We start from the raw sequence: 66,323 nt of genomic DNA on the forward strand, positions 1-66,323 counted from the left end.
TACTGGTTGACAGTTCCTAGATATCGGACATTATTGTTAATTAGTAGCGCCACCATAGGCTGATTAAGGCTAAAGCCCACTCGGGTATTTGGTTTCAGATGATTAGTAAGGAACTGGTCATGTGAGTTGGTTTCATTAATTCTAGAGAAAATACTTACTACTTCGAGGTTTTCTACTGACCGTAGGTATAACAACTCGTACACATGTGCTTATGCTCGTCGAAATGACGAGTACATCATCAAAAGAAATTCGAAAAACTAGTATTGGTCGAAACATCCTAAAGCCGGAAAGGAAGTTGTTATTAATCTACTTTAGAACAAACTTAAACGGTAGTCGATCTTATTCATGAAGATCCGGAATGATCATTAATGTGTTTGAAAAGATTATTGCTATTAGGGACCAAAAGTGATTGTCCCAAGATGTTCTCTCGTCGAGTGCTACCGTTTTAGCACCACATTGTCACATGAGACATTTTTGAAAATTTTGACGAAGTAAACTTCATGGGAATTCTAATAAATGATATTCTAACAGATGTTGCCAAGAAATCAAAACTATTTTTGGTTTCCATTCTCGAAAGGGTTGGTAGAAATGACTAGATGGTAGTAAAATTGGTAGGTAAATCCTCTGTAATGCACAACTATCGATATGGTAGCCTTGCCTCAAGGCCATCAACTTGTCTCAACATCTTTCCTTTGCAGGGAAATTCTTCACTTAAAGTTTAGAAACGGTCGCCAAAGCGATTTTCTCGAATGTCAATAAGTTTCCTAATCCGCCCAAAACTTAGGAAAACCTAACACGTTTTTTGTAGTCGACAAGGTGTCAAAATTCAACATTTAGGCTCAAGAATGGAGAATGCTTACATCACGCGTGTGATGAATGTAATACTACCCAAACTTATGCTTTGATACCAAACTAACACACCTCGACCCGGAATGTCCACTTGGACTTTGAAATCGAGTTGTGATGGCTAACACTTGGAAGGTGACGAAGCCATAAAGTGTACTATGGTGGAATATGTGAATAAATTTAAACCTAAAAATGCCTACATATAAAAGTGCGCAGTGAGCGGGAATGAACCCATTTCACACGTGATGTCAGAGCATAAGTACAATACAGTAAGATATGGTGAGAATTATACCATCGAAGGTAATCGTCTACACTAAGATTTACCAAGAATCCTCATCGATAAGAAAGCTCAGCTACTAAAACCTGGAGAGGCGAAAAATAAGGGTGAGTTAATAAAAACCCTTGAAAATATTATAACCCCTCGCCATAAAATATGCATAGTTTCCAAGGTATACATACTACATATAGTATGAAAATAATCATTGTAGCCTGCAAAATATCAATATGGCACAATAGTTCATATATAAGTGCAGGATGTTAGTAATTGTATACTCTCGCATAAGCAAACATATCATCCAAGTGCTCATCGACACATGTTCGCACACAAGTTCATGCAGAGTTATTTTCAAATGAACATGACTGGGTGTAATAATGATATACACTCTAGTGCTACAATTACGTGAACATTGTCACTGTTCACGGTCACATATGAGTTGGAGTTGCCTATTGCAACCTATACGACAGGACTGGCACCTACTTGGATCCAAGGCGAGCGTGCGGTGCGGATGTGAATATACAAGTGAAAGATTGGCCCTGGCCCTGGGCGACCACTAACACTGGTGCAGCAAACGATGAGCATAAAACATAAATATGGTGATGCCATAGTTGTTCGATAGTTCTAATCAACATAATATCATTCATAGCCATAGGTATAATCATGGCATCAATAAACATACATATACATGTGCATCCCGTATGATTTATGATCACTTCGTAATTTTCGTTATTTCGCTAATTCTTATGAGCATTAGTCTAAGCTAGGCATATGTAGTAAATTCTCTTTCAATGTATAAATGGAAACTAACAAATATGTATATATTATATAAAAGAAAAGACCCACTCACCTGAAGTCCGCGCTACAACTCCCTAGCACGAATATCGAGACGTTATGAACAATCGTCGCCTAGAACAATTATCAAATCACATCTCAGAATTCTTATTGATAGAACACATAACTTACATAAAACACATCCCCAAAGACATTCTAGAATGATTTGTAACCTATTGACCAAGAGTCAACCGTCGGTCAAAGGTCAACGGTAGGATCCACAATCCTATGTAACTCGATCCGAAAGATCCACACCTCGGATTTCTGATACATAACTTCCTAAGAGTTTCAATAAGCTTCTAGAACAACATCCTAAAGTTTCAGAATGATCCAATGGTCGAATCTCCGCCAATCGCCAAAATTAAGTGGTGGCCGACGTTTAGATTTACAAACTTAGAAAACCCATTCGGGAAGATCTGTATGTCAAATTCCCGATCCGTCAGTTCCTAATGTCCTTAAATATTATGTACTATTACTCATTAAAGTTTGGTGATGATCCAATGATTGGATCGTCGAACTATATAATAATCAAGTGGTGGCCCTTAACAAAAATATAACCAAACAACAGAATTTCGTCAATCGAATGTCTAATATGGAACCAGGGCGCCCATTTTAGCCTAGGGAGGTTAAGTGGTGTCACTTCCCATGCACTGCTGCACGCGATTGCCGGCCGCTCGGACTTGCCGGAAAATTCAACTATTTAAAAAAAATCTCAAATTTTATAGGAATGAAGATCTCAATGAGTAGAGCAAGTTTTATACTTGTGGCCAAGTTCAATTTGGCTGGGAAAAGCCTTAAATTGCCACGAACCCGTTGGAGCCCTAGAAATAGGTGCACTTCAATTCGTCTTCTCCGGTGTTCCACCGCCCCCAAACTTGTTGGGGTTTGTTCCTGGCCTCAAGAGGATTCCAAAGGTGGTGATGATCAAAGAGAAACGCTTCAAAAATGGTTGATCGCCATCAAAGTTCCCTCCCACCCACCGATGCTGTTCTCATGAAATCGGAGCTATGTTTTCGATTTTTAGGTGAATATGGAGGAGAGATTGATGCTAAGTTGTTTCCAAGTGGTCCCGCGCTGTGAATCACCGGAGAAATGCTGGAGATGGAGTCAGAAATTGAAGTGGAACCCGTATATTAAACCGGGTCGCGTGGGTCAAACGGGTCGGGGAAGGTTTTGGCTGCCTTTCCCCTTCCTTTATTTCCTTTCTTTCTTTCTTCTCCTATTGGTCCACTCCCTTTCTTTTCCTTTCTCATTTTCCTTCTTTCTTGTCCTTTCTTTCCTTTCTTCTCCCCCGATTAGGTAGATCTGCCCTTTCCTTCCTCCTTTGTTAAAGTTTGGTAACGATCCAATGGTCGGATTGTCGAATCATATAATAACCAAGTGGCGGCCCTTAACGGAAATATAACCAAAAAACAAAATTTCATTAATCAGATGTCTAATATGAAATCGGGGCACCCATTTTAGCCTAGGGAGGTTAAGTGGTGTCTCTTCCCAAGCGCCGTTGCACACGGCGGCCGACCGCCTGGACTTGCTGGAAAATTCAACTATTTTAAAAAATTCTCAAATTTTATAGGAATGAAGATCTCAATGAGTATAGCAAGTTTTATACCTATGGCCAAGTTCAATTTGGTCGGGAAAAGCCTCAAATTGCCACGAACCCACCGGAGCCCTAGAAATTGGTGCACTTCAATTCGTCTTCTTCGGTTCCACCGCCCCCAAACTTGTATGGGGTTTGTTCCTAGCCTCAAGAGGATTCCAAAGGTGGTGATGATCGAAGAGAAATGCTTCAAAAATGGTTGATCGCCATCAAAGTTCCCTTCCACCCACCGGTGCAATTGTCATGAAATTAGAGCTAATGTCTTCGATTTTTGGGTGAATGTGGAAGAGTGATTGATGCTAAGTTGTTTCCAAGTGGTCCCGCGTCATGAATCATCGGAGAAACGCCAGAGATGGAGTCAGAAATTGAATTGGAACCTGGATATTAAACTGGGTCACATAGGTCAAACGGGTTGCGGAAGGTTTTGGTTGCCTCTTCCCTTTCTTCATTTCCTTTTTTCTCTCTTCTCCTATTGGTCCACTCCCTTTCTCTTCCTCTCCCCTTTTCCTTCTTTCTCCTGGTTCTCATTGGTCAGTCTTCCTCTCTTCTCCCCCGATTGGGCAGCTCTGCCCTCTCTTTCCTTCTCTGTTAAAGTTTGGTGATAATCCAATGGTCGGATTGTCGAATCATATAATAACCAAGTGGCGACCCTTAACGGAAATATAACCAAAAAATAAAATTTCATCAATTGGATGTCTAATATGGAATCGGGGCACCCATTTTAGCCTAGGGAGGTCAAGTGGTGTCTCTGCCCACGCGTCGCCACATGCGGCGGCCGGCTACCTCGACTCACCGGAAAATTCAACTATTTTAAAAAATTCTCAAATTTACAAGAATGAAGATCTCAATGAGTAGAACAAGTTTTATACCTGTGGCCAAGTCTAATTTGGCCGGGAAAAGCCTCAAATTGCTACGAACCCGCTGGAACCCTAGAAATAGATGCACTTCAATTCGTCTTCTCCAATGTTCCACCACCCCAAAACTTGTTTGGGGTTTGTTCCTAGCCTCAAGAGGATTCCAAAGGTGGTGATGATCGAAGAGAAATGCTTCAGAAATGGTGGATCGCCATCAAAGTTCCCTCGCACCCACCGGCAGTGGCGGATCCAGGATTTCAAGATCGGGGGGTCCAAAAATAAAAGTTCCAAAAAAAAATATTAGACTAGTTTGGTTCCATATCACTATTTTTTATTGAATTTGGTTCATTGAATAATCAAAATTAATCAACCACATCAAGTGACCCAATGGTAAGGGCGAGGATTTCGGCTCTCAAAATACAAAAACCAGGGAGGTCCCGGTTTCGAGGCTCCAAGCTGGTGAGTCTGCTTGACTCTGGCCAAGAGAAAGCTGAAATGCCTCTGTAAGTCTTTCAGGCCCCAAGAAGGGGTGGATAACCATGGTTTGCCACTAGTTATCCTGCTTTTTTTTTAAAAAAAAAAAAAAATCAAGATTAATCTCAAAGGTAATAAAACCAACAAATTCTCCTTAGCAACATACTGGATCAATTAATGAATCTACAAAGATGAAATTTGTTAATGTAACTTATATATTACAATTGGGAGTTGAGACTAAGTCTAGGATTAAAAAACATAAATGAATTTGGAAGAAATAAAATTAGGCAGCTAGAGGTGGTGGAACGGCAAATGGTGCTGGGGGATAGGGTAACTTGAGTTTAAAGTTGGGAGGTTGCGACGATTTGGAGGATTAAAACAAAATTTAGAAACCTCTTCTTCTTCGTTATAAGCATTGTTGCATGCACATCTATGAAGGCAACAAGCCTCTCCACTACACCTGCCCAAATTTTAGAGGATCCCGAAGGCCGATCACAAGTGTTTCTTCGGACTTCCGGAGGGTCCTAAGACCTCCCGGATCCCTATACGGATCCGCCCATGCCCACCGGTGCGGTTCTCATGAAATCGGAGCTAATGTCTTCAATTTTTGGGTGAATATGGAGGAAAGATTGATGCTAAGTTATTTCCAAATGGTCCCACGCCATGAATCACCGAAGAAACGCTGGAGATGGAGTCAAAAATTGATGTGGAACCCAAATATTAAACCGGGTCGCGCGGGTCAAACGGGTTGGGGAGGGTTTTGGTTGCCTTTCCTCTTCTTTCATTTCCCCTCTTTCTCTCTTCTCCTATTGGTCCACTCCCTTTCTCTTCCTCTTTCCTTTTCCTTCTTTCTCCTGGTTCTCATTGGTCAGTCCTCATCTCTTTTCCCCGATTGGGCAGCTTTGCCCTGTCATTCCTCTTCTGTTTCTCTTCCTCTCCAATTTGTTCTTCCTTTTTTCCTCATTTCTCACAAAATAATCTTAAAATAATAATATAATAATTAGGAGAAATATATAAAATAATAAATAGTAATGTTTACAAAAGTACTTTTCGGATTTGTAGTTCCGTAAAACCCCTATTGTAACTCCGATTTCGATTCAGATTACGCTTACACAATCGTCCCGTCGAGAACTTCGAGAGTACGGTAAAATAGTAACTTGCACACGTCACTAAATGACGGTCAACGAAAATCAACAATCTCGCTAGTAGGGCATTTTTGTCAATTCGCTCTTTTAAAAATTAATAAAATCGTAAAATTAGGGACGAGTTATCACATAAATTGAGGTAATAGCACTTTAGCAACCACCCAACACCAAAATGTCCCGCCAAAGAGAGACACCCGATGGGCTGAGTAGAGGTTGGCGATGAAAGACAAGAAATATATGAGGAAGAGAAGGACATAAAAGCCATGATCTGTGACATGCACAGAGAAGTTGAGACAAAAGCCTAAAGAACACTAGAAATTAAGGTCCAAAATGAAATAGAAATGCATAGAGGCAAAAGAAATAGAAATAGAAAGAAGTAGATGTGATTAGCAAGTAAGAGGAGTTGCCACTGACCTCGCCCAAAAGTAGGAGAGATTTTTAAGTATGACCGGTACCATCACGTGTCACTATACAAATAGTGGGATATGTGTGTTAAAAAATTAATAACTTAAAAAATGAAATTTCCCACCACTTATATAAAAACACGTGGTGTACCACCCATATTCCTGTCACAATAAAAAGTTTCTCGAAAAATAGGAGTCGGCAGCAAAGGGGGGGTTAGGGTTTTTTTTATGGCTTTCAGAGGGAGAGAGTAGCACCCAACTTAGGCGTGATTTTAGATGGAATCTAGCAAATGAAATCTCACTCTACCCTTTCTATTTTCTCATTGCTCTCTATCTGCATCAACTTAGGCACTTCAAGACGCTGGTTCTTTTGCTGGCTCATCCAGCTATAACTATCATAACTCTACCACTCATCAAAATAGTACTAATTTCATTCATGTCGTAGAGAATAATGCCAGTCGACAAGACAATAAGCCTTAATGTGGATTAATGATTAATACAACAAACTTAATGCATCATAAGCCGTAATGAATCATTGATTATTCAACCAACAAAATCCTAAAACCAACTTTAAATTGATCCACATTTTAGGTTTATAGACCCAAATTTGGGCCAATTTCTGTTCAATGTCCATTTTCTAAGATAGTGCTCAGCCTAATTTGATCTGAAAGCGGGCATAATATAATCATCTGTGGCAAACTTTGTAGCCTAATTTAGTTTCCCAGTTTTGAATGCTGATTTGGTTAACCTTAATTAACAAGGAATTAGCTTAATTAAGTTTGGAAAATGGACCTCCTCCTACTAATTAAGATAAATATTTGCATCCGAGTTGGCGAGCATTGTATTCTCCATTCCGCACTTGAGTTCGAATCTTCTTCTCGTAGTTTAAATAAGATCTTACACACACACACACACACGTATGTGTGTGTATATGCATATGTGTGTGTGTGTGTGTGTGTGTGTGTGTGTATGTATGTATATATATGTGTGTGTGTGTGTGTGTCTATGTATAAAAGATAGATAGCATGGATTTTGTGGATGAGAAGTTGTGGATTTGAAGATGAAAAAAAGGATAAAAGAAAATCAACGCAGATGACATTAAATTGATTTTTCAAACATTCCATGAAAGAGTCATCAGACAACAAGAATCTAGAAAATTAGAAATGATGGATAGAAGACATATTTGAGAAATAATGCTTCGTTGGCTCAATGGTTCCCGTCCATCCATATGAGTTTTCAGTTCATTGGACTCTCAATAATTTGCTAATGTGGGTCACCGGGATTAATTAGAAAAGAATGTCTATCCCCTTGTGCACGAGGGGTTCTGGTTTTAGGGTTGGATCCAACTGGTCTTCATAAATGTATGGGTCACTCAAATGTCATTATCATATTTTTGTTTTCCTTAAGTTATGGTTAGGTTTGGTCCAAAATTTAAAAGATGGTCCAAATGTAGGTTTGGTCACTCAAATATGGCCCATATTCACATTATTTTTTATACAATCATATTGAGAATAGGATTGAATTAAACCTTACATTGAGTTGGTAATAATTCGATATCGAATTCGTCATTTATTTAATAAAGAAATTTTTCAGTGTGTCGGAGTACAAAAAGTGTAATAATACAATTGAAACTTGAAGAAAAAAAATTCAACCAATTAAATTACTATGCTTGATATACTGGACAGTATCTCAGCACACTAAAAAATTTCTCGTTTCAACACCAAAATACTTTGTTATATAATTAAGATGGTAATCCAATATATGTAACCATGCAGATTACACCCCTTCGACTCCTCTTCGACTTTACATACAATAAGGTTATGCATTGCCAGCATGCACAAGAAAGAAACTAGTCAGGTGGGTGGGAGTGGGACTGTATAGGAAGGAAGAAAACAAAAAACACAGGAACTCCATTTTTGACTAGGTTAGGGGTCCACCAAAGAAAATTAAGACAGCTTGGAAGGACATTTTGGGTATCTCCATGTCCATGCCCGCTGGAAGTGATGGCGAGGGAGGCTACCTTCACAAGTTAATGGAATCCTTAAAAAACGACGATACAATCGAATCCAGTCAAGGCCGTCTGACTCAGTTTCCAGCCACCGTCAATTATTTTACTATTTTCGAAAGCGAAATAAGTCAAAATTTCACTATAAAACTAAATGAGAACAAAAGAATTAAGCCAACTTTTTGTAGATGGACTGGAAAACATGTGGGCCCATTTTTATTTTTCTCAACACGTTCTCTTATTTGTAATAAGATTGTCAAGTCTAAGACATGAATAATACAAATTAAATAACGTAAAACACTTGTAGCCCGTTGGGCTTTACACGTTAGCCAACATGTTATAATACAATGAAGTTTGAGGTTCCACAACAAAAATCATCGGCAATATAAAAAGTATAGTCCAATTCCTTATAAGCACAAACAATGCCTATTCTTTTTTCATCGTTAAATTTACAATCGGCTCAACTTTACTCTTACCCATCTTCCTACACCCACCTAACCTAATAACTAGGCTAACCTCAGTAATATCTTCTCCTTCCATAATTCTTTCCACTCTGTTTTGTTTTTCCTTAAGGTGCAAAACAAATAATTCGTTTTCAACACACTTAGAAATTAATTATTCCAAGTGAAAAGTTTGAAATTACTGACAAGCATTGCAACCTCTTCTTATTAGTCGATGTTCGTTTAGGATAGGGATGTTACTGTTGAGGTGTCCCGGAGCTGTTTTGGCTGCAATTCATTGTCTTCTGTATTACCTTGGAGATAAAGAAGGAATATACTTTCACATTTAGTAAGTTATGTTAAATTTGTGAGCGGTCTATCCCATGCACGTAGGGATGTAAGTTGGGTTTTTGGGAAAATGTTAATTCCATGAGCCTTTTTTTAACTAAAGAAGTTTAGGCAACTCTTATTTTGGTGACGTCGTCTGTAACACTTGATAAAAAGAGGTGTCTGAAATTACTTTCCACCTTAATTTATTATAGAGTTTTTTAAATATGCCGGGAACACTGTCCGGTACGTCAAATATAATGATATAATTGGTTAGAAACTTAAAAAAAAATTCTAACTAATTATATTATAACACTTGGTGTACCGAATCAAGTTCCCGACACATTAAAAATTTCACTATTTATTAGGAGTGCTTCGCATAATAGTAAAGGTAACATGTCTAGAAACTCAAAGTTCTTGAGAGAGAAGAGAGAGAGTTTTCTTAGAGATGAAGAAAACAATATTTTCTCATTAATTGATAACTGAATAATACAATCACATATATATAGCCTTTGGCTATTGACTGTCAACTAACTAAGACTAATTACATTTGTAACAAACTTATAACAAACTATAGTCATGATGTGGCATCTTCATCTTTACACCCCCTCAAGCTAAACTTGGAAGAATCAAAGGTTCCAAGAGAAAGCTTGGACTACAGTCAATTGATTTTTAGACAAGGATTTGGTATGAATATCTGCAATTTGATCCTTGCTACAAACATACTGAATTGCAACCAAGTTTGCAAGAACTAACTCACGGATATAATAATATTCAATCTCTACATGCTTAGTTTGAGCATGAAATATGGGATTTGATGCAAGTGAGATTGCCGAGATATTATCACACCAAAGAGTTGGTTTTTGAGATGAATGAAAACCAAAGTCTTTGAGCACTTTGCATATCTAAGTAACCTCAGCAGCAGTGTGAGCCAATGACCTATACTCTGCTTCAGTTGGTGAACGAGCTATGGTGGATTGCTTCTTAGCACTCCAGCTAATTAAATTGGTTCCCAGAAAAACACAAGAACCACTTGTAAACCTTCTATCATAGGGACAACCAGCTCAGTCTGCATCAGAGTAGGCTGACAGGCCATGAGCAATTGTACATTTGAGAAATCTCAATATGCATTTAGCTGCTTGCATATAAATGACAGTATGTGCATGCATGAATTGACAGACCTGGTTCACTACAAAGGAAATATCAGGCCTTATCTGAGTTAAGTATTGAAGAGCACACACAAAAGATCTGTATTCAGTTAGGTTATCAAGTAATTCACCACTGTGATCTAACTTGGTAGAATTGAGAGAAGTATAACATGGTTTAGCTTCACCCATGTTTGTTTTCTGTAACAAATCAAACAGGTACTTGCTTTGATGAAGAAACAAAGCATTAGTGGTTCTTTGGACTTCTAAACCTAGAAAGTAGTGCAATGGCCCAGATCTTTGACTTGAAATAGAGTACTCAATTTCTCTATAAACTACTTGCAGATATTAATATCAGGTCCACTAACTAGAATATCATCAACGAAGACTAGTACTATAACTAGAGTTGGAGCTTTAAGTACAAACATAGATGCATCAGATGAAGATTGACTAAACCCTAGATATTTGAGAGCTTGAAACAACTTGTCAAACCAAGCTCTTGGAGCTTCGTTAAGCCCATAGAGAGACTTTCTAAGTTTGCAAACATGATGTGGCTTGGTAGGATCTTGAAAACCAAGAGGTTGTGTCACGAAAACATCTTCTTGTAAGTCACCATGCAAAAATGCATTACTTATGTCCAGTTGATTGAGAAACCAATTAAATTGGACAGCAAATGATAACAAAAACCTAATAGCGACAGGCTTTGCAACTGGACTACAGGTTCTTGTTAGTCAAGACCTTCATTTTGATGAAAACCCTTAGCAACAAGTCTTGCTTTATATCTCTCAATAGATCCATCAGGATTCTTTTTAATTCTAAAGACTCATTTACAACCAACTACATTTTGCGAGGGTGAGGAAGGAACAAGGTCCAAGTACCAGTAGACAAGAGAGCATTGAATTCATTTTGCATTGCCAATCTTTAATTTTCAAACTTAGAAGCTTGAAGATAAGTATGAGGAATGATATATGTGGAAGAATGAAAGGGATGCCTAGTGGCAGTGAAGACTTTAGGTTTGTAAATGCCATTTTTGGATTTGGTAATCATAGGATGAACATTTGGTGCAAATTGAGAAAAATGCACATGCACAGTTTGGGAGGATGAGCTTTGTTGAGGTTACATAGTTTGGGAGGATGATCTTTGTGTATAAAGGAGTCAGATTGCATAGGCACATTAGGCATATATACAGACACAGGTACAATAGGCATAGATGTCAAGGGTAGAGGAAAGTGAACATCAATAGGGGATAACAGAGATGTGGATTGATCAACAAATGCTGAAATAGGCTTAACATCTTTAAAAGGAAATGTAACTTCATCAAATGTAACATGCCGTGAGATATAAACCCTATTGGTGTCCAAATCCAAACATCTATAACCTTTGTGTTGTAAGCTATAGCCCAAGAAAGCACACCTTTTTCTTTTCCCATCAAACTTAGCAGAAATGTATGGTTTTAACCATGGATAGCAACTGCAACCAAAGACCTTAAGCTTGGAGTAATATGGATACTTATGAAACAACAACTCCCAAGGTGATTTAGTATTGCTAGATATAAGTAGCCTATTAATGAGACAAAAGGTAGTGGTAAAAGCTTCAACCTAACAGTGATGTAGGACACTAGATTCAACTAACAAAGTCCTAGTTATCTCAACAAGGTGCCTGTGCTTCCTCTCAACACAACCATTTTGTTCTGGTATGTGTGGATAACTGAGTTGCTACACAATGCCATGAATATGAAGAAATGATTTAAACAGTAAGTTTGTAAATTCACCCCCTGAGTCCGAACACAAGATCTTGATTTTATTGACAACAAGATTCTCAACATAAGCCTTGAACATTACAAAGGTAGAATACACATCTGATTTAGCCTTTAAAGGAAAACACTAGCTATATTTGCTAAAATCATTAGCTATGAGAAAATAATACCTAAAACCACTTACAGAAGTGATAGGTGCTGGTCCTCACAAATCACAGCGTAAGAGTTCAAGAGACTGAGATGTTGATATAGTTGATGAACCAAATGACAGTTTATGATTTTTAGCTATAGCACATTTGGAGCAAAAGAAATCAACAAATGTTGTACCTTGAATAGCAAGCTTATTACTAGATAATACTCTTCAAAATACAGCAGAAGAAGGATGTCCCAGTCGACTGTGCCAAAGTTTGACTGAACTTGAAGCACTAACCAGAGCCTGAGAAGAGCCAGTGGAAGGACAACTTTGCAAAAGGTAGAAACCATCTTTAACTAGATCCTGCAAAAGCGTTATCCTCATAGAACAATCTTTTACAATAGAGCCATCATAGTCAAGACTTAAGACATAATAGTTATCCTTAAGAAATTGATAGGCAGATAACAGATTATGTTTTATTTGAGGAACATGAATGACATTGCTTAATTTAAAAGTAGCATTGGATGAATGCAACGAAGAATAACCAATATGATGTATAGAGAGACCTTTATCATCACCGATGTAAACTTTGTCCTTCTCAGTGTAAGGAGTTGGTGAAGAAATGTTGGCAATGTCATTGGTAATGCGATTAAAGCAGTCAATGGCTTTATGACTTGTAGATCCACAAATTTGACAAGTTACTGGATTTCCAAAAAAAAAAATGAATGTCGAAACCCTTGATTTTGACTGTGATTGAATGAAGGGCCACAATAATTGCCTTTGTGACTACGATTATTATGGAAATGTCCAGTATTGTGATGTCGATTGCCCCAAGTAGTAGTCCTTCCACGATTAGAATTGGATCGAGAGAAATGTTGAGGTTAAGCAACATAAATTTGAGGTGGTGGAGTTGGAAGAAAAGGCGATTGAGATTGAATAGAAAACGCATGAAAGGGTTCAGTGCCAGAAGAAGAAAGCTTCTTACGATGAGACATTGAAAGCTCCTTTGTAAGTAGAAGGCCATGTAACTCATCCAAAGATATGGAAGAGAGCGTAACATGACAGAATTAATGAATGATTCAAATTCATCAGGTAATCCAGCAAGCGTAGCCGCCATTAAATCACGATCAGAGATAGGTGCACCAGCAGCAGAGAGAGAATATGAGATTTCTTTCAATTGTTGAAGATAATCCGTCATAGGTTGAGTGACTTTCTGAATTACTTGAAGACGAGACCGAAGTTGGTGGATATGAGCATTAGAGACACCACTGAAGCGCTACTCAAGCTTGATCCAAAGATCTCGAGAAGAAGACACACCAACAGTGAAAGGAATTACATCTTCCGAGAGTGTAGAATTGAGCCAAATCAAAAGATTCTTATCCTTTTCATACCAAATCTCGAAGGCTGGATTAATGGAGCGATCTGGAAGAAATAGCGGTGGACACATCTCGGTGCCGTCAACAATGCCGAGAAGTTCATAGCACCGAAGAATTGGTGCAAACAGAGCACGCCATGGAAGGTAGTACGATCTCTTGAGCTTAATCAGAACCATGCTTTTGATGTTTTGAATGGTGAAAGAAGCATACGAATTCAACAAATTAGGGTTTGACGAAGGATTTGGGGCTGGATTCTGAAGAGATTCATGAGGAGAAGAAGAATCAGACGGATAAGCCATTGCAATTAGAGACAAGAATTGCAAGAAAAGATCGAGAATCAGAGAAACGAAGCAGAAGAGAAGATCGAATCGGCCGTGAGCCAAAAGGTGAAGGATACCATATAAAAACTCAGAGTTCTTGAGAGAGAGAAGAGAGAGAGTTTTCTTAGAGATGAAGAAAACATTATTTTCTCATTAATTGATAACTGAATAATACAATCACATATATATAGCCTTTGGCTATTGACTGTCAACTAAGGCTAATTACATTTGTAACAAACTTATAACAACTAATAACAAACTATAGTCATGATGCGGCATCTTCATCTTTAACATGATATTTCAAATACAATAAAGATGTATAAATACTATGTCTAGTTTTATTTTGTGAAAAATGTATATATACTAGCTATATTTTTGTTTAGACCAAAAAAAAAAAAAAACATCTTCGTACCAAGTTTCTGGTTCATCATGATGCAAAAATAAAACATGTCAGATTAGTTTGGAGTTATTAGAATGTGAAATTTAACTAAACATGTAGGTATGTATAACACAATTTCGAGCACAGAGATCTCAGAAAAAATAGAGAAAATTGTTCGATGATGATGCACAGGTAAAGTTACATGAGCAACTTTTTAGTGTTCATCGGCAATTCTATAGCTAAAAAGAATTACAACCAACCCTTTCGTTTTGTCCCCACAAAGCATAGAGGCTTATCAATATTTAAATATCATTATATTTAACCTCATTAAAAAACATATTATCATTATCTAATAAGCCGAAGGGAGAATAATATCTCATTCTAAATAGTAGATACATCCATTGTTTTTGGAGCAATTCCTTACCATTGAATCATACATGTCATGAAAATAATCGTTCACCACAAATAGTATATTCTCAAGAAGGCTACTTAGCTCTTTACTTGTGATGTATATCTTCTTATCTGTACGTTATGATTTGAATAAAAAAAAATTACAAGCATGTTTACTTATAAGGATTGAATTTGTAAGAAATAATTAATTGAGCATATCATTCTTATTTATGTGCTTAATAATAATTAAAAAGAAAAATACAAGTACAAGTTTTGATGAGTTAAGGGACCAATGATCATAAATTTTTTGTTAATGGATCATTACTACAATTAAATAAAAGTTGAAATATTATTACTACAATTTTCTCAAATAAATCGCTAAAGCAGATAAAAATATATACAAATATAAAACTACGATGTATTTGTAAGAAGAGAGACGATGACCAGTCACAACTTAACAGGGATCTAAATATTTTTCTATTATTCTTAAACCATAACCATGTAACTTTAGGCTCTTCGTTTCGCTATAAATAGTGGTCCAATAAAGCCATATTGTCATGCACCCAAATTAGAGAGCAAAAGCCAATAATATTCTTAGTTAATCCCGCTCCCTTCCTATCTCCCCTCTCTCTCTCTCCTCTCTAACAATCTACCAAAAATGCAGAACAAGGCAATTGTTGAAGCTCTCTACAAGGCATTGGCACAGGGCAAAACAGACACAGTGGGAAAGCTTCTAGCCAGTGACCTAGAATGGTGGTTCCATGGCCCCCCAAAGAGCCAGCACATGATGCGCGTGCTCACAGGGAAGTCCAGCCACACTGACTTCAGGTTCGAGCCCAGAAGCATCACAGAGATTGGAGATGGTGTGATCATTGCCGAGGGATGGGAAGGGGCCAAGGCCTACTGGGTCCATGCGTGGACCCTCAAAGATGGGTTGATTACGCAGTTCAGGGAGTATTTTAACACGTGGCTGACTGTGAGGGATCTGAAGCTGGAGGGCTGGGAGAGCTTCACTGTGTGGGAGAGCATGCCGAATGACCTATTCCACCGCTCCTTGCCAGCCCTATTGCTTGCTATTTAGAATTTTAATTAGAGGAATTGATGTTGTGAATTAGCAAGAAAAAAATATGGGATATGGAGAAAAATTAAATAAGGGGTACTTATGGTTTGAGGTTTGAGTTCGAACTGTGCATGATTTGGATGTGTTAAGAAAAATTGAAATGTAGTTTATCGGATGAAATGGAACAACTCGTAAAAATGTTTTTGAAGATCCAACTTTCATTCTTGATTAATGAAAACATCCTTGGTAAAAAAAAATTCCAATTTGTCATTAATAAATTCAAAACTTTACTTCTGAATATGAAATGAATGCATCTGATGAAATAATAATGATCCATATGATGGTAATTTCACATAAAAAGATACGCCTATTTGCTAAGATGCGTGACTTTAAAAAAATGGGTATTGTTTTATAGTGAAGAGATACGTCACTCAAATATTGAACTGGATACGATGAATGTATATAGAGGTACAATCCTTGAATGGATGGTTACACTCTATTATGATTACATCCATTCAACAAGAGTTACATATATTGAATGGTAACATTTGGTTGTCTATAAATAGGTTTGTAGTCAAACCATTTCATTTTATCCCGACTCAATTGCCTATTAGAGACTCGGAGAGAAATCTTCCAGTGTGATCCCCTTTACCCGACTCTCCCAACAAACTAATACGACCGAATTCTTAAGTTGTCATCCCATTTTAATGTTTCATAAGCTTGGTTTAAGCACTTCAATTTCTTCAAAATGGAACCATTTATTTAATTGTTTGATGAATTGTTGACGTCTTAGTTTGTACGATCTTTTTAATGATAAGAATGTCCTGTGTTGAGAATGAATCTCATATTGACGGGAGAATGATTTTGCATAGGCTTATAAGTAAATTGGGCTACTCCTTATATTGCTAATTGGTTTATGGTGAAACATTAAGTTTCTTCGTGGCTTCACACTTTATGTGTTGTCCACGTGTTAGGCTTAAAAATTGGCCACACGTGAGGAGACTTGTTGAGAATGAATGTCACATTGATAGGAAGAAGGACTTTGCATAAGCTTATGAGTAAGTTGGACGCTACTCCTCATATTACCAATTAATTCTATGATGAAACCTCAACTTTCTTCATCCTACACCATAGGCTGGAACCCGAGTTTACTCCTCAGCAGCATCACGACCATTAATTAGGGGATTTTGCGAGTTGTCACCAAAATCATAGTGATATTAGCTCTATGCATGCATATTTTGTGTGGTTAAAAAGGAATAAAGATGTAGTTCTCCTTTATTTACTGCAGTAAAAACAAGCACAGTAAAACTCCCATCTTTTTCCCTTATCAGAAAAAGTCCGCCTCTCAAACTTTCTCTCCGAGGTGAGAGATTTTCTCTTCACACTGAGAGTCATTCTCACTGTTTGTGTAAGACTTTTAAACCTATGTTTCTCAAGTGACACCGGCCCTAGCTTCGGCTGGAGTCAGTTGTCGTGTCCTCTTCTCTCCCCTTTTCTTCTTCTCTCTTTGCTTTTACTATTGTTTCTCCTTAAATCTAGTTTGCTCAATTCTTCTATCCCCAAAGGTATTTCTCATCCGGCTATCCCATGGTCCAATCTTCAGCCATGTTTCCTACTAAGATCGTGTGTAGAGTTTTGGAGTTTACTCCGGCTTGGGTGTTTCCAATACCACCACTTTCTCTTTGTTATCTGCTGGTTCCCGGAGTGTTGCTTGTGGGTTTCCTCAAGCTTCATACAGGTAGTTGGCTTATCTCACTCTATTACCGACTATCCCCTGCTTATATGATTGTGCTCAGGTAACTTTTCGGGGTCGGAGATGGCGTCTAGTGAGGTATTACTCGGCGACGATGGATTGGGTTTTGCTTGAATGGACTAGAATGCTGATGGTGGAATGGCAGTGGAAGCTTCTCAATTTCTCGGTTGCAATGCAGTTTTTTGGGCTTTACTATTTATGTGGGCTCTTTCTCTATTTGTTTGTTTTTTAGTCTTAGGCCCTTTTTTTGTTTGTTAATAGGTGTGTCTTGTGCCTTGTTTGCTTGTAATTTATGTGGTTGTTGTTTAATAAAATCTCCTTTTGACAAAAAAAAAAAAAAAAAAAAAAAAAAAAAAAAGATACTTTTATGAAAAAGGTTCATGCTAAGTTTATTTGACTTTTTAGTTAAAATGGTCCCCGAAATTTGCATAACACACCACTTTGATCCCTGAGATTAAAAATCAATAGAAATGGTCTCTGAGATTGTCCACCATTCATTATTTTGGTCATTCCGTTAAAAACTCCATTAAGTGTCCCGAGCTCTTGGCCGAAAGTTTAGGCAATTTTCAAAACTTCGTAACTCAATCGTTTCTTAACCAAATTTGACCCATAATATATCAAAATGAAGATAGGAAAGTGTAAAACATGATTATACCTATTTGGAAGCCAGATGGTTACCGGAGTTGGCCGAAAAATAGCCTGAAAAATGACTGGTCCACGTAAAAACTAGAAAACTTGCCGGAAACTGGGTAAACTTTAAACATTCATAACTTCTTCAATACTCAACGAAATCGAGTGATTCAAAAACGAAAATCATACTTCTCAATGAGACAAAGAAAATGGTATCTTTCTTGAGGTCTAATTCGCCGTGGTTTGGTGGGAAAATGGCTCGAAATTGACTAACTCGAGACCAAGACAGTCACTTTCGAGCCGTTTTCCAGCCAAACCACGGTGAGTTAGCCGTCGAGAAAATAAGGATAGTTATTTCGGTACTCCCAATTTATCTTTGATACCTTTGATTCTCCAATGATAAAATAGGAGTAGCGATTTCGGTATACCCAGTTTAGCTTTCAATACTTAAGTTCTCTTCTGATAAAATAAGAGTAGTAATTTCGGCCCCCCAAATTACGTTTTTCATAATTTTTCTACACACAACAGTAGTGCCAGAGGGTGTACTGATTGCCAAATTCTCTACCCGTGAAACAAATTTCCAATATGTATTAAAGGTGCAGTATACTTTATAGTTCATTGCAACATACTACAGGTAAAGTTGATTGAAGACATACGAGAGGATATGATGGAACTAGGAAGTATATATTAAGATTCAAACAGTTTTATGTTTATCAAAAACACATAATAGTGCCTGCACTCTTCCGAGAGCTTCATCACTAGTTCCTTGCTTTTTATGTCTTCGGTTCGATATTTTCTTCTCTCTGTATTTTAGAGGAAACAGGAGCTTCATCAAAGTCTGTTACTGCAGGCTTTCCACAGCGTAAGTTATTCGCCGGCAAGTTGAATCTCTTCCTCATTTGGATTCTCCAGAAGCCACCGTACAGCAAGCCAGATATACAAAACGACAATGCCAGTTAAAATCAAGCCTTCTCTTGCAATTTCGTTGTCGATATGGGAGGCAGCCAAACTGAGGATCCAAAATGGGGCTGTGCGGAAGAGGAGAAATGTTGCAGTGTGCACATACATGTTGCCAAATCCAAGCCTATCGGTGTTCCACCCGAAAACACAAAGGAGCAGAAAAAAGAAAGATGTGATGTTGCAATATCATCTTGAAAATCAAATAAACCCCCTCTCCATTGGGGTTCAAATTCAGCAATCTTTTGCTCATTTCTAGATTCAAATGTTCGGTTTGTGAGAATATGATCCTGCGATTCGCTATCAACTTCATACTCCGTGCCAAGGGAGCTGACAATGCAGTACACACCTGCAATTGCAGGAGCAGCAATTGCAACTGAAAGGCAGACACCAACACCAATAGGCGGTCGCTTAGATCTCTTGTATCCCAAGTTAAGCGCACACAAGGCATACTGAGCAAAGCAATCCAGATGGAGTAACACAACAACGACCATAATGTTCATCTGTTCACGGGGCTTGTAAGTTCCGTTCTTACAGTATATCCTTTTCGGGTGATGATAAATATTCATGAGAGTGAAGGGAGCATTGAGAATTTGATTGTTAATCTCATGCCACTCATTTCTCTGTGACTGCGTCGGTAGGACATGGTTTAACATTCCTGTCATCACGAGAAAAATGATTGCTCCGGAGACAGCAACACAAATTATCCACAAAAGGAGTGCCATATTCAGATGATTCTTGATCCATTTTCTGCAGATTTTACTCGGGGATGGCCAATCAATCTTCTGAGAAAGAATCCCGTTGAAACGTTGTCGAAAACCTTGCCTATTTGAAGAAGGTGCAGTACTTGATATTTCATATGTTCTGTGACCTTTTGTCACTAAGTAAGCCGTCCCTTTTGTGATTTCGAAAAACAAAGCAAATTGTTGTCATCAGCGTCGTAACCATCTTAGTGGTACTTCACTCTCAAGTTAAGTCTTTAATCAATCTCTTTTATGCCTACTACCACAGCTGGAGTCACATTGCAGCCAAAACTGAAATTTATACAATGAATCTCTTGCATTCCGAAAGAAACTGCAATTCAGAATGCTGAACCAGACTGTACCTCGATCGGTATCTTTTACAAGTTCATGGAATCACGTTCAATATCTTAATATTACATCAGATATTCAATGCCAGAGTCCCAAAAATCATAAACATAAGATGAAGAGTTCGAAACAAACAATGGACAAAACTCAAAAAAATTCCTTCTTGTAAAAGAAGATTACAAACTAAAAATTCATTCACCATGGAAGTTGAATCACTACACTAGGCAAGGCTAAAGTAGACATCACTAGGGTGAAAACCCATGATCAAATTCATTGAAATCCAGAAAAGAGAGAATTGTTACCTATGAATTCAAAAGATCTTGCTGTGGCTACTGATGATCAGAGAGGAACAGTGGAACACATACATATCAGTACATTGATGTTGAAATTTGTTGTCTATCTTCTGTCTTTACCAAGTCCTTCACAAGTTCTGGTCTTTCAACTAGTGACATATGTCATCCCAGTTCCCACCAAAAAAGAAGGATAAAAAGATCTGCAGCTTACAGACAGCAAAAAAACAGTTTAATCTAACCAAGTTCTCGAGAAGTGTTTTGACAAACCTATTACCGGTTTGAAATGTCTTCGTGCATTCTAATTATCTGATGGAAGAGTACATCGAGGGAAAATGGAGTCAAGAAAGTTTTGGATTGTTTTGCAGGATTTAATAAAAACAGCACAAAAACTAAGCTGCATCGATTTAATACCACGGTCACAACTGGCCTTTTGGTACCAATGGAACGCAGGGAATGGAGTGGAATATCAGTCGATGCGTTTCTCATCCACTAACCTAGAGAATTTGATCTTATCTGTCGAAACAGATAGGCGCTCATTGTTGCTATCTTTTGGTCCCCGAGGAGAGGAGAAGATTAGAAGGTTTGAGGTTAATTCATGGCATGTATTACGTTTGGTATTGATTAAGTAATGAGGTCTCTTTTCCCCTCAAATCTTTGTTGATAGTAACAACTCCCAAGTCCGATTGCTGTTCACTGTAAGATGAAACTCCAATTCTTTCGAACCCAAAATCTTAACGTTGATTTGAGATTGCTTTTGCAGAAAGCACTTCTGGTCGTAACGATATTTGCTAAAAGTGATTTTAGTATTATAGAAAATTTTCATGAAACGCATGCTTCTCCAAGACGTGCGTTTAAAATTTTCTACCGAGTGTAGTTAGAAGCACTTATGGTTGTTGAAAATCACTTTTAGCCCTTATAGGACCAATCTCAAACAGGGTATTAGTGGTTGCAACAGACCGGATCCTATAATGGCAGTGACGATATATCTTAAGTTTTAGGTAGTGATGATATCTAAGTCAAAACGCAAGAAGCACTGAAAAGGATGACATAAAATGTAGCCCAAAAAGTTCACCCACAATCCAAATGAAACAAAAAAGGCATTCTTTTACCACAACATTCGCCTTCTGAATGTAATCACAGCATGTTATTCATTAAAACAAACAATATTTACATGAGAAAAAGAAACGAAAACGGTGTAAATTTGCCTGACAGCCGGTTGACATTACTATATTACAAACATCTTCTCACTCCATAAACTACAAACATGAACATTGAGTGAACAAATACATATGGTCATTCCATAAGGTCACAGTTGAGAGGGGTACCCTTCAACCCAAATAAAACGAGTTTATCAAGACGAAAATAACAGAAAGATGTCGACAGTAATTTACTAAGACGTATAAACTGTCACATCCCGATCCCAACATACATCCAAGATCGACATGTGACATCACCGATTACATGTACATCTAACATACCCTGCCTCTGGGAAATGGCAAAGCATAACTCGAGAATCGAATCGCATTGTAATTTTTCGTATACTTTATGGATGCATCTAGCCTCCTCGTTAGACTGCCTACGTACCCTAAAAGGGGATCAAGCCATTCGTAGTTCACCCTTCGCTACAATTCGACATACATCACAGTCCGTTCAAGCCGTAAGGTATAACATTCCTCAATCAATCATTTGGACTTGACAAGCATGAATTATTCGATTCAAGCTACATAACGAACCCACATGACAATCAAGGTTTATATTTCATCCATCATATAAATAACTATGTTTCAACATAAAATCGCAATTCATAGCATGTAATATATCAAAGAATCAACAAAGCACAATAGTGTCCTCTAGTCACATTGATCAACTAATCTAATCGTATTAATAACAATCATATCCAATGACACTCCACAATCACGTCAATTAATCAAATCCATGAATCAAAGATGCACGGTATTAACGTCAAACTAAGTTAATCAATCAATGAAATAACAAATCATTTCACAAATTTAATTAAAGAACCGTACATAATTCCCCACTTGGATTATAAGTAATAACATGATGAATTTCATTTATATTCACAAGGTCTACTGTGGTACTCCCCATTCACTCGATTCTAGGGTCGGACTAACCAAGCAGTGTACAGAAAAACTCGTGAGGGCACATGGGCAGTTCCTCTGCTAGCGCCTGAAAATTGAAACGGACAAGAAAAATGTCGACCTAGTTAGCATTTCCTACTTCCTCAATACACATGCTCACTCTAAACAGTATTGCATTTGATGATCCTCTTGTCAACAGGTTTTAAACTTCCTCAACGGTTTGAAATACCAATTTTTTTTCAATTAGTGATTATTTGAATAATTACGTGTTTCCTCGATTGCAATGCAAAACCAAAAAGTTCGATTTAATTTCCACTGCAGGCTCAAAAGAATTTTTTTAGTAGAAATAGGATACCTTATGAATCGGGACTATCCTGATGGTTCATATTTCCACAAGACTTGCTCATCAATCTTGCTCAGTTTCTCATCGTCTAGACGCTTCCATGTCTTAATCCTCTCAACGCCCATCCAGCCTTTCTTTCCCTTCCCAAGTTCTGCCAATATGACCCTTGCTCTCCTTGGCCACCTAGCGTTTCCATAACCATGGTACCCGAAGCCCCCACCATAACAAAACCAAATACCATCAAGATTCCCGCAGAAGTCATTGGTATGATCATGTCCCATGAACACGGCTTTCACATCTCCCATGGATACAAGGGTCTGCAAAACTCCTGAGTTCACTTTTGAACATGCCACAGCCTCCTGAAACTGGCCAACTATCTTTTTGTACCACAGCTGCCGGACCTCTGGAATTGGGATATGAAAAAATACAAGCGCTGGTGGTTTGTCCGGAGGAAAAGCCTCTGCTGAGCGATCTAGATATCCAATGTGGCCCTGTTAGTGTGTTTCTTGCAACATGTTAATGAAATCTAAATCTAACGAAACCTCCCTTGTGGGGAAAGGACGAACATGATGAGCAAATCATACAAAATACAGGATGAACAACTTGATGCAGGTATGGAATTGCAATTTTGCAAACAAGAGTGGGGGGGTTGTTAATGTTTTTTGAAAACATAGGGAACACATTTCCACTAAATACGGAAATGAATATGTGAATTTTAATGAAAATTTCACTTTACCAAGCAAGTATGAAAAGTTTCTCAATTCAATTCATAATCATCAGAACAAATGAAACAAAATGCAGCCGCATTGTTCTTATGCATTGCATTTGTTGAAAGTATACCTGAAATCCCTGAGAAACGTCACGAAGCCAATGGAGTTGAGATTCCTTAATCCAACCGTAAGTTTGAACTCCTTCAACAGTTTCCCTGTCTCCACTGTCAAGAAAGAAAAGATTGAGGATGCTTGTGTTTGCCAAATAGGATCCCGGGGCACCATATACTCTCAGATCATAATTGCCAAATCCATCAATGTTTTTCGCGCTTCCTCCTTTAGAGAGATCCTCAGCTAATGGATTAACTTGCGAAACTGAATAATCCATAAGTGAGATAAAAGACATCAGTTCCTCACGTGTCATCGTAGATTCTTGATCGTGGTTTCCTAAAATTGCTGCCCACGGAACTCCTGAATCAATGGCAGGACCAAATGCTCTAAGCATGGATTCAGCAGCATCAACAGAGCTTGACCCGAATATATTATCTCCTGTTTGCAAGAACCGAGTCAAAACCGATACTTGTGTATGCGTCTGCAGTTGAAAGTTGGGCCATAACACATTGTAAACTATAAGTACAGTTGGCTTTCTTTTCAGGTAATTGGTGCCGACATTCACTTAGGAACACTTGCATAACTGAGGAATTAAGTTTACCGGATTATGGTTTCATTGAATGCATGAATTGGGTGGGTTCGATATGGTTACCGTACCAAAATCCTCGTACCAATTATCATACCAAACTCTTGGTATGACAAAATCTAGTATCATTGACATACCAAATTTCGGTTTGTCATAAAATCCGGTTGACATGTATGGTAATGGTGTTGTACCAATTTGCTATAGGATTATTTTTTTGTTCAGGCCCAAAACGATTTTTGCTTTATACAACCAAGATTCATCATTATTTCACACTCACATTTTGCGAGTCAAACCATGCATCAAGGATTAAAGATATTAGGGTTACAAACCAAACCAAATCAAATAGAAGTCGAAGACTTCAAGTTGCAAACTAAATGAAATATATTAAAGATAAATGTTAGTAATCAGTATTATATTACAATTCCCTCTATATATATATATTCGGTAGGATTTGGATACCAATACCATACCAAATATCTTTGGTTCGATAAAATTACCGTTTGGCATACAAAATGGCACAAAATCGGTATGGTAATAGTATGGTACGGTAGAATGGCAAAAAATTCTGTTCCTAAACCAACTAAGACCACATTTAACTTTTTGCCACCTCGTCAATAATGTGCTGCATGAAGAACTTAGGCCTTGGTATAGAAGGTAAAAAATTATGACGGTCCAGAGGCAAGAGCTGCACCTAATATATAACCTAGAGATAATCAACAAGTTTTAGTTTTAAGCATTCATCCTTGTGGACTTTGATATGACTGTTTTTCTTGGTTTAGATGTTTAATTAATCTTTGATAACCAATTAAGTTGGTTTACCATCTTAATCAAATTATCATGGAGCAATATCCACCAAAAAAAAATATATATATATATATATATATACACACACACCTAAAAACTCAGATAGCCAACCAAAACAAAAACAAAAACAAAACAAAAAATCATAAAACATTTTTATGTCGGAGAAACAAAAAAATGTACCTGTAAAAGCAATGAAATGAGGCTTCTCAGCTTCAATCATCTTCCTCAGGAAGTGGGAGGTGTTGAGATCAGAACACCGGTCAAACTCGGAGTCCAACACATCTCGGCAGCGAGTCAACCTTCCATTCCCGTAATGCATATCAGCCACCTTAATTAACGAAAACCCCATTAAAATCCTAATCATTTAGTTAATCTTATAGATCATACAGTATAAGCTTAAGAATACGATGAGTAAATTACCTGCAGGATTTTGAAGGTTCCGTCGGACCGGAAACGAAGAGGAAGATCTGGGCTGGTTTTTTTTACTCTGACAGGCCGATGGCCGATTAGCAAATTGTGAGAGATTTGGGATTGAAAAAAGTAGATGACTGAGCAGAGGAATGACAAATACAGGACCGAGTGTTTCCAGTTTGCTGCCGAGGACGATTCCACTGAAGAGTCAACATCTTCGGACAGCGTCTGGTATTTCAAGTTTGCTGCCGAGGACGGCGATTCCATTGAAAAGTCAACGTCTTCGGACAGCCTCGGGTGTTTCCAGTTTGCTGCCGAGGACGCCGATCCCACTGAAGAGTCAACGTCTTCGGACAGCGTCGGATTTGCGGGCTGTGGGATGGCGACCAGTAAGGCAGGGGTGGCCGGCTTAGTGGCTTTCAGGGCTGAGTGGATTGGGGTGGGGGTGGTGGGGAGGGTTGGAGACTGGGGAGTTTTGTAACAACAGACCCGCAGCCACCTAAAATAGCCTCTTTGAAACAAATAACAAGTTAACAACAGGAATGTTTTTAACTTGTTTGGTATTTCTAACAAAAATGTGAGCCGTTGTAAACAATAAATTGTCGGTTTTATTTTACAAAATTCGTTTGTCTAGGCAGTTAAGAACAACAGAAATAAAATGAATTTCTTACATTTTACAACTACTAGCCTCTTGCCACACGCTCGTTTTATTTTACAAAATTTGTTTGTCTCGGCAGTTAAGAACAACAAAAACAAATTGAATATCTTGATATTTTACAGTAATTAGTCTCTTGCTGCATGCATACGCGTTTAGCAATTAACTTTTTTATATTAGATTATGCCTTTTAAATTTTTTAATTAAATAACTAATTTATAATTTTATTAAAAACTTATTTAAAAAAAAAATGAAGCATAACCATGAAACCACTAACGTTGGAGTTTTTAGTTTTTGTTATTTTTTCTCCAAAGTTTTAAATTTTAAATTTATTCAAAATTAAAATTTGATAAATTACTTTAACTCTTTCTGGATAGGTTACATTTTCATATCAAATTGGTTCTCTGAGAAGATTAATATTGGCAATAGGTAGGCGTATTAATAAAACTTTTTTTGTCAACTAAAAGAGGGTGAAAGACTATTTAACAAAACAAAATTTTTGCTATTTTTTGTTTAAACCTCACCCACAAGTGAGTTTAACAACTCTAATATTAAAAAAAAAAAAAATTAAATATGCATTTTAACATCTTTATATTGTTCACTTATTATTTTACTTTTCACATTTTTTACAAAAAAAAAAAATGTGGATTAACACTCACAGTTTTCAATTGGTTTTGTAAATTCATACACAAATCACCATTCAATCTATTTATTTTCACCTTCGCCCTCCTGTGAAGTTTTGAAAATTAAGCTGAGACTTTCTGTTGAAATTCTTGAGTGTTGAACCCCATTTGACAATGTTCAAGGACTCACTATTATGTTTTTCACTAATTTTTTTAGTTTTCGACTCAAATATTCCACTAAAATGAATTTGTTGCTCAATAAACTGTAAAATTGCTTCCAAATTCCTTAAAAAGTTTAATTTAATGCTCAGGAAAAATATTTTGCAAGGATAAAAAAATTTTGTCAAAAAACATGGGTATTAGGCGGGCTCAATGCATGCAAAACAAGATGGACTCAACTTATGTAGAACGAGACGAACCATGACACGCAAAACAAGGCAGGCTCTACTCATAGAAAATGGCGTGGGCTTCTAGCATGGAAAACGCTTGTGCACATAACAAGGCAAGATACGTCACACAAATCGAGACAAGCCCTGTACACGGAAAACAAGGCTGGCTCTGTGCACGTCAAAACGACGCAGTCTTCGTGGACACAAAAAGGGGCGGGCTTCTGACACGCAAAATGATGTGGACAACTCGTATGCAGAACAAGGTGAACTCCCTGGGCTCAGAAAAAAGAGTCGGGCTCCACACAGGGAAAAATATATTTTGAAGAATATGAATATGATAGTTTGTTGTAGTGGTAAGAAAAATTAACAAAAATGTAAAAAAAGTGATTCAAATTCTTTAGGTGGCAGAAAATCACACATGACTTTGGCTGCCACAATGTCACCAATCATCGTCATCTCGCTGGTCAACGAAGACTTGAGCTAAAAGATAGGAGGTCGCATATGAACAACTTAGCGTGACTTTCTGCCACCCTAAAGAATTTGAATCATTTTTGTTTTTTTTTTCTTTTATTTCTCTTGACACTACAACAAACTATCATATTTATGCTCTTCAAAATATACTTTTTCATGCCAAATCTACTATAATATATATATATATATATATATGAATAGTTTGGTCTCTGGTGTATAGTTTCTCATATATTTTGTTTACTTTTTACTTGTATATTGCACGCGTGACTTTCTGTCACCCTAAAGAATTTGAATAATTTTTGTTTTGTTTTTTTTTTTTTTAATTTCTCTTACCTACTACAACAAACTATCGTATTTATACTCTTCAAAATATACTTTTTCATGCAAAATCTATTATAATATATATACACACACACAAACCCTTTATGCAAAGGGATAAAAAATGAGGATTAGTAGTGAGGTCTATACTACATCAAACTTTAACGATCCAAACCGGCTATTTTTCAAATTGCACCTTATAGATTATCCTTGCAAAATATTAGCCAAATCGGAAATGTTTAAGACATCTAATTGGGTTCAAAGAAATTAATGAGTACTTTGTTATATAAGAAATAATAAAATTTTATCTTGATAATTATATAGGCAAATGGTTTCAGATTAAATTGAATTTTTGCAAGGATATTCTGTGAATCGAGGTTCGAATCTTGAAGTTCGATGTAGAGTGAGCCCCACACCAAATCCCTATTTTTTGAAAATATGAAGAACACTTTGCATAAGGGGTCTATATATATATGAATAGTTTGGTCTCTGGTGTATGGTTTCTCATATATTTTGTTTACTTTTACTTGTATATTGGATTAAAACTCATTGTTTCCAAACAATTTGTGCATAGTTTCAAAATTGCCCTTCTCTCGTTAGGGATTCAACAGAAAAAACAAATTCACAACAAAATAAAAAATACAAAAAACCACCCACCTAATGAGACTATGAGTGGTTAGCAAGTTTATTATTTTCTAAAATATATTTTCATAAAAAACAATAATAAATAAAAAGGACTAATTGCCAGACGCCAGTTGACATTACAATATTATTACAAACATCTTCTCACTACATAAACTACAAACATGAACATTGAGTGAACAAATACATATGGTCATTCCATAAGGTCACAGTTGAGAGGGTTCCCTCCATCGCCAATAAAACGAGTTTATCAAGACGAAAACAACAGAGATATCGACAGTAATTTACTCAGGCGTATAAACGGTCCTCTCTAATGCTAAATCAAGCAGCTTCCGGAAAAACTCATGAGGGTACAAGGGCGGTTCCTCGGCTAGCGCCTGAAAATTGAAACGGACAAGAAAAATATCGACCGAGTTAGCAGTTCCTCCTTCCTCAATACACATCCTCACTCTAAACAGTATTGCATTTGATCATCCTCTTTTCAACAGGTTTTAAACTTCCTCAATAAGTTTGAAATACCAAATTGTTTCGAATGTGTTTCCTCTAATGGAATGCAAAACCAAAATAGTTCGATTTAGTTTCTGTTGCAGGCTCAGAAGAATATTATCGATGCAAAGTAACCCTCGAAAGAAAATTTTAAGTAAAAATAGAGTACCTGATGAATCAGGACAGTGGAAGGCGTCATTCCAGGCACTGTGTTGACCTCTATCATCAAGACCTTCGGAAAGAAATTGACAACAGAATGAAAATGAGTTAGCAAATAACATGCGCACAATTCTTGCAGAGTACTCCAAACTCGATCAGTTAAGCAGAGAAAAAACATCATACCTCTCCACTGTCCACGTTGACAAATGCATCAATCCGTGAAAATCCTTCTAATTCAAGACTGTTTGCAATTATTTCGATATGTTTTTTACATTTCTGCAAGGCCTCGTTGCTGATTTAAGAGGGGAGAAAGAAATTAGACTAATGATTCGAACATGCAAAGCTCAAAAAGGAAAATAGCTTTTTAAGTCAAACACGAGAGAGGATCATACAATATGAACGGAATAAGCAACTGTAGTGTGGAAGTTGCATTTTAAATGAAATCAGTCAGTTTAGAATAAAATGTCCAAGAATGACACTGAAACATCTGGCGTATGAGAAAAAGTTTTACTGCCTTTGTATGGACCTATTTAACGGCAGTTTCTACACATCTTTGACTCGAATACCAGAATGCAGAACAGAGAACGAAGAGCACCACTAACAACAGTGACAGGAGGATAAAGGTTCTGGACAAACCTAATTATAGATGATGGAGGTGGAGTCAGATTGATGCCAGTCCCACCTGCCATATGCAAGCGACTTATCATTAATAACATGTAAGCAGGAAATTAACGAAGGGGCAAAGAAAAAAATCAACAAAAGATTACCTTGGAATTTCTCCTCAAGTGTTAAAATGTCACCACTCTCCCTGACTGTGATGCTAGGAGTCAGCGAGCGCATAGATCCTTGTGTTCCAACAACTCCGACAGTTATTTCAACCCATCTACTCTCTCCGCTCCACAAGATCTGATGCCCCTTTTCATTTCTAGATTTTGATGAAACAATTATATTATCGGTCCTGATAAAAGGCTCGAAGATTAAGAGCTCTGGAGGGGGATTTGGCATCTCAATTGTTCCATGCGCCTACATCAGAAACCAAGATCAAACTTGAAGGTGGTATATAGTTTCTATAAAATGGCTAAATAAAATTAGAAGAAGCAATATGATATATATGTGTGTGGTGTGTGTGTGTGTGTTATACATAATTTGTATCTCTCCAACTAATATCACCTACTAATCCTAGATAAAGATGTTAACTTCCAAGACAATACACACTTAGTGAAGAAGAGTGACAAGGCATGTGAATACTTGGAGGAAGCCAGAGAATGGAAAGACTTGAATTAGCATGGATCTCAATCACTTAGAGGCAGTCAAGCCAAATGTTGTACAGCCTAAAGGACAAGCTACATTCTACTTTCTCATGGTTATTGATAATAGTCGCAGAAAACATGGAGCAATATTTTTAGTGAAAAATAATATAAACGAACATTTGTAACAAATATATCTGAAATGAAACTCCAGAAAGAGATAAGAGGCCATACTGAGAAGATCTACAATTAAACCATTTTATACCTTAGAGAAACTATTAGGAGGAATCCGGTGAAGACAGTCTTCCAATGCTTTTACATACACTAAAAGGTCTTCAGCGCAGCTGCACGCAAAATAAATTTGACCCGAAAGAGTACATCATAACTCCATTGCAGGACAAGGCAATTATGGTATTGAGTGCATAAAGAGCTTACCAGTCTATTCACTACCATCGAACAAAACATAATAAAAAAAAGGAAAAGGCAAACAAGGATAAACCTACCATAACCTTCCAACCCCCGTTGAGCATCCATCTCTTGCAGGTTTAACACATAATGTTTCACAGTGAAGCTTTGAGGTCAATTCATGCCATAGATTTGGTATTGATGAACTAATGAGATCTTCTTTTCTCCTCAATCTTTGTTGATAGTAAGAACTCCCAAATTCGACAGCTGTTCATTATAAGAGATCAGAATGCTTTGTTAAGTAGCAAAATATGTGGGTCATACAAACACAAACTATCAAAAAAGCCAAATTCATCCTCTTGGACACTTAATTAGCATACATGATTAAGAGCAAGGGATGTTGCAATTTGTCCATACAAATCTTTGATGCCATCACCCCAGGACCTTCAATTTAAAGATTAAAAGGATGGTTAACAACAACAAAAAAGACAACAATGTCCTCAACCGAGTGGATTAGAATGAACCTGTATGTGGAATCCCTTCAGCCTCCAACAAAGACTGAAGTGTGCCATCTTCACCAATGCCACCATGCACTGTAAATAACATTAGATAAACCTCGTAAGTATTTCTGAATCTTCTGATCTCTAAGCACAGTTGCATAGAGCCTAGTCACACTCTAATAAGTTGTTCTTGATTCTCACCAATTCTTCTCATAGAAATGGTAATTATGTTATACTGTACTGATATAATGGAGAGAATCAAATATCATCATTCTACCACTAGCAGATAATGGTTGGCAAAGAAAACCTGAAAGAAAAACTGTAGCCTGAACTTCCTTGGCTAGCTTGATCCACTGTTCAACCGATAATTTTACGGGCAGTTCATCAGTGATATCAAATCCCGTAAACCAAGAATGTTTCTTCAAGCCTTCTGTAAGATCGTGAACAACTCTGTTCCTTAAGTGAGATGTATGAGCAACTCGGTCTGGTTCAATTGCCTCTACGCATGCATCAAGAACTTCCTCTATGGTGTGTCTCAGAACAAGAGAGTAACTGTTCACAAAGAAACCTAATTAAATGCTATGAAAGCAGTGTTTAGGGGACTTGTACTTCAAATAAATGAGAAAACTTTCAAGAGAGGGAGAGACTTACGGTAAAGACCAAACGGTTCTGGAACTCAAATCAACCTTGTTTTTGACAATTGTGGGGGCAAGCAAACATGGAATCACTTCAAGCTGTAGGCAACAAGATTGCCAATTTTAGACAAAATCATACTGTCATGCACTTGATTAATTAAATAATACTTTCAATGAAAATACACTTATCTACAGAGTGAATTAGTTCTAAATCATTAAGTACTGAAGATAGTCTCAAGAACTTTGTAAGAAGCTGCTAAAACTCTTCAAACACAGACTCAAAGATTTGATGAAATGTTCCTCTTCTAAATGAAAACAAATGACAAAAGTTATAAGTTTTGAATGAGGTAAAAGCTAGTTGACTCGTGGTTATACATTCAGCAGTTTAATTCCAAAATAGGATTTCTATACAAATCCTACTCCATACTTCTATGTATTGTCATGAAAATTCAATCAGTGTCCCCATTCTAAACATTTCAAACCGCAACTTCAGCATATCAAACCATTAAGCATATTGTAAACTAAAAAAACTACGGTCCCCATGAATTGGATGCTTACATCGTCAAAAGCTTGCAAATTAAGCCAAACGTTTGTTCCGCTGATAAGAGATACCTGTCTCTCTGACGAGTCTCCTCCAAAAATAACAAAAACTTTGCGCTTACCCTTGCAAACTGGTTCACTACGCAGTGAAGTTTTTGATCTTCTAGGAACATGATCTGATGCACTACAAAATGGTGCAAGGTTTGGATACCGCGTACAAGCACGACGGATTATGCTCCGGAGAATATTTGAATGAGAAAATCCAACCTGGATCCAAAATGGGGCTTTCAGGCAAGGTCGTGGCACCAAAAGGATTATTGTAACAAGTACTGAGTGAATGGAAAAAATGAATGGTGTGTGGGCTGGGGAGTATTATGCATAACAAGCTTTTCATGATTTGCATGCCATGTATTGCCTATACTCTAAAAACCATTCTTAAAGGTATGTTTAACATTTTCATAACAAATGCTATTGTAGTGATTAATATAAAATATTAAAATATTATGATCCTGAACAGCAACAATCAGTTACATGGTCACACCATAAAGAAGCTAAAATGACTCCCATTACAAGACAATTAAAAACAGGATAACCTTCGAGGCTTGCTGAAATAAAAAGCTGGTCTGCTCCATCCCACTAATCTGATGAATCAACAAAGAGAGTGTCAAAAGATAAGAAGGATCAACACCTGGAATGTATATCATTGAGATTATAAGACACCACTCCTACCAGGTTAATGTCAGTATAGAATATTGTACCCATGTCAGTTCTTCCGAATTTGCTATCTGACATTGTTGGTACATGAATAGAATTAGGGAGAAACCATCCATCAATACGAGCAAAGTCACGAAGACCAAGCTTTCTGAATAACTGAGATGCTCCTTCTCGAATACTTTCGATAACACCAATAGGAAAACGAGGTGGGGTATGATAAGCAACCTGTTTGGCAATTTATATACTAAAAATCAGAAAGATGAACTAGCGGTCTAACACATATCGTGTGATTCTGTAAGGTCTAGAGGTCTAACACATATCGTGTGATTTTGTAAGGTCTACCTGTTGTGTTGGAAGATATTTCCTCCTGTAGTTGAAAATTGCATCCTTATCAACACTGTCATGGAATTGAAGTTCTACCTGGTCATTTTAAAGAGTAATATTAATCCAAATATTCATCGTACAGTAGTCCCTATTGCATACGTAGTATACCTACATCCTCTCTACACAGTGAGGATGATATTTCAACCAATTAATTCCAATACAATGAAATGAAGAAAATGCAATCATGGCTCATTCATACCTCGCTTGGTAGTAATACAACAGGATGGGAATCTAATCCAGACCCCACATCAAGAACAATCGCTGTAAACTCACTCCCTCCTTCAAGAAATATTTCTACAAGGACTTTGGAGTCAATTCCCTATCATACATAAAAAGAGCACAAGTTTCATGAGAAATGCTTTTTACTAAAACCTTGTTCTTGCAAAACTAATATCAAGATATTGCACCTTCTTTTTCATAAAAACTCATATTCACATTAACTCGGTCCAACTTCATGTACGCTACTTAAATTTTCTTGAAATATTTACAAGAGTTCAAAAAGGACAAAAAAGAAACAACGAAAACTACCTCTGTAATAATTGCATTAGCCTGGCTAAAAGTATCAGCCACACCATATGCAACTGTAACACCAATGCTTGATCCCGCTCGTGCTGGTTTTACCTGAAACAAAGTAATAAAGACGTTATATCTTATAACCTGACCAAATATAAAGTATCGCACTAAAAAATGGGTTTGTTTACATTACAACACTAGATATGTGTCTTACCACAACTTTCCCTGACTCAACATCCAGTCGATTTCTTGCAAACCATTTTGACAGTTCAGATTCATCTGCTTCACTTCCCTACAGGTCATTAAAGTCAGAGAAACTGAAGGAGCAAGTACATCCAATGCCAAAATTCACAAAAATGTAAATAAATATCCGAGTTAAAGTCCTCAAAAACCAATATCAATACTAAAAATCAGTGACAGAAACAAACATCAAAACGTCAACTAACGATGTCATCACGCATGGACACAGGTTGTGCAACTTACAGAAGACTACCCGGTCTAGGTTGTTGGAAATGTTATGACTTAGTCACGTACTACTGTACAGATGTTAATCCCTAGTGTCTCTAGAAAAAGCACATCTATCTAGATAAAGAAAATTTTAGCTAAAGTACCTGTACTAAACAACTTGGTACTGTTATAAATCCTTGTTTGCTGAGCTCCAACGAAGCATTGTACTGCGATAACTCAAAATCACACAGATATTGTCCTCTTCTTTCTTTTTCCCATACATATGTATGTTTATTGAAATAAAAATCACTGTCGATTGTCATCTGATACCTTATCGAATGCTTGGCAACATTCACTTGACCCTGTGCCAACAAATGGAACGTTATACTTTTCCAGCAGCTCCTGCAACATCATGTGTTCAAATATTAAATTTCAAGGGAAGAAACAGAAAATAAATGCACCGTTATGTGTATATCTTGAAAACTTGCAATGGTAGTAAAGGTTATGCTATAGTACACCTGAATGCCACCGTCTTCACCAAATTGACCGTGTATGACTGGGAACACTATGTCCACAGAGCCAGCGAGATGTTCAGCGAAGTCAGACAAGGACCGGAAACCTTGGGCAAGGCTACAGAAACAAATACTTGGGCAGATCAACATACAAGGTCACCTAATTCCAAACTTCAAATACACAAGATTTTACCTTTCGAGTTTGAAATCAAAATCTGCGGGAGTGTTTGAGTAAACCTATATAAATGTGCAAAATTAACAAACTTTAGAAGATCAAGTTACGAAATTTTCGAATCAACTAATGCATTTTTACATAAACGAACCTGAGCAGGGGATATTGCAAATGCATTGAGGCCAGCGTCAATGTAATAGCAATTCACTTGTATATCACCTCCCTGTTTCAAATTCAAAGCAAACAATTTACTCACTCACTATCTACTTCACTATTTTCTCAGCATCCAAACAGAACCTATAGAAAATCACAGCCAGCTCTACACTCTATAGTGAAGAAACTCTTACCTGAATGTGATCGAGAACTGATCGAGCCGAGTTGAGAGAAATCCCACGCTCCGCCGAGGGACCTCCGCAAACGACGCCAACTCTCAGAACGCTACCTTTCTCCTTCTCTTCTACCTCCTCTCCCCTATCAATAACTCGACCGCCCACCGCCTCCGCAGTGGCGCGTGGAACTCCGACGCCACGCCACCGCGTCATCGACAAAGCACAGCTTCTCTTCAACCGCAAGAAATTGAAGTTCTGGGTGTACAGCAGCGAGCTCCGAAAAGCGTCGGTTTGCTCGGAGCGAACTGAAACAAGGCCGGAACCAAATGGTATCGTCGCCATCGGGAAATGATCGTCGAGTCGGAAGCGGTAGTGAGTGAGTGAGTGAGTGAGTGAGCGAGCACAGCCAAATTGCCAAATTGCCAAATTGCCAAATTTTGGAGGGAGCACGCCCTGCTTGTTGGCGGTTGGTGTTGCCGTTTGTCTTTGTAAATTGATTTTAATTTCTGCAAATTAAAAAAAATAATAAACATAAATATGTAATCCTGCTCACTAATTTTGTTTTGATAAAGGTCTTTTGGATTAATTTTATGAATACAGTTTTGTCTAATTATTTTTTTGAGTGAACTGCTAATTTAATTTTTAAATTATTACCTGAATGAAAATTAGAAAGAAAACTAATGAAAAAATCTTCAAAACTTTGATTTTTAATCAAAAATCATCTACTAACTTTATTTAATAATAAAGACATAAATGAAAGAGAGAAAAATGAAGGATGATGGGAATCTGTGTCTTCATATCTGAAATATATTGGAATATTATAATTTAGTTATGATCATTTTGCAAATATATTGGAATCTACAAACGTCAGTTGTGATCATTTTGCAAGAAATTGATAATTTAGTTGTTCTTGTCTGTGTTTGAGGAGGGAAAAATAAGTGGAAATGTTTGGGAATTTCAATAGTGAACGAAATTAAAAATAGCTGCTTATGAAATTGGACGAGACGGTATTTATGAAACTAGGCCAAGAAAAAAATACTATTTATGAAACTGTACTAATTACTATACACTATTTATAAAACTAGACAAGAACTAGACAATATTTATAAAACATGATCAAGAACTAGGCACTACCTATGAAAGTTGACCAAGAACTAGGCACTATTTATGAAACTCAACTAAAATTGAGACACTATTTATGAAACTATACCAATTTCTATACACTATTTATGAAATATGACCTAATAACTATGCACTATTTATGAAAGTGAACCAAGAACTAGGCACTATTTATGAATCTGGGCCAATAAATAGTGTAGTACCGTTTAGTTTCATAAATAATAAAGTATTGTTAAGTTTCACAAACAGCGTAGTATTGCTCAAGCGCGGATCCCGCAAGTCATTTTTTTTTAAATATTAAAATTGTGTCATTTTTGTTAAAATTTAAGTTCTTTTGTCCTCTTTATTAAAATTTAAAGGTTTTTCATTAAAATTTAAGTTTTTTTATTAAATAAAGTTATTGCATGATTTTTTTGTTAAAATAAACTTAGCCCAAATCCTTTTCATGAAAACTCCCAAAATTAGGCTCCTAAACTATTTTTTTTTATATATAGAAAAATCAGTCTTTGAATTATAAGAATATGTCAATTACATCCCTAATATAAGATTCGAAGCTACTATATTCAAATTTTCGTTAATTAAGCTACGTTACTTGCATGTAATACACATTGGAGGGTAGATTGGTAATTTTCATAAAGAAATAGTGTATGAAGTTAACTTTGGAGAATAAAATAGACGTTAAATTCACAACCTATATGAAATGTTAAGGGCTTACAGGTGACAAAATGACGGTATTACACTCTAAAATATGTTAAGTGACTTAAGTTGACGAAAAACTAGTTAAAACAACTTTGAATATAATAGTAGGGATGAAATTAACAAATTTTAATGAATTTAGAGACTTATTTTACAAAAAAAAATAATTCAGAAACCTAAATTTCATTAAAGTGATAATTCAAAGAGCACTTCATCTTTTTTTTTTTTTTTTTTTTTTTCCAAACAGTTTTGTCTTATTCTTTAAGGGAAAAAAATCATACCATTAGTCCTCACCTATCACATAATATAATAAGAGAAAAAAATCACACCATTAGTCCTCACCTATCACATAATTTTGTCGTATTATTAATTTAATTGCCATCATTAGTCACTTTTAATTTAATTATTCCACTTTAATTAGAAAAGTTCAGGAGTGGTGGAGTGAGGATTTAAGACGTGGCCCAAAAGGATGTGGATAAGGGAGCAAATCCATAATCTTTTGGTTAAAATAATCTAAAATTAGTTCTAAAATGGTGGAGTGAGGTTTTAGAGCAAATCCAAAATCTTTTGGTTAAGATAATGTAAAATCAATTCTAAAATGTTAAACTGATTGAAATGAAATATCAAAATTTGATATATATATATATATATATATCGATGAGATATTGGCGACATATTGAAAACTGATCATTAAAAAAACAGTTTCACCCTCATTGAAACTATGAACTCGGGCTCAAACTCAAATTAAATTAATAATATAATATTTTAGCAACTAGAGACTGAAATCAAACCATTTCAGCTAAAAGCCCAAGTTTAACTAACAAAATATAAACTGAAAACTTAACAAAAAAAAAAGGAAAATGTTATTCAAACATCTATTTTTACCTCTTACGAATCTTTGTTAATTTTTTCATTAAGAGGAATGTGAAAAGTAAAAATAGATATATAAATACAACTACCGAAAATAAAACATACTCTAAAAAAGTTTAATCAGGAAATAAAAAGGTAAAAAGAGATTAACAAAAGCATAGGCCGAACCCTTGAAAAAACCCAAAAATTGGGTCCAACTTTTATTTGAGGGTGGGCAACATGGATAGGCCATGTTCAGTCGGAGGATCCAGAATCCAGAATGTTGTGGTAAATGAAAGTCTGACATTAGGCCCAAACTTAAAAAAAATAAAGAAAAATAATTCTCTAAGAATTTTGTTAATTCCGAATGATCCTATAACCCTTTGAATCATGGGTTTTTATCACCTTTTGTCTTTGGACACATACAAAACTCCTCATTTTCGTCCATTACTTTGAAGGTCTATAAAACTACCTCACGTTATAAACCACACATCAATTTCGTCCTAGTTGTTAATTTCTGTGAAAAATATCATAAAAAATGAACAAGGAGTCATTAAATCCTGAATTTTTTACGAGCATTTACATCAAAATACAACTCAACCATGACTCTTGTCATCTGGCCTGGACATTTTATGAGGTATGCATTCGACGGGTGACTTTTTTTATTTTTATTTTTTTTATTTTCTCCAAACTCGAATCTTCATTCTCAGTTGATTACATAAAGTATCACAAACAAATTGTTGTTTAACACAAAACTAACACAAATTAATTAGGGGAGATATAAGAGTCTTCCAATGTATTTATTAATTAACTTGTAAGTGAGAGGTCTTATGTTCAATTCTCGCCAAAGGACAAATTTAAACCATATTATTGCTAACCTATTGTGAGACTTAGCCTATCCTCCTCCCCTTAATGTAGATAATATCGTTTGTTAAAAAAAACAGAATTAACTCTAAATGATTGTGTTAAGTATGGCCATGGACGTCTCTTACACACAACCAACCAATATATGTCTAGTCTAAATCCTGATTAGAGAGGAAGCTGATAACGATCTTAAGCTAGTACGTACTGGGGATTCTTATTTAGTTCTTATATCAATTTACCTGCTCTCGCTTTCATTTGACTATCAATCTTCTGAGTTGTGGCTTTAGCTCATGGACCCGTGCATGCATGTTGCTTCTCTTAACAACCTCAATTATTTAAAAATCTCAGGAGAAAAAGGGACCACTTTATATGCCTATTGATGGCCAAGGATTCTCGCTTAGTGTGCTTAGAATGCGGTTGTTATTATTTTACTCAAATTTTAATATGTGTGTTTGTTTATATTAATGTACTCTAGAAGTGAGGCATATAAACCTTGTCCTCCATTCTTATTACAACATGAAAATAGTACATTTCAAAATTTGTGTTCCTAATATCTATAAAGATTTCTCTTTGTTGTTCTTGGTAGGTTATTATTTGATTTTATTTTACAATTCTGTATCATATATCCTAGTTATACAAGGCTATAACTTTCTATGAAAGATATCAAACTTGGGCATTTGAAGGGGTTTGGAAAGTGACCACATTCTCTATTGGTCCTATGTTTCTTCTTACATGTAAGCTAATGACTTTTCTTGATCGACCCTATTTTTGGTCTCACCCTCGTTCGGTCTTAGGTTTCTCCTTTAGAGTAAGAAAGCTTTTCTAGGTTCGCTTTCCTATCATCCATATTTTGGTCTTATGCACACCCTCTAGAAAAGTTGAAAAGTATGAGATGCTTTCTGGTCTCGAGTGTTCTAGCTTCCTACGTTGTGTAGGTGGTTGCTTCACATTCTTTGAAGTCACAACCTATACGTTTGTTTCGTCTGTCGCTAAAAGAATGTGAGGCGCAACTTAGCTTTTAATTTAATAGTATTTCACTTTTTGACATTGAAACTAAAATTCAAATCCCTTGGTTCCGCTTGACAAAGAAAATAATTTGGAGGACATTTGCAAGTTGAACTGTGATGGAAATGTCAATTCTTCTAGCTTGAAACTAAGGAAACTAATTGATAAACCCTAGTTTCTGAAACTCAAACAGATGATGCGTATTCCCAACTGTTTTTCAGTTCCAAACGGCCGTAACATGAGATAATTGATCGAGTGCAGAGGCATCAAATTAGGTTTGAAACGGAAACGGTTTCCATCCAAAAACCTCTGCTAATTTAATTGATTTAGTTTATGATATTATGTGCGACCATAGTTTAGTTCAACAAATTAACTACTAGACAGGTGTCTTGGGATTAATTGTTAATCAGCTATCATTATTTGAGAAGAAAGATTAGTCCATGAGTCTTGACATGTTTATCCCATATGGGCTGTGACAAATTTTTATTAATAATTAATGAGAAATCAATCTCTTATATAAACCAAGGATTACATGGTAAAATACGATTATAGGCTTCTAAACATATGGTTGTGTGACAAGCTAAAAGATCCGTTTGAGTGAAGACAAGAAAAGATGAGGATCTTGGACAATCGTTCAGACAATTTTCCACTTGATTAGACGAAATATAGTACTAATCATGCTTGCCACTCACAATTGAATTAATGGTGCTACTCGTCAAACATTAAGGCTGCAGACTCATTACACTTCTCTCTTTGTGCATAAAAACATTTAAGCTCGGTCACTTATATGTGGAGGGAAATTAATTGTTTTTATTGAAATGTCTCAATGTCAATATCTCAAATATTTATACATCATTATTCTCATGTCATTTCAAGTGCATAAGTTCTTTTTTAACTGCACGTAAATGAATATAAGCGGTTGATTATTGTAATTGCGCATACTTGTGAAGGCTGAAGATTACGTAATGCTCACATTTTACTCAATCCCAGTGTACTTACTGTTTGTAACTGGTAATAGTCAGCATAATCCAACTTAGGGTTCTGGATGGAAACTCCAAAACCCTAACAAAGTTGATGCCTAGACCTTACGCCACTATGACGCTGCCTCATGCTCAGGAATCAGGATATTGTTTTATATATCTTGGAGAGATCATAAAGTTATACATGGATGTAGGGCAGGCAGATATGTAACACGAATGGCCCAGTATCTAATTCCAATGATAATCTTCTTTTTGGGTAAGATAATTGAGAACAGATCAAGGAATTGTTATTAGTTGTTATTTTATAATTTCTGTACAAACTGAAGGGATACCGATCGTAACAGCAAAACTACCATGTCACTTACAATAATATTGCAATAATATGTAGACCTTCTTAACGACTGATATTAATTAAGTTAACTCCTTCAATTAGTTGCAAAATGATGAGCGTAAGATTAGATAAAGGCTTACAGATAAGAAACTTTGTCAATTATGATGCTCCATCACCCGTTGGTCATGTTGACTCAATCGTCAGTCTGTGAGACAACAAAGATTAAATAATTACACACACTAGGACTTGTAAATATAGTAAATTAGTGATGGAGAAAATAACTATTTTCTCAATACTGAAAGATTCTATTTTTAATGTATTTTTATGTTCACTGTCACCAAAGAGATGAGTACAAATTGTGAATTAAGACAGAACAAAATGTATGAGCTAAAGTGAAATTTTATGTAAAGTACAGCTAAAATAAACCTAAAAAAAATGGATAAGTAAATTAGTGTTGGAGAAAATAATTATTATCCCAATACTGAAAAAGGTCTTTTTTTTTTTTTTTTTTTTTAATTTCTTTAACGTATTCCTATATTTACTGCCATGCATAAAGGATGAGTTCACATGGTGAATTAAGACAAAATAAAATGTAAGAGCAGTGAAATTTCGTGTCTTTTTATTACAACACTAATCGGGTTATATCCATCGTGCACCAATGTTGCTTTTATCATTTTTTTTTATATGAGCACTTGCTTTTCCAAGATCCCCAACAATACATGGTTATCCCGCCAAGTGTTTCAACCCATGTTCTAACCATAGGTGAAGTTCTCTCGTCCGAAAAGTATCGTCCATTAAAGGTCGTTATAGCTACAGAACTTTTGGTGTGAAATGCTAAGAGAGGAGCCCTCTTACCTACCAATGGAAAGATCTATGTGCGTGGCGTGATAAGGAATCCTCTAAAAGATCTCATGAGACCACCCACTATTATTATGAAAAAAAATATTGCCCTTTGCTGCTAGGAGAGTCAACAACTTTTGTTAGAGTTGTACCTTGAGTTGAATTGATCGTTTCATGTGCAACGTCCATCAATGAAGGAGGTCTCAAATTTTTTATTTTTGACGTATTCCTATATTCACTGTCATGCACAAATGATGAGTACATATTGTAGAGCCTAAAATAATCCCAAAAATTCTAGAGGCGACACGTGAACTTTTTATTCAAGAAGGACAAGATTGCCCTCAATAAATGGGCAAGCTTCTCAGATGCACCCACGCACAGCTCATATCCCTGAAAGATTTAGTAGCTGAACACAACTGCCCACAGCTCACCTGCTCTTGGCAAGGAATTAAAGATAAGGATTAATTATCCAAATCCTATCTTTAATACATTCCTAATTGAAGATTGACTCCAATCAAGTAAGTAATCCTAATTTAATTCAATTAAGGATTATTACCCTTTTATCTCAAGATATTATCTCCTATTAAATATCTTGGGAATATTTAGAGAATATTTCTCCATTAAACCCTATATGCCGGCCTTAGCCCTATAAATACCCCACATTCTACCAAATTTTGAGGGCTTTTGCAACCCTAAAAAGCCTTAAACACTTTACTCTCTCAGAGAAACTAACTTAGGCATCGAAGATCCGTTGATCTAACCCCACCCACCTCGTGGGCGTGTGAGGCTTAGGTTTTTGATCAAAGGTGTTGATTGTTTTGTAGGTGCATTTTCGTCAAGACTGAAGACGGCAGAAATTTGCATCCACAAATTGGTGCTTTCATTGAAAGCTGATTCAAAATACTCGAATAAGCCTATCACATTAGTTTCTTGAATTTTCTGTTATGTTGAATTTCTCACACGTCGTATCAATTAATTTTTTCCTAGAAAAGTTTCTTGATCAATCCGTGGAGAAAGGATACAATGGTAGGAAATTCAGAAACTACGACAAACAGAACCTCATACATGGAAGGATTTGGACTGGAGAGTGGATACGAGGACATAGCCCCACGACGAAGATCCTCAAGGCTCAACGCGACGGCAGGAAGAGTCCTACCGCCACGGAACACCACCTTTGCTATGACCCAGCAGCCGCGGCAAGGCCACCAGGCCACGACACCACCCACCAAACCATTAGGCAACCAAACCCTAGGCAGGAGGCCCCAAACTTGGCAGCTGCCACAGCAAACCCTGGGCAGAATGCCCAGCCTAATGTAGCAGCTGGCCTTGTTGCACAACAGGCTTGAATCCGAGCCCAGACTTTGGCAGCTGCTGCTAGCTAAGTAGCTCAGCAGGCCCAAGCCCAAGCCACTCAGCCAGCTGGCCAAGACGTGGCAGCCCAACAATCAGGAGGGTCCACGGCCATGCAGATCCAAGGCGAGCAGGTGCTAGTCCAATGCACCTCACAGTCTGTTTCAACGACCCGACCTACGACCCGCTTTGATGACCCGACCTGCGACCTGCTCTGACTATCCGACCTGCGGCCCAACCCATTTCGAAGCCACCTCCAGCGGTCCAGATTCTTACCACAGGTTCTACGATCGACTTAGGGTTACTTACACCCCATTTTTCTACAGGACTTCCCGCTCTGAGCTCAAGCTTTGTACCTGCAGTTCACTATACTTCCACCACGCATGGAGACACTCATTATCTGGACTCTTCCAATCCAAATGGTGAGTACCACCTGTGTCAATAGGTCACCAATTTGATAAACAACCTCGCGCAGCAGACCACTTTGGTGAACTAACTCCTCGAGCGCATCGAGATGCAACGTGCCCCAGATGAGGTGTCTCGAAGCAGGACAAAGGCGGAAGAACGTGACTCATTCCAATGATGTCCCAGCAAAGAGCTGCTCAGCTCACCACGAACTGAACATTTGGCTAATCTACACTCTCGTTTGGGCCTTTGGGGAAACGTCTTCTCCCGTCTAGATGCGCAGAGAAGCGTTCATTCCTGACTTGGCTCACGAGTTAGTCTGCATTCAAGGTTGAGTCTACACTTCGACGAGCACTCAAGACCTTTCGAGAGAAGCTTCCACATGAGGCTAAGCCCACAATGAAATTCTTTTACGAGGCAACAGAGTAAGCAGCCGCATGACGCACAAAGAAGAGCACGTGAGCAATCCAGCTCAAATTCCACTGGTAACCTCCGCCAGGTGCGACTGCGAGTAACACAGCTAGAACCACATGCATCGTGATTGCGATACAGACCAGTAGAACATGTGAAGAGCAACATAGACAGCAGGTCAGCACCAGGGGCAGCTGGAGGCTCCACTGCCCTACCAGGCGTAAATCCAGGAGGAAGTACAAAAGCTTGTAGTAGAGTAGCTTTGTAGATTCCAGCTCATTGACACTACCGACGATGTCCTCCGTAGAGACGTGGCCAACTTGAGCAGGTCACCATTTACAGACGAGATCGAGCGGATGGAGCCACTGCGACCCACCATATTTCACTTGGTTTAGAGGAGATGAAGATCCGAACAGACACTTGATGCACTACCAAAGTGCCATGACCCTTTACGTCAACAATGACGCTTTCATGGGCAATCTTTGCCACGACTGTACAAGGCGATGCTTAAGACTGGTTCCACAGCCTACCGCCATGTTCAATCCAGAACTTCGATGAACTTTCCTTGGTTTTCACTAAGGAATATTTGTTTTATCGCTCGATCAAGAAGAGGTCTGACCATATTTTTAGCATAAAAAATGATCTGAAATAGTCACTCCGTACCTATGTCAAGAGATTCAAGGCAGAAAAGGCAAAGATTGTCAGATGCGATGATAACATCACATGTTCAAGGACTCCCAGCAGATCATCCACTTTTTGGAGAATTGATTATGGGCGAGAACTTGTCCCTGGCAAACTCTTATGCTTTGGTAGAAAAGCATTCCCTCTGGGATAAAGAAAAGCACTCCCAGAAGCCGCTTGAGTAGTCGCGCAAAAAAGCAGAATCGACTCAAAAGAAGGTGAGCAACAAATTACTCGATAACAAAAGTAAGCCAGGTGACAAACGCAGGGACGGGACCCCAGCTAAGGGGGCGCAGCACCCAAGACGTACACCAGGTTCTCAGTCCTAGGCAGCCAGATCCTTCGCAACCTCAAGGATAAGCCATGGTTCAAGCCGCCACCACCTTTAAAAGGTGATACCTCTAAGATGGACCAGACTAAGTACTGCACATTTCATAGAGGTCTTAGGCACACAACTAATGATTGCACCATATGGATGAGGTACCTTGAGCAACTCGTGAAGGAAGGCAAGTGTGACTAGTATGTCGACAGACCAGCTGCTCGGCCAAGGCGAGAAGTAGATGTTAATGCCGAACCCCCAACCAAGACAATCAGAATCAACAGAATCTTTGCCAAATCCAATCATCTGGGGGTTACCAATAACTCCAAGAAAATGAATATCCAGCATGCGAGATCTGTCAATCAGGTTCAAGCCATAGATGTTGTACCTAGACCAATTGTCACCTCCACTAAGCAGAACATTGAGGGAGTAGACTTTCCCCACGACGACACCCTAGTGATTTCTATACAACTGGCCCATGCCATCGTTGACAGAGTCATGGTGGACAACGGCAACTCAGTCAAGCTCATACAACTGTCATTCATCCAGTAGATGTGCCTGGAAAGCACGATGTAACTAGCTCACCGATTATTTCATTACAGACCTTTATGATCGTCAGCGACCCATCTCCTCATAATGGGATATTGGACCAACCATGGCTATTGAAGATTGGAGTTGTAACGTCGATCGAGTACCAGAAAATCTAATTTCGCATCTCGGGAAGAACAGTCGGAGAAATCAAAGGCGACCAGGCCATGTCCAGACGAGCACTGTACAAGTTCTCAAGGAGTCGAAGAAGAAGTATTTCGCCCTAACAATAGCAGTTGAAGTGTAGAAAGACGACTTCACCTCCGCCAAATATCAATTACATCAAGTAGGTCAAAAAGATGGCATCAAGGTCGACAATGCTCTGGAAGATGAATCAGGATGGAAACCCGAAGAAGACATTGATGACATCATTCTTGACCCCCCATCAGCCGGAAAAGACGTCTAGAATCGGCTCACGTCTGAGCTCAATAGAGAAAGAAGAGTTCATGGCTTTCCTTAGGGAAAATCGGGTTGTCTTCGCATGGTCACCCTCTGACATGCCCGGTATTGATCCAGAGATAGCTTGTCACAAGCTGCACGTCGATCCCGCTTCCAAACCTTTGATCCAAAAAGATGACATTTCGCACCCGAACGAGTAACAATTATTGAGGCGGAGATTAACAAGTTACTAGAGGCTGGATTTATTGAGGAAGTGGCACACTCAGTATGGCTGGCTAATGTCGTGCTAGTAATGAAAAAAGAAAAGGGCAAATGAAGAGTATGCGTGAATTACACCGACCTCAACAAGGCATGCCCTAAAGACAACTATCCGGTTCTCCGAATCAACTTGCTTGTCGATTCAACATTCGGGAACCAGCTGCCCAGCTTTTTGGACACATACTCATGCTACAACCAGATTGCTATACACAAGCCTGATAAATAAAAGAGCGTATTTGTGATCGAGCGAGGCACATACTACTATAAGGTCATGCCCTTTGGCCTTAAGAACGCAGGAGCAACCTACCAGCGACTCATAAACACAATGTTCAAGAAGCAGATCGGAGTTACCATGGAAGTCCACGTCGACGACATCATGATGAAAGGCAAGCAAAGGTCATACCATATTCATAACTTGGCAGAAAAGTTTGCTATTCTCCGAGAATATAACATGAAGCTCAACCCAGCCAAGTGCACATTTGGCATCTCCTCGGGCTAATTCTTAGGGTACTTTGTAACCCAACGAAGAAACGAGGCTCATCCAAGGTAGATCAAAGCGATCATGGACATGAAATCGCCCACAACTTTGAAGGAGATCTAGGATTTAAAAGGACGAGTAGCCGTACTCAATCGCTTCCTTTCGGGAACTACCAACCGATGCAAGTTTTTCTTCAAGGCAATAAAAAATGCGCAGAATGACAAGTGGGACAATGAGTGTGAGAAAGCATTTCAGGACCTGAAGTAATACCTGACATCACCTCCACTACTATCCAAACTGGAAGCAGCGGGAAACCTATACATCTATCTGGCGGTGTCAGAAGTAGCAGTAAGTTTTGCCCTCATACAAGAAGAGTTGGGGGCCTAATTGCCTGTATTCTATATATCCAAAGCTTTCCTCGATGCTGAAACCAGATACCTGAAGAATGAAAAACTAATTTTGGCGTTAGTTATTGCAGCTCGGAAGCTTAGACCCTCTTTCAAGGGTATCTGATCATCATCATGACCCAGTACCCACTGCGATCAGTCTTACATAGCCCAGACGTTTCTCAACGAGTCATGAAGCGGGCGTTGGAACTTGGTCAATATGGCCTAGTATACCAACCCTGCACGGCGATAAAAGCCCAAACATTGGCGGACTTCATAGCAGAATTCACCTCAAGCTTGAAAAATGCAGCAACATAACCCGAAAACACCCCAGAGGTAGTCGAGCACGCCATAGCCATACCTGCCTCATCAGATAGAGATTTTTTGCATTTGCAAGTTGATGGATCATCCAACTATCAAGGCTCGAGAGTAGGTTTAGTTCTCACTACCTCAAACGGCTCGATGCTTGAGTAGGCGATCACTCTGAGCTTCAAAGCATCAAATAATGAAGCGAACTATGAAGCCCTACTAGCAAGTCTCTGATTGGCAAAAGACCTAACGGTGAAGAAGCTTACAATATATTCCGATTCCTAGCTGATTACCAACCAAACCTCAGAGGAGTACGCAACAAAGCATCCAAAGATGGCCTGATACCTTGAAGAAGTACGAGAGCAGCTAGCGATGTTTTAGACATACACACTCACTCAGGTTTCACGAGCACAAAATGCCTACATACACGTATTGGCAAGCCTAGGCTCTACGCTAGACCATAAATGAGGAACCAGCTGTCGAGTACTTGGAAAAGCCAAGCATAAATGAGGAACCAGCTGTCGAGGTGGCGTAGATCAGCACAACCCTGAGTTGGCAAGATCCCATCATCGACTACATAGTCAATGGAACACTCCCCGTAGACAGATTGGAGTCTTGGAAGCTCCAAATGAAGGCAGAACGCTACTATATGTGGAATGACATGCTTGTTCAAAGATTCTTTTCAAGACCACATATTCGCTGCTTATTGCCTCCCGACGACCTGAAGATTCTTAGCTTAATCCACGAAGACGTCTGTGGAAACCATTCTAATGATTGTTCCTTGGCGCAAAAAGCTTTCAACACTGGCTATTATTGCCGAACCATGCATTAAGATGCCAAGGAGTATGCACAAATGTGCGACAGCTGCCAGCGTTTCAAGCCCGTGCCAGCACTGCCTACTAACGAACTCTACCCACAGACAAGCATATGACCATTCATGCAATGGGCAATTGACTTGGTAGGACCAATACCACCTGCTACTGGGGGTAGAGGCATGACGATCATAGCAACCGACTACTTCACAAAATGGGTCGAAGTCGAACCCATAACCACAACTACCCAGACGAACATAAAGCACTTCATATGGAAAAACATCATCTATCGCTTCGACATCCCACACTCGATCGTCACCGATAATGGTCCACAGTTCATGGCAAAAACTTGGCGAAGTTTTTCGAGAATTATGGCATTAAGCAGCACATGTCCACGCCCCGATATCCACATGGCAACGGGCAGGCCAAGGCATTTAACAAGACCATCCTCAACTACCTCAAGAAGACCTTCTCAGACAAGAAGAGGAAGTGGCCAGACGAGCTTCCTAATGCTTTATGGGCATATTGCACCACCAAAAGGCAAGCAACTGGCGAAACTCCATTCTCCCTGGTGTATGGTTCTGAGGCAATCATTCATCCTAACGTCGTAGCGCCAAGCATCAGTATTGTACTGCCGAACCTTAAGCAGAACGAAAAGGAGATGGCCACCAACTTAGACCTGGCAGAGAAGATACGCGAGAAGGTTATCACCCGCATTACAGCCTATCAACAACATCTCCTCTCCAGTTACAACAAAAGGGCAAAAATCTTGCAGTTCCAACCAGAAGACTTAGTCCTTAGAAAAGCCTTCATCACCACCCGACCGGAAGGCTCCAAAAAGATAGCTTCCATTTGGGAAGGTCCATACAAAATCAGTCGAGTAGGCGAAAGGAGCAGCTACACCCTCACCACTACGAGCGACAAAGAAATCGACAAGCTATGGAATGCCTACAACCTGAGAAGGTACTACGTGTGACCTCCCACCATTCTTTGGACCCTGTTCAAGATATAAAAGTTCAAAGACTTAAGCAACTCGATTAACAGAGACCTCGCATGCCAAGGATTATCAGTTGTTATGACATTATTGCCTATGAGCAAAGTCAATAAAAGCCTCTATTTTTCAATGAAGATCGAATGAACTATTCGCAAGCCTAGGCCAAATGCATAAAAAAACCAACCATCTCATGTGATAAGTAGAAAACACATGTTGCCTTGCAGACATGGTGTAGGACACCCTCTGCTCGGCGGACATGATGTAAGACACCCACTGCCCAGCAGATATGGTGTAAAATGCCTGCTGCCCGGCGGACATGGCGTGAGAATGCCCACTGCCCTGTAGACATGGAGTAAGATGCCCTCTGCCCTGCATGCATAGTATGACCATCCATGTGACAAGCCGAAGATGCCATCTGCACGTTTTGACATAATGTATATGGAATATCTTGACGTAGATGGGTAGTATGACTGCTCAGTTTCCCTTGATGTTAGCGACTACCTTAGCCAAACGATCCTAGAATTGGCCAAAATAGTCTTTCCACGAGAATAGACTTAGCCAACTGAAGGATTCAATTCTGCGGGACCCGGGTCTCTAGCTGGAAGAGACAATTAAGTGCAGGACCCCTACTCATGAAAGATGTCACGTGAACAAGATGGTCCGTCCTCAACGTGCAAATCTTCATGAAGTGGATTAATTTTAAAGTGTTGTAATACTAGTCAAGTGACCTGTGGAATCAAAGTTGTGACTTGGAAGGATATGGTCTATGAGAAGCGACTTCGCCTACATTTCACCCTAAAAAATGCCTCTGAGAGCCAAGGATGATGCCTGAAGTGGTCACGCGGAATGTTTACTTCTATAAGTAAGATGCCCGGCTGGCGACCATACTGCTATAAGCCTAAGGTAGCCGTAAGCCGATACCTACACCTGCTATGACTACGCGGACTTGCCTGCTTACTTGCAAGCAGCATTTCCAGCTGATAGTCTATGGTTTAAGTTTTGCTGGGACAAAGTCGAGTGTCATGACTATAGTAGCTACGTAGACCTCATCTGCTTCCAAAGAGAAGCACGAGTCCGGCTGACGGCTCTATAAGTTAAAAATCTTGCATAGCGCCTCGGGATGGCCAAGGCTTAAGAAGCCACAAAGTTGAGTGTCATGACTATAGTAGCTACGCAAACCTCATCTGCTTCCAAAGAGAAGCACGAGTCAGGCTGATGGCTCTATAAGTCAAAAATCTCGCAACATGCCCTGAGAGGGCCAAGGCTCAAGAAGCCACAAAGTTAAGTGTCACGACTATAGTAGCTACGCGAACCTCCTCTGCTTCCAAAGAGAAACACGAGTCCAGCCGACGACTCTATAAGTTAAAAATCTCGCATCGCGACCCGGGAGAGCCAAGGCTTAAGAAGCCACAAAGTCGAGTGTCACGACTATATCAGTTACACTGACCTCCTCTGTTTCCAAAGAGAACCACGAGTCCGGCCGATGACTCTATAAGTTAAAAATCTCGCATCGCGCCGTGGGAGAGCCAAGGCTCAAGAAGCCACAAAGTCAAGTGCCACGACTATAGTAGTTACGTAGACCTCCTCTGCTTCCAAAGAAAAGCACGAGTTCGACCAACGGCTCTATAAGTCAAAAATCTAGCAACATGCCCCATAAGGGCCAAGGCTTAAGAAGCCACAAAGTTGAGTTCCACGATTATAGCAGCTACATGGACCTCATCTGCTTCCTACGAGAGGAATGAGTCTGGCTGACGGCTCTATAAATCAAAAATCTCGCAACATGCCCTGGGGGGCCAAAGCTCATGAAGCCATATAGTTGAGTGTCACGATTATAGCAGCTACGCGGACCTCCTCTACTTCCTACGAAAGGCACGAGTCCGGTTGACGGCTCTATAAGTCAAAAATCTCGCAACATGCCCCAAGAGGGCTATAAGCTTAAAAAGCCACTAAAGTCGAGTGTCACGACTATAGTAGTTACGCGGACGTCCTCTGCTTCCTACGAGAAACACGAGTCTGACCGACGGCTCTATAACTCAAAAATCTCACAACATGCCCCGGAAGGGCCAAAGCTCACGAAGCTATCTAAAGCCGAGATTCACAGCAATAGTAGCTACGCAAACTCACCTACCTCCTATGGAGACAACGAGTTCAGCCGCCGGCCTTATAAGTTGGAAATCCAACATTTCTTCCTTTTGCAGGTAAAGCTCTAGAAGCCCCAAAGCCAAAACTAAAGTCTAAAGTGATCGCGCAAGTCAACTGCCCGTTATACGGCAAAGTTTTGCAAGACGCCTCAAACAAGCAAGGCTCCCAAAGCCCTTAAGCTGAAACTGAAACCTAAGTGACAACGTGGGATGAATTGCTTCATTGAAGTAAGTTCACCCGACCGCCCGTCCTATTGTAAAGTTTTGCAAAAGACATGGCGAAATAGGAGGATGAAGCAAAAACAAGGAAAGCTGTTTATTAAATTTCTAACAAATTGATAAACCGGCTCGAAGGCCAACAAAGTCCAAGCAAAACAGAACAAAAAGGAAAATAAGAAAACTCCTAAGTCTAAGCAAAAAGACTACTCATTAGCAACCTGTGCAACCACTGGTTCCTCGACTACCACGTTTTCCGCAGCCGTGCCATTCCCAGCAGCTAAAGCTTTCATCAGTTCATCTTCAGCCACCCCTACCTGGACTGCTTGACCTTCAATTGCTCCACTAAATGCAGCCTTAAACGAGAAATCAAGCAGATCAACTGGAGAAATAGAGAAAGTCTCGAAGTCCTTCTCGGAAAACTCATAATTCGACGGCCTGCCCTAAAGATGGTCTACATAGCCAAGCTTGTAGAAATCGGCCTGACAAGAAGCAAGCGCCACTTCTTGACCAACTTTCTCATTCTTCAACTGCGCATTCTCCTCAATAAGCCCAGTATGAGCACCCTGCAACTTATCCAACTCATTTTTCAGGTTCACATTAGCAGACAACGCACCTTGCAGATCCACTTCTTTGGACTCAAGCTTACTGGCAATCTCTTTGAGACGAGACACTTCAGCTTGCATGAAGATAAGCTCCTCGTCCTTGGCAAAACAAGCAGATCGTATCTCCAAATTGACACGCTCAAGGTCATCGACCACCAAAGAAACACGACTGATTTCCTTCTCTGCAATTTCCAACATCGCCTGAGTCGCACTAAGCCTAGCATTCAAATGGGCGGCCTCTTCACGAGTGATCTCCAACTGCAAAGAAGTGGGGGCAGTGATGCGAAATATATTAAGCACACAAATTAAACCCTCTTCTGACAATTGTAGCAAAGTATGTAAGTAGGGATCGTTCAAAACCGGGGATTAGGAGGGATTGCTAAACTCTTGAAAACTAACCTAAGAACTCCAAAACAAAGTTAAAAACACTAATTTGGACTCAAAGAATGAAAAACCAAAGTTAAAACACTAAAACAAAACAAAAACTCAAAACAGCAACTAGAAGACTCAAAACTGCCTAAAAACCACTTTCTGGGCAGTTTTGAGCACCTACACTAATTTGGACGAAATTGGTTGAAAACTTGACTCAAAACACTTAAAAACATGAACCAAAACAATTTCTAACTAAATTGAGACTTCAAAGTAAAGGGGGATTTGATTTGGACGAAATTAAAGTTGAGAAAACAGATTGCAAAGTAAAACTGATTTTGAAACATTTTTGGGGTTTTTAATGGATGATGGACTAGTTAGGGGTTCTTTCTCCACACATGACAAGTATGCAAATGACTCGATTTCCAGTTATTCCTTCATAGAATTATGAATGACAATGCCCCAAATTAACCGTGACATCACTAGTTAATTCTCAAGTTTTCCTTGTGTTATTGAATTGGATGACATCATACGACAACCCAAAACATTCTTCAAAAGTTCCTTACATGACATCATAATAAAGATACAATCAAAGATCATTACGTTCAATGAAAACTATAAGCATTGACAAATCACTTGTGACTATGACATCATGACACTTATGCTAGGAATTGAACTTAACGCGATTGTGACTAGCAACCTTCACTACTTGTGAATATAAGTGTGTGACAATTATGTGAAACAAACTTATATTCTAGCATCATATTCATGCAAGCCAATTAAGTGTCGACCCCTAATTAACAAACACAAATATGTTATTACTCGCACAGTTAAGCCAATTGCATTCATTATTCAAGAACTCTTAACTGGAATTTATCAAATCATCTTGCACACATAGTTATGGCTTCGAAATCACCCCTAACCAATAGGGGTTTAGCCACTCATGTTCATAGCAAAATGAAAGGAAAATAAATTAAACATTGAAATCATAAAACGAATTACACCTAGAATGCACCAACGACGAAGCTTGAGCATCCAAGAGTCCTTCCTTCTTTCTCCTTGCTATGGCACAAAGGTGGATGGGATGGTTGGGATGTGTTTTAGGATCAGGGATTATGGAATTGGATGGAGGATAGGCACGACAAGGTGTAGTGTTTGGTTGGAATTGTGTTTCTAGGATTTTAGGATGTGTAGAGTGGTGTGGCTAGATGAATGGACGAAAATTGGGTGAATGAGTGATCCCCCTTTCAGGATTACAAGGATATATATACATGAAACACTTAAGCGATACAAGTGTGTAGCTTGGACAAGGTAGGAGACAAGGTAGGACGGCTAGGAGACAAGGTAGGACGGCTAGTGACAAGCTAGGACGGCTAGGAGACAAGGTAGGATGGCTAGTGACAAGCTAGGACGGCTAGTGACAAGCTAGGACGGCTAGGAGACAAGGTAGGACGGCTAGTGACAAGCTAGGACGGCTAGGAGACAAGGTAGGACGGCTAGTGACAAGCTAGGACGGCTAGTGACAAGCTAGGACGGCTAGTGACAAGCTAGGACGGCTAGGAGACAAGGTAGGACGGCTAGGAGACAAGGTAGGACGGCTAGTGACAAGCTTATTCCTTCCTCTTCTTATCACATTTCTAGCCTCTTGAAGTCAAAATTCGTCCATCCATGTTAGCCCAAATGTAAGCTATCCACATAGTGTCCAAAATTGCTCCAAAATGCACCAAAATGCCCTTTCTTGATACTTTACCCCATAGGTCCTACAAACACACGAAATTGAGTTGTAATGCGACATTAACTAAGAAATAATAGCATAAATGCACAAGAATAAGCTAGTTAAGTCGCCTAAATATGCTCCTATCAAATTCCCCCACACTTATCTTTTGCTAGTCCTCGAGCAAAACAAACAAACAAAAGAAACAAAACATATAATCTAAACCTTCCAACATTCGTCTCAGGGATTTCCAATGAAACATGACATGTCAAAGATCACCACTCACATAGATTTAAGCCAATTTAACATTTAAGCACATGCTTAAGCATAGTCACTACTTACTAGTTCACAATTAACCAATTAAAACAATGTTTTGAATGTAGTAACATGCCTTAGAGAATTCCCTCAATCCTTAATAGATTTGCACTCTATTTTCACTCAGATTTTCTAACTACACACCCTATACTAGTTATATGTGAGAGAATTGATGTAGATATAAAAACGAATGCTCACATATATGTATCACAAAGAACGCAATTTTCGGAGTTAATAGGCATGTTTAGATATGATCTCATGAATGGAATGCTACTACTTAGATGCGAGAACCAGTGACACCATATGCTCATACCAAATTCAAACTCAACAAATTGAAACACATAACACTCAAGATAGAAGTTTAAGGGTTGCAATGGGGCTTGGGGTATTGGTTAACAAAGAAAGGATAGGGAAAACAAACGTTATTCAAGCATTAGTAAGCAAAGTAATGAAATTAAGACTTAGAGTTCACTTAGTTTGCAGAAATTAACTTAAAAACACAAGGGGAAGACTTTAAACAACTTCTTGGGGCCGAATTCAACTTTTTGGACCCTTTCTTCAACAAACAACACCTTGGAACTCTTTTTCTCATGTTGTTCAACTCTTTTCATACTTTTTTTTTTCTTTTTTTTTTCTTTTTTTTTTTTCACGAATTTTTCTTTTCTTTTCTTTCTACCCGTGCTTATGGCACATAATTCTCAAAATAAAAACTTCCCCCACACTTGGTTTCTGCCATAAAGGAATTCCATTTGAATCATGCTTACTATACTTTAAGAACGAGGGTATGGATAGTCCTAATCTAGGCTAGGTGAGGGTAATGTGGGTTAACAAAGAAAAGGCTAAACAAGGCTCAATGGGGTTAACACCTAAACATATAATGGAGTAGGGCACACGGCTTTTTGGCTAAAGTGGTGGTCACTACACAACTTCATCTTGAATATGTGTTATGCTAATCAATACCATGCTTTGAATGAAATGGGCATGACTTCTAGTGTTTGGAACTAAATGATGAAACGTCTTCTAAGTAGCAACCAAGCAAAGAATAATGAGATCATGCAACGATTTTAGAAAACAAAGAATGCACAGATTTTAACTCTCCAAATAAACGTTTAGGCTCAAGTCTCACAAGGTTGTAGCGTTAATTTGAGTTCCTTCCTTCAAGCATGTTACAAAAACTGATTTTTTTCTTTTATGATTGCATGTGAATTCATAAGTTATAACCACAACCAAGCATGTGAATTCATCCATGTTAATCACTCTCTTTAACAGCCATGTATTTAAAAACCAAATCCTCATCATTGTGTTGGAAGGTACCCTAAGACACAAACAAACACACAAAAACAACTCTTTTTTGGGTTTTTTTTTTTTTTTTAAAACAAATTTTTCAAATTTTTCTTTGATTTTCGGATTTTTACTTCAAAACATACTAAAACACACCAAAACTGCTTAAAAACACTTAAAAACAGCAAGGAACAAGTTTTGAAATAATGGGTGATAAAATCCCACGAATTTGCATGAAAAACACTTAGTTACCCCCCCACACTTAAATCAAACATTGTCCTCAATGTTTTAAGCATAGAATCACACAAAGAAACACACAAACAGCAAGTAAAACAACTAAATAGGCAGATTAGAAAGAATCAACAAAGAGAAGGGTTTAGGAACGCAAATCTGGAATTGGAGTGCTTTCTAGGTCTTCCTTTGTTGAATGGCATGGGTTGCCTCCCAAGTAGCGCTTTCTTTAACGTCTTGCAGCCGGACGAAGAACACGTTCAGGCACCATTGGTGCCCACGGCATGGAGTGAGATCTCCTCCACAACCTGCCCCACGGCATTCTCATAGTATGGCTTCAATCTATGTCCGTTGACCTTGAATTCCACCCCATTCCTTAAGCTTTGGACTTGAACTGCACCATGTGGAAAAACATTAGTAACAACAAAAGGTCCAATCCATTTAGAACGTAACTTTCCAGGAAATAAACGTAAACGAGAATTAAAAAGTAAAACTTTCTGCCCAATTGTGAAGGTTTTGCCCCTAATCATCTTGTCATGAAACGCCTTCGTCTTTTCCTTGTAAATGCGGGCATTCTCGTAGGCTTCATTCCTTAGTTCCTCAAGCTCATTCAATTGGAGCTTCCGATGCATTCCAGCAGCATCTAAGTCCAAATTGAACGTTTTGATGGCCCAATGTGCCTTATGCTCTAGCTCCACGGGTAAGTGACAAGGTTTTCCATAAACTAGCCGAAATGGAGACATCCCTAGGGGTGTTTTGTAGGCAGTGCGATATGCCCATAGTGCATCGTCTAAACGCATGCTCCAATCCTTCCGGTTAGGCCCCACGGTCTTCTCCAAGATTTGCTTGACCTCTCTATTTGATACTTCGGCTTGGCCACTTGTTTGTGGGTGATAAGGTGTTGAAACCTTATGCTTGACATTGTACTTCTTGAAGAGTGCCTCAATGGTCCTATTGCAGAAATGTGAACCTCCATCACTTATAAATACCCGCGGCATCCCAAATCTAGAGAAAATGTTAGTCTTGATGAAATCTGAAACCACTCTAGAATCGTTAGTACGGGTAGCTTTTGCTTCTACCCATTTAGAAACATAATCAACCGCAAGCAAAATATAAGTGAAACCAAATGAAGAAGGAAAAGGACCCATGAAATCAATACCCCAAACATCAAAGATTTCAACATTGAAGATGGGTGTTTGCGGCATTTGGTCTTTTGCACCAATAGAACCTGTTCTTTGACATCTATCACATGTTAAGCAAAACATTCTAGCATCTTTGAACAATGTAGGCCAATAAAAACCAGATTCTAACACTTTACGAGCTGTCCTTTGGGTACCAAAATGGCCTCCACGTGCATAAGAATGACAAAATGCTAGAATTGAGTTAAAATCAGAAGTTGGCACACATCTTCTAATAATCTGATCTGGGCAATATTTCCATAGATATGGATCATCCCACACATAAAATCTTGCATCATGTATCAATTTATCACGTTGGACCTTGCTTAGGGTGTTAGGAACTTGCTTAGTCACCAAGAAATTGACCAAATCGGCATACCAAGGGGTACTTACCTCAATGGACAGAAGTTGTTCATCCGGAAACGTCTCAGAAATGGGGAGGGACTCTTCTTCACGCACCAATCTACTCAAGTGGTCAGCCACCACGTTTTCACAGCCTTTCTTGTCCCTAATTTCAATATCGAACTCTTGAAGTAGGAGCATCCAACGAATGAGCCTTGGTTTGGCCTCCTTTTTGGTGAAAAGATACTTCAAGGCTGCATGGTCAGTGAAAACAATTACTTTAGTGCCAATAAGATATGATCTAAACTTATCTAAAGCAAATACAACCGCCAAGAGTTCTTTTTCGGTTGTAGAATAATTCAATTGAGCATCATTTAAAGTGCGGGAAGCATAATAAATAACATGTGACTGTTTATTTTTCCTTTGACCCAAAACAGCCCCAAGTGCATAATCCGAGGCATCACACATCAATTCAAATGGAATGGACCAATCCGGGGGAGTTATGATGGGTGCCGTGGTTAGGAGCTCTTTGAGATGCTTGAATGACTTCTCGCATGCCTCGTTGAACTCAAAAGACACATCTTTTTGGAGGAGGCGGCATAGGGGTTGTGCAATCTTGGAAAAGTCTTTGATAAATCGTCTATAGAATCCTGCATGACCAAGAAAAGAACGAACCTCTCTAACCGAAGTAGGAGAGGGTAAGTAGCGTACAAGATCTACTTTAGACTTATCAACTTCAATTCCTTTTTCAGAGATTATATGACCCAAAACAATACCTTGTTTAACCATAAAATGACATTTTTCCCAATTTAAAACAAGGTTTGTTTCAACACAACGTTTCAAGATTAAAGTGAGATTATCCAAGCATTTATCAAAAGAATCACCAAAAACACTAAAGTCATCCATGAATATCTCAATAATCCTTTCAACATAATCAGAAAATATGCTTACCATACACCTTTGAAACGTGGCAGGGGCATTGCACAAACCAAATGGCATGCGTCGATATGCAAATGTTCCAAAGGGACAAGTAAAAGTGGTCTTTTCTTGATCATCCGGGGCAATGACAATTTGATTATAACCTGAATATCCATCAAGAAAGCAATAAAAAGAATGACCCGCTAACCTTTCCAACATTTGATCTAGGAACGGCAATGGGAAGTGGTCCTTCCTTGTGGTGGCATTTATCTTCCTATAATCGATGCATACACGCCAACCGGTTTGGATTCTCATGGGTACAAGCTCATTCTCGGCATTCTCCACAACCGTCACTCCGGATTTCTTAGGCACACATTGGATAGGTGAAACCCAACGACTATCGGAGATAGGATAAATGACTCCACAATCAAGAAGTTTGATTATCTCCTTTTTCACAACTTCCATCATTGGAGGGTTAAGACGCCGTTGAGCCTCTCTAGTTGGTTTGGTCCCCTCCTCAAGAAATATGTGATGCATACAAGTTGTGGGGCTTATACCTTTGATATCGGCCAATGTCCATCCTAGGGCAGATTTGTACTCCTTCAACACATGCATGAGTTTTTCCTCCTCTTGTGCCGTGAGGGATGATGATATGATGGCAGGCAGTGTCTCATTTTCTCCCAAGAAAATGTACTTCAAATGGCTTGGCAAAGGTTTGAGTTCAAGGATAGGTGCCTGAATTATGGATGGAAGCAACTTGTTAGTCAAAATGGGAATGGACTCTTTGTTAGGAAACTTACCATCATGTATTGGTGATGACTCAAGGGCAGCAACTACGTCAAGAAAATCCTCACTAGGATGCACGGCATAGGATAGTGTATTTGTGCCGTGGGGTTGCATGGATGTTGCTCCCTTGGTTTTGACTTCTACACCACTTGTAATGACTTTTTCAAGCATATCATCATTCAAATCTTCAAGGTATCCCTGCGCCAAAGAGTCAACAGTATCAATAGAGAAACATGAATGATCTTCACTAGGATACTTAATAGAATCGGAAAGATTGAAATTAACAACTTCCCCATCAAATTCCATGGACAAAGTTCCATTAAACACGTCAATCTTAGTCCGGGCCGTTTTCATGAATGGCCTTCCAAGTAGAATGGGCAGCGAGGGTGCATGATCCGATTCATCCATCTCAAGGATATAGAAATCCGCCGGAAAGATCAAATGATTAACCTGCACCAAAACATCTTCCAAAACTCCCTTTGGATAGGCATTAGATCTATCGGCCAATTGTATGATAACACCATCCTTTTTCAATGCTCCTAGGTTCATAGATGCATATATGGAATATGGCATAACATTTATAGAGGCACCTAAGTCAAGCATGGCAGATTCAAATCTAGTGTTACCTATGACACAAGGAATGGTGAAACTACCCGGATCTTTGCATTTGGGAGGTAGTTTGCGTTGCAAGATGGCGGACACATTCTCACCTACTTTTACCACTTCCTTGGTCGACATCCTCTTCCTAGTGGTGCACAACTCCTTCAAAAACTTGGCGTATCTAGGGACTTGCTTGATTGCATCCAACAAGGGTATGTTCACTTGAACTTTCCTAAATGTCTCAAGGATGTCCTTTTCAGCTTCTTCCTTCCTTGTTTGCATAAACCTACTAGGAAAAGGAGCATTCGAAGGAAAAGCATTAGTAGAAACCGAATTTGACACATTCTTACCCTTTTTAGCCGAATTAGACAGTTTTGGGGCACTAGGAACTTGTGGCAAAGACTCTCCCACCTTTGCCGTGGGTTTGCTTGATTCTTCCTCTTCAATTTGCAAGTTTTCATCACCTTTAGGACCTGATTGTGATGGTGTAGGATCTGCCCCAATCTCTTTTCCAATTCTCAAGGTTATGGCCTTTGCACTTTCGAAACCTCCCTTTGGATTTGGAACGGTGGAACTAGGGAGCTTTCCTTGTTCACGAAACTGCCCCATAAACTCGGCAATTTGCCCCATTTGTTTCTCCAATTGATCCACCCTTTTGTCTTGGTTTTGCATAGCCTTAGCTTGATCGTCCTGCCCATTAGACAACTTAGTTAGTATCTTAAGAAGTGCATCATTGTCAAGAGACGTACCTGAGGCACTTGGGCCGGATTGGGCTTGATTTTGGGGTGGGCCGTAGGTTTTGGGAAAGAACCCAGGGGGTTGTTGCCTAAAGCCTCCTTGGTTTTGAGATTGTTGGGGCTCCCTCCATTTGAAATTTGGGTGGTCTCTCTAACCGGGATTATATGTGTTGGAATAAGGATCGTTCCTTGGTTGGTTTTGGCCTTGAAACCCAATTGCATTGGCGCTTTCCCATCCACCATTTTCAATCAACTGTGGACATTTTTCAGAGGCATGTCCATGCATAGAACATACGCCACATACAATTGGTCCTTGCATCTTCATGCCCTCGGCCAACTGAGACACAATAGAAGTAAGATTAGCCAATTGTGAATTAATGTCGGAAGTAGAACTTACCTCATGAACATGTTGCCGTGGGGGTCCTCTTTGGCCTACTCCTTCGTATTGTTGAGCGTTCAACGCTCGATTAGAAATCAAGGTCTTGGCAGCCATAGGTGTTTTGTCCACTAATGCTCCACCTGCCGAGGCATCGAGCATTTGACGTTCTAATGGTAGGAGGCCCTCGTAGAAGTATTGCAAAAGTAGCTCCTCCTTCATCTGATGCTGTGGACAAGAAGCAACAAGTGATTTAAAACGTTCATAGTATGCAGGAAAAGACTCACCTTCATCTTGTTGAATTCCACTTATTTTTTTACGAAGAAGAATGATGCGAGAAGTTGGGAAAAACTTCTCCAAAAACGCTCTTTTAATACTCTCCCATGAAGTGACAGTGCCAGGAGCCAACTCGTATAACCAATCCTTAGCTTTATCCATTAAAGAGAACGGAAAAGCTTTCATCTTCAAAATACTTCCGTCAACATTGACGGGAGTCATGCTTGAACAAACTACTTCAAACTCTTTAAGATGCTTGTTTGGATCTTCCATGGAAAGCCCATGGTATTTAGGAATGTGGTGCAACAAGCTTGACTTCAACTCGAATTCATCGGTCTTGCCTTGGGCAGCCGCGGGGTATTGAATGCATAATGGTGCGGCATTGGCCAATCCTGAGGCCGAAAGCTCTTTAATGGTCCGATTGTCCGCTGCCATAACTTCTTCTTCCACTTCTTCAAACTCAGATTCGGCCTCTGAACTTGAACTAGGTTCACTACGTTCGGGATGCCTCCTCTTTCTTCTCAAATCACGTTCAAAATCGTCGTTAAAGTCTAAGATATGTGCATGCACAGTTTGAGAACTCCGCGTCATGCACTAGTACCTAAAAAACAAGAAACAAAAATAGGTCAGAAACTAAAACAAAATCAGAAACAAAGTGAAATAAATGAAACAAAAACAATACAAGGGATTAGCAAAGTTGCTAATCCCCGGCAACGGCGCCAAAAATTTGATGCGAAATATATTAAGCACACAAATTAAACCCTCTTCTGACAATTGTAGCAAAGTATGTAAGTAGGGATCGTTCAAAACCGGGGATTAGGAGGGATTGCTAAACTCTTGAAAACTAACCTAAGAACTCCAAAACAAAGTTAAAAACACTAATTTGGACTCAAAGAATGAAAAACCAAAGTTAAAACACTAAAACAAAACAAAAACTCAAAACAGCAACTAGAAGACTCAAAACTGCCTAAAAACCACTTTCTGGGCAGTTTTGAGCACCTACACTAATTTGGACGAAATTGGTTGAAAACTTGACTCAAAACACTTAAAAACATGAACCAAAACAATTTCTAACTAAATTGAGACTTCAAAGTAAAGGGGGATTTGATTTGGACGAAATTAAAGTTGAGAAAACAGATTGCAAAGCAAAACTGATTTTGAAACATTTTTGGGGTTTTTAATGGATGATGGACTAGTTAGGGGTTCTTTCTCCACACATGACAAGTATGCAAATGACTCGATTTCCAGTTATTCCTTCATAGAATTATGAATGACAATGCCCCAAATTAACCGTGACATCACTAGTTAATTCTCAAGTTTTCCTTGTGTTATTGAATTGGATGACATCATACGACAACCCAAAACATTCTTCAAAAGTTCCTTACATGACATCATAATAAAGATACAATCAAAGATCATTACGTTCAATGAAAACTATAAGCATTGACAAATCACTTGTGACTATGACATCATGACACTTATGCTAGGAATTGAACTTAACGCGATTGTGACTAGCAACCTTCACTACTTGTGAATATAAGTGTGTGACAATTATGTGAAACAAACTTATATTCTAGCATCATATTCATGCAAGCCAATTAAGTGTCGACCCCTAATTAACAAACACAAATATGTTATTACTCGCACAGTTAAGCCAATTGCATTCATTATTCAAGAACTCTTAACTGGAATTTATCAAATCATCTTGCACACATAGTTATGGCTTCGAAATCACCCCTAACCAATAGGGGTTTAGCCACTCATGTTCATAGCAAAATGAAAGGAAAATAAATTAAACATTGAAATCATAAAACGAATTACACCTAGAATGCACCAACGACGAAGCTTGTGAAGGAAAATTTGTGAAAAACATGTTCATTTAAGCAACATCAATAGCATGCAATTAACAATTAAAGGCGGAATCATGCTTGTATGCACTTAAAACAAAACATTTACCCATGAAATTCAAAGCCTAGTAGATAGGTGAACCAAGACTCAACTCAAAACAAAGTGAGTTGAGAAATCAATACCTTTGTAGATTCCTCTTTGCATAAGCAAAGGCTAATCACCCAAAGAGAGGGCCTTCATTCCTTGCATCTTAGATCCATGGATTTGGATGGATGAAAAGGTTTCTCCAAGTTCCCAAAATTGAGAACCTCTAAGTCTCCACACCAAGGTAAGATTGAAGAAGAAATGAGTGACCTTGAGGAAGTAAGATTGCTAGATGTTTTCCTCAAGGGTGGCTGAAATTTTAGAGAGAAAAGAGAGCTTGTGTTCTCATCCTTTCCCCAAAAATAACCCTTAGTAAATTTTAGGCTATAAAGTCCTTTATATAGTCCCTTCAAATAAGTGACCTAATGGACCAAAAGCCCTATTCTTTTACACATGGCTAGCCTATAGGTTTATTGGGCTTTCAAGCCCTTTGTTTTATTCAAGTTGTCATACAACTTGAGTTAATGGGCTTGACATTCAAATCCCATTGGGCCTTGCGGCCCAAAACTAACCCGAGGTCTTTAACGAACTTATTCGTTTGATTAATTAACATATTAATTAATCCTAGCCTTAGATAAATAATTAAACCATTTAATTATTCTTACTCATCTCCGTTGAATCTTCAATCTCTACCTTACACGGTGTACGATCCATTAGGTTCCTTTTAGCGAGGCAGTGGGCGATTCAAACTCTTTCAAATCGATTGTGAATTGAAACTTACTTTCAATTCTCCCGTTAGTGATAATACACTTTTAGGGCTTCCACAAACCATGAGTGACACCTAGCAGCATATCATGGTTACCCAAGCTAATCAGAAGAGGTGGAGAACCTATTCAGTTTAGGATTACAAATGCAATACGGTCTTTCTCTAATACAATACTCTTGACCACATTGTTTGGTTTGATAGTTTATTCATGTCTACTATCCAATGTGAATCTTGTGCTTATATGATTACCTTGAATGTGATCTGGAACGCATTCCAACATTTCATTCATACTCTGGCCAGAGATTCCAAATCATATCATAGAGTATTCTCCCTCAAACAGTTTGAAGGTTAGAGATCCCTTGTTGCGCATTCACTTGCCTCCATGGCTAAGTGGCTTAACCCCAACGATGCCGTGGACACCCTGATAGAGTGACGTTGACATAATCAAAGATTAAGGACCTAACCACAAGACAACTGTGATGCCTCAGGTCAAAAGACTAATTTGCATTATCCCAACCATGAGTTCTCATGTGACATGAATATGAGAACTCTTCGTTGATCGTGTTCAGTGAACTCATTCTCTATTGAGCACCTACGTACTTGTCTTGATGTCACACACACCAATGACTCGAGACTAGTCACTCTCCCTGAGAGAAGACATAGCACGTACTGATCTTAACGGACTGTCAATGCCCAATTGACAATCCTATGATCAGGAACGTTTAGGATGTGTCAACGAAAGAATGGTCTCATGAATCTAACTTCTTTAGATCGCATTCTTCCAATCACATATTCCTTGGACTTATCGTTTAAGCATATAACATTTATATGAGACGGCTCAAACAATAATGTTTGCCCTTTAAACTACATTAGTTTGAAATGTCCGTAAAGTATCATCATATGATTGGTTTTAGGGCACATTTCCAACAATCTCCCACTTGCACTAGAGCCAATCAGCTTAGTCATCATATGATTGTACCTCTTCTGTAATTCATTTCATAAATGGCTGAGTAGTAGGCCTAAACAATGGATATCTATATGTTATCCATAGAAGCAACCTTGAGAATAACGACTTCACCATTATACATGATTCTCAATCATGTGGTTCAGTCTCTCATTTAGTTCGGACCTTGATGAGACCTTGATTCCCTGGCTTGAGCTATCGCCCCATTAGTGTCATACACTTTCTGGTTGGAACCGAATGGAGAGTTCATGAATGAACTTTCCCATCCAAACAACAATGTTGTAAGCTTCTATATGGCAATATATTTTGCATACATGATGGAACACATTAAAGTCATTTACTTTTAACGTTTCCACCCAAATATCTCTTTAGTCATAATAAAGAGATATCTCATTATCACTTCATTCATAATGAAGAGATATTCTATGATGGATTAGATTCATAATCTAATACATTTACGCTTCCATTACGTTACTCTAATTCTTCCTCATTCTTGAGGAATCCATCATTAGTATTTCTTAAATACCTAAGGATTCACTTGACAGTTGCCATGGTTCTGATCCTGGGCTTGCACTGATATCATCTTGTACCGTTCTAGGTACGACTTATATCAATGTTTTCATACAATATGAAATACATAAATCACCTTTCTGCGTATGCATAAAGGATTCTATTTACGCATTATTTCTTTGGGAGTCAAAGGGTACATTCCCTTTGAGAAGAACAACTTCCTAGTCTCACTAGAATTGTCATTCTAATTGAAGTTTATCATCATATGAGAAACTTCCTAGCATTTCTTGTCTATTTTAGGGATTGA

The 66,323-nt window shown here is 38.5% G+C and overlaps 3 protein-coding genes and 1 pseudogene across 3 annotated transcripts; 1 reads left to right on the plus strand and 3 right to left on the minus strand.

Annotated features, from left to right (window-relative positions):
- Window positions 1-15,244: 15,244 nt before the first annotated feature.
- LOC125468247 (wound-induced protein 1-like) lies at window positions 15,245-15,967 on the plus strand. The gene has a single exon (XM_048572628.1). It carries the CDS (start codon window positions 15,358-15,360, stop codon window positions 15,778-15,780), a length of 423 nt encoding a protein of 140 aa, XP_048428585.1. The 5' UTR covers window positions 15,245-15,357; the 3' UTR covers window positions 15,781-15,967.
- A 2,840-nt stretch (window positions 15,968-18,807) lies between these two features.
- On the minus strand, window positions 18,808-20,025 carry LOC103962183 (annotated as a pseudogene).
- A 2,411-nt stretch (window positions 20,026-22,436) lies between these two features.
- Window positions 22,437-25,811, minus strand: LOC103962161 (probable inactive purple acid phosphatase 28). Its single transcript, XM_009374840.3, has 5 exons — window positions 25,554-25,811; window positions 25,314-25,461; window positions 23,763-24,181; window positions 22,935-23,413; window positions 22,437-22,667 (listed from the first exon to the last, which is right to left on the minus strand). The coding sequence occupies exons 1-4, from the start codon at window positions 25,809-25,811 to the stop codon at window positions 22,949-22,951; spliced, it is 1,290 nt and encodes a 429-aa protein (XP_009373115.1). The 3' UTR covers window positions 22,437-22,667; window positions 22,935-22,948.
- Window positions 25,812-28,323: 2,512 nt separating this feature from the next.
- Window positions 28,324-35,984, minus strand: LOC125467936. Its single transcript, XM_048575406.1, is given in 26 exon segments — window positions 28,324-29,019; window positions 29,298-29,360; window positions 29,471-29,579; window positions 29,924-29,969; window positions 30,055-30,310; window positions 30,800-30,878; window positions 31,038-31,170; window positions 31,173-31,206; window positions 31,320-31,345; window positions 31,348-31,383; window positions 31,464-31,532; window positions 31,747-31,991; window positions 32,091-32,173; window positions 32,633-32,881; window positions 33,208-33,255; window positions 33,344-33,553; window positions 33,671-33,748; window positions 33,912-34,031; window positions 34,241-34,333; window positions 34,440-34,517; window positions 34,837-34,899; window positions 35,003-35,074; window positions 35,191-35,302; window positions 35,378-35,421; window positions 35,508-35,579; window positions 35,704-35,984. Coding segments are annotated over 26 exon segments (2,706 nt in total). The 5' UTR covers window positions 35,899-35,984; the 3' UTR covers window positions 28,324-28,926.
- Between the last annotated feature and the right edge of the window lie 30,339 nt (window positions 35,985-66,323).

The sequence above is a fragment of a genome, unplaced genomic scaffold (assembly GCF_019419815.1).
Source record: "Pyrus x bretschneideri cultivar Hongxiangsu unplaced genomic scaffold, Pyrus_bretschneideri_v1 Contig11, whole genome shotgun sequence".
NCBI classification, from domain to species: domain Eukaryota; kingdom Viridiplantae; phylum Streptophyta; class Magnoliopsida; order Rosales; family Rosaceae; genus Pyrus; species Pyrus x bretschneideri.

What these genes read in the sequence shown, in the direction of transcription:
- LOC103962161 (XM_009374840.3), bottom strand. Translation starts at nt 25,811, where the DNA reads ATGGAATCGCCGTCCTCGGCAGCAAACTTGAAATACCAGACGCTGTCC. An exon ending in TCATTTCATTGCTTTTACAG is followed by an intron (nt 24,182 to 25,313) that starts GTACATTTTTTT and finishes TCTTGCAAACAG; the next exon opens with GAGATAATATATTCGGGTCA. An exon ending in ACGTTTCTCAGGGATTTCAG is followed by an intron (nt 23,414 to 23,762) that starts GTATACTTTCAA and finishes ACACACTAACAG; the next exon opens with GGCCACATTGGATATCTAGA.
- LOC125468247 (XM_048572628.1), top strand. Translation starts at nt 15,358, where the DNA reads ATGCAGAACAAGGCAATTGTTGAAGCTCTCTACAAGGCATTGGCACAG.